Source organism: Bolinopsis microptera, chromosome 3 (assembly GCF_026151205.1).
Source record: "Bolinopsis microptera isolate Bmic1 chromosome 3, MBARI_Bmic_1.0, whole genome shotgun sequence".
NCBI lineage: Eukaryota > Metazoa > Ctenophora > Tentaculata > Lobata > Bolinopsidae > Bolinopsis > Bolinopsis microptera.
The window spans coordinates 13874520-13946390 of record NC_087074.1 but is presented as its reverse complement, the minus strand read 5'-3'; the positions used below and the strand labels follow the sequence as shown (position 1 = coordinate 13946390).

Genomic DNA, 71871 nt, shown 5'->3' with positions numbered 1-71871 from the left:
TGACCCATTAGTAGGGAGAGTAGGAGAGTTTGAAAAAGTTTATTATTATACCAACTCTCCACCAGTATCTAGATCCATAGATATCTTTTGACATGGAATAAGCCAATTCCCCTTATAGTTGTTATAAACTTTTAAAACTTAAGCCAGTGGGATCAAATGGTTTTTTACCCCACGGTTCCCAATCAATGTTTACAGTTAATAAGCAATCAAGTAAGGGGTAGATAGAGGTAATAACAAGCCTGACAGTCTAGATCTTACTTGACATCAGAATCATGTTTATGAGCTGTTTAGTTCAGTAAAACCCTGATTTACCGTAGAGTTTGGGGAAAAGAAACACAGTGGTAAATCGGGGTTTGCGGTAAATCAGGCGCAGTAAGTCCGACGCAGTAAATCTGGGTTTTACTGTGCAATGAATCAAGTGATATCTAACTGAAATGTAGACACTAGAAATTTTTAAAACAATGTTGGGGAAAGGGAAGGGATACAGTAAATCAGGGATTATGGTAAATCTGGGTACGATAAATCTGGGTTCTACTGCATGCTTAGTTATATTTAATTTTTTACTTATTTCTTATTTCCAAAATGATTTCTAAACTAATTGATCTGTTTTTAGGTTTTGCGAATGGTGGTGACTCTTGAGCCTTCCAAAGAATTTTGGAATGAATTTGGCTTGGGTGCTTTCCAAAAACAGCTTGATCAATATGCTGGGGATATGACTGTTCGCCAAGATGAGGCAGAGCTCGGTCGCAAAAAGCTTATTGAAATGAGTAAAGAATTCAAAAAATCTGCGACTGATGAAGTCAGAAAGACTGTGTCTCCTCTTGTAAAAGCATTTCAGTCAGAGATAGACAGCCTAACACGAAGAAGCAAAGCAGCAGAGTCCTGTTTTTTGACAGTTTATAAAAAACTCTCTGATGCACCTGACCCAGCACCTCTACTCAACCAGGCTGTTGCCAGTAAGCAAAAGCTATCTACACTGACTGATCTCGAGTTGGAAAAGAATCAGCTTAGAGAGACACTGGAGCAGTATAATTTGCAATTTGCCTCTTACAAATCTCAAGAAATTGAATTGGAAAGTTTGAAGAAAAAGCTTGAGGATTGCCAATCCAACATCAGCAAAGAAGTTGAAGCCCAGGTTGTTGAATTGAAAGACAATTTGACTAAAGATTATACAATGAAAGAAAATATCTTTCTGGAAACCAATCAAGAACTCTCATCAAAACTTTCAGAGCAGAATGCTACAATTTTGAATCTGCAGAAGTCTCTTGAAAATGCTGAATCTGAAATTTTTGAGTTCAAATCTAAATATGATGAAGAGATTAAGAATAAAAACTCTGAAATCGAACTTTATCTGTCAGATCTCGAGGTAGCCAACCACAGGTTAAATCAGAGTGGGCAGCTCATTGAGCAATATGAGAAAACAACTTCGCAAATTAGTGTGGAAAGTGAGATAAGTGACATCAAAGTTAAGCAACGGTTACTTGAGGCAGACTTAAAGAATAAGGACTCTGAAATATTGCGGTTGGTTGAAGAAACACACAACCTGCAAACTGAAATAGCTTTGAAAGATACCGAGTTTCGAAGTAAATCCCTCCAACAAGACCAAGAGTTGGAAACTGCCAATTCCAAGTTTGAGGATGCATTAAAAGAGCTTGAAGCATGTTCCGACTATCATGATATAAAAAAGGAGCTGACCATTCTCAAAAGTGTAGAGTTCAGTCAAACCTTTGACAACAATCCAGAAAAGTCTCTTGAGTTTCTTTTGCTCGAGAAAAATAGAGCAATGCAAGCAGATAACTCAAACCTGAGGCTTGAAGTCCACAATTATCGCAATCAAGTTGCTGCCTTGGAGAGTGAGGTACAGTACAGTAAAAACGAACAGGAGGAACAGATTGTTCTGATCAAACAATTGGAGCAGGATCTGAATCAGCTCCAAGCTCACAGAGTCAGGGAGGATGCTGATGGGGAGCCTTCTCAGGTTGTAGAAAGCGTAACCAATACCCTAACTGAGGAGTCAGTGGATATGCTTGCTATTGTAACCAGTCAGAGGGAGAGGTTCAAGGCTAAGAATCAGATGCTTGAAACTGACTTCCAGCAATTGAAAAGTAGTTATGCCGTCTTGCAACAAGATAACTCTACACTTAGAACCGACAACATGAAACTTTATGAAAGGATCAAATTTTTGCAAACAATGTCAACATCCAACCTTAATCTAGATGATGATATTACATCGAAATACTCTTCACAGTATGAGGCACACATTGATCCATTTTCTGACTTCAACAGAAAAGAAAGACAGCGCAAATACGTTAATCTCAACTCAGCTGAGCGTGTAGTCCTGAATTTGGGAAAGATGATTCTATCTGACAAGATTGCTCGCCAAGTAGTATTCTTCTACTCAATTGTTCTGCACTTGCTTGTCTTCTTAGTTTTGTATAAGTTTGCCGTATCTGAGGACTGTATCCAACTGTCAGATTGTAATGATGCTTATCAGGCTCACATGATTGAACATCATCCTTAAAACTTTAAAGTGGGTTGACTCAATTTCGATATTTTGACAGTAAAATAATCAGCTTTTGATGTAGCAAGAATTTGATAGCATTATCAGTTGTGTAAGTAGTTTTGGCATCTTAATGTAATTTTGATGTCATGGGTTTATCTTTAATGCATCCAATTTGAAAAATCGATCCTGTTATGTGCAAAACTAAGCATGTATTATAGCATCTGTTTTGATTGTTAAACATTTAAGAATTTGATTGCACAGAATATAATTGTTTTTTTTTGCAGAATTTTGATGGGGATAAAACACTTTTTGTTTTGTCTTAAATTAATTTCAATTCTACTTAAGTTATTAAATTGAGAGAATGCTTTGTAATCAATCTGCGTTTTTAATTTGTGTGCTTTAATTCAAGTCATTCGACATGAAATACCAATCAAGAGCTGAGTTACTATATTGTGAATCAAATTCACAATGATCTCCAATTCTGACTCAATAATATTAGTATAACTATGCTGTATTGTGAAACATCGAATTCTTGAGCCACTTTAAATTTCTCGCCAAACTTTAACCTTAAAGTTGTCTTATTAAACGGTGGTGCAATGATTTTGGTTATACCTGTCAAATTATGCTAAAAGTAAGGGAATTGCTACATATTCAATACTCTGCTGACAGCTACGTCGAAATAAAGTGTCGTCACGAATTTAATTTCATAAGATACTGATGAATACCAGAATTGTATGTTTTACAGCAGCAAACATTATGATTTAAATGATGAATCTCCCTACTAATTATGATTAACTTATTATTAACTCTCCTTTCTTACCTCCTAGGTTTATGTTGATTTCAGTTCCAGTTCATGAGTTAAGCCTGAGACAGTGATAACGCGCCCCAAGGTGATCAGTGTATTTATTTGCTGTTAAGTTTCAACACACTGTATTGTGACATATTGCTCAATCTCTCAGGTTATTGTCATGTAATTTAGATTTATCATTTGTCAAGCTGTATTCAACAGAAAATTGCGATCTTGTGTGTCCCAAGCTAGATATTATTAGGATCTGCACCAGGTGTTGATAATGAGATTCTAGACTAATCCGTAATCATCAGGGCTTATTTCCACTGACACAGCCTTGTGGATTATCTATGCTCACATTAGATTATTCTATACTTTATCACTCTTCATCAGAGTTGTTACACCCGGAACTGCTTTCTCAATTTATGTGTAGCCTTATTGCTTATAGAACATTACCTGAACTTTACCACATCCTGTTAACTACATCCGCGCTTTTAATTTAAATGCATTCGATATACTGCTGGCACCTGCAAGCAAATTGACCTGAAAGTAAATTCACATACAAACTATCAGTTCAGTTGTTGGATCTTAGCTCATTATCTATTAAACTACAGGTATATAGAGCTCTAATAATCTGTCTCTTTATGACATCTATTGGTCATGTGCTTCTCATTTCCCAATTAATACCAGGCACTTGGTGTCACGACCGGTGACCCAAAGGGGGATAAGTGACCGGCGTTTTAAATATTGAAATACTCATAAAAGTTAATATGAGGGCTAACGTACAGTATGCTCATATATTATTATTAGGAGAACTTTTGATTGTCTGGCTGCTGATATTGGAATGGCAAATACCAAAGCAATCCGATTGGTTGTTAAGATTTTCTGTAGCAAAATACTTGGCGATTATTTGCGAGTGACCCGACATGTTAGATTGATCAATCTGCTTAATTTTGTAATAATCTTTGATCTTCTTGCTATGAGCCTGCTCAGTGCTCATGCTATTATTAAGATTGCTGTTTATTTGAGTGCCTGATTTTACTCTTAGATCTGCCATAATACGAGTCTTTCTCTAATCTGTAATACTTTCGCGGTTCATCGATAAAGTACATGACGTCGTCATTTGTTGCCAGTTAAAATGACCATAAATATGATAAAATACCATGTGCATTCTAGTCGAGTTATACTTCTGTTCTCTTCCTACCGCGACCGTATGTGTATTTCCACGTCTTTCTGACTCGATCAATTTAACTATACAAGCATGTAAAGAATTCAGTACGTGGTTAGAAAGTAACGAGGTTTAGTGCAACAGACACTTAGCAGCAACAGATGCAGCTGCTATAGTAGTCTTGCTGGGCTTCCTCATCCGCATTGTATGTATATTAATTGTCGGTTACCATGGTAACCAGGATTACCATTTAAGCCATGGCTTGGTGGCTCCTGATACTGGAGCCGCTGGGCAGCACAACATAGTGAGGATATGTGAGAGCAGGTAGTTTGCTAAACTGCAATCTTGTGCACTAAGTTAGAAGAAGAAAGGAGCCAATTTGTCGGCGTAGTTGAAAGAAGATTATCTCTCTCTCCGTGCAAGTTTGCTATTGTACCACAGTAAACGGTAATTACACCTTACTGATTACTGGAAGACTCTCTGAATTGCACATTATCCCGTCTTCTAATTCTAATTGCGCTTCTTATTTCAATCTTTCACTTTAAAACGGCCGCTATTCTTATCACACAGCCTCTGTTGAATGGATTTGGGATCAGTTTGGGAAAGAAAGCATACAGTCCGGAGTGTACAGCCGAGAAATAATTTAAACTTAGAATTTTCTTGAATCGAAGGCTCCAGAGAGATTATGCAAATACAATAGCAGACCGTCCGGGCTATCTTGGTCTAAACACTCTCATCTGTTCTCCCTATTGTCCTGCCAGTCAAGATAATTCCATTATATTATTGGCTCACAATGTTAGAATCTGCTTGCTAATTTTGTTTTGTGTGTGTCATTCAATCCCTTCAGTTCATTGCTTTTAACATAGTGTGTAGTGGAGAGAGAGAGTTTGAAGGCCTTCCTTCCCCTGACTAATTATGTCATTTTAAACATCATGTTATTATGCTATATATACATGTACATAATCTCATAATGACAGTTTATGTAACTTATTCGTTGCTCTAGTTCGCCACTTTCTGAACTTATTGTCAAAGTTTGTTGGACGAGCAGAATGTGCTAATTGAGCACTGAGCAGGTAGCTGGTCGTGCAGTTATGTTCCACATTCGTGAGCTCCGAGGTTTCTTACTTGTTACTGATTACTCCCTTTTTCTGTTACCCTTTTTGTTACCCCATGTGCCTAAAAACTGTATAGATGGATTATACTAAATTACAACGGCTTCTTTGGTCTGAGTCGAGTCTTTTTGATACTTCTTTTTAAAAAAAAAAACAAGTAGCGCTCATTTTGCTACTCTTACTAAATAGAAAGTAAGTGTACTTTGTAATTGTACTTTCACAACTAACACAGCAACTGCTCTCTGTTATTGGAATTCCCTGAAATTGCAATTTCATTTTTAACGTTCGAAAAAAGCAATCAATCGGCCAGCATTGTCAGTTAGTTCGTAAAGAATGAAAGTTTAAATGTGTGTTATGTGATCAGAGGGTAATGCAATTCCGCACCGGCCTAACACTTTTATGTGCGGCAAATTTAGAGACAAAAACACCACAATTAAGCTGAAAAATTCGCCAAATTTCAGCCTTAAGGTTCTCTCAGGTTGGATTATTCAGCAGCGTAGTAACAGTATTATATAACCTTGATGGCCGTTACATGATTGTTAATTTTAATATAACAAATAACTTACAAGGTTAATTAGGGCCTGTCGTGATATCATGGATCGCTTAGGTTCCACCAGGATCTGGTAGTCCTTATCATTCTGCGGCCTCTATGTTTTGTCATCTCGCACAACTCTTTAAGAAATTGATTGTATTGATAAAACATGGATTTTAAGACATAAGGAAGCATTGTTGATTTCTGAAACCAAGTTTAATCGATTTCTCGTGCGATTTTAGGTCAGGAATGGTCATCAAAATAAATTTAAAACAATGACGATATTTTGGTAAATTTCTAGCTTTCTGCCAGAAAATAAATTTTCGGTTTCTATAGGGGTTTAATTAGGTATAAACTACAGTACAGCTATACTTACACCCACATTCACATGCATGCAAGCTCACCTGGTCCAATGAGCGGGAAACGGAGAGGAAGGTCTGGTGACGTCATAGTCACGTGACCTCAGGCTCATAATCACGTGACCTAAGACCCAATCAATTGGGTTCTGGCCTGGTCAGCCCCCTGTCACCCGATCTTGAGGTGACGTACGACACCTCGTTAACCCAATCAATATCTGGAAGGCTGCAAATTTTCACATGCCAAATCCACAAGATTCTTAAAGAGTTGTGCGAGATGACGAAACATAGAGGCCGCAGAATTATGAGGACTACCAGATCCTGGTGGAACCTAAGCGATCCATGAGATCATGACAGGCCCTAAAGGTTAATGTCTTACACGGAGTTTCCTGACAATTTAAGATGTAAAAATATTGAATTACCCTTATAAAAGGTTTTGTTGAGCTGGATGTAAATATAATTGAGGCAGAACATTTTATAGAGTAGCATTTTATAGAGTAGCATTTTATAGAGTAGCATGTCGAGGGCATATGTCGATCTTATCTCATTGTACACAGCGATATCAAGAACAGAAATCTGATAGAACGAATAACGGCCGATGCGATGGTGCGAAAAAGTGCGGTGTTAAGTCAATAGTGCGATCCCGTACCCATAGCACTCATAATTCATATGTTGCTTCTATATGTGGCGTGCTGAATATAACATGTGACATTATGTCACGTCAAGACTTTTTAATAAGCCTTGCTGGTAGGCTTTACATTTTCATCAATTTGAGCAATCCGCCTAGAGCTGCCACCTCAACAGGGTCATCAAAGAGATTGGCATTTGCCACATGAAACCGCTTTTTAAGGTAACATCTCACGGTGATAATGTGATGACACAACTCTAAAAACAGGTAAATACACGTACTCAGGTAAATACACGTACTCTAAGTTAAACGGTACTTAGCCAGATTGGGCATTGGGGAATGGCCAAATATTGCTGAGCTAATTCCAATAATTCGTTTAGCGTCGTCAAGCACTTTATTGGTAAGGCCCGACCAATGTGAAGGTTCGTAAAGTTCAAGATTTACTTTGTGTAAATTGACTATCACCATGCAGGAGGGCCGGTCTGAGGAAATAACTCAGGACAGTATAATCACCTTAATAACACCAGAATGTGTGTGTGTGTGTGTGTCTGTCTGTCTGTCTGTCCGTGTGTAATTTCCGGTCGGTTATACAAAAAAAACGGTAAGAGTTACGGGACTGATTTTTTCGGTATAGTGTCGACAAAACTCTGATGAAGCCCATAGGAAATTTTTTTAAAAATCGGCCGATGGTAAGTGGTTTAATTGATGGTTTTGTACCACAAATGTTACATAAAATTGCGTGAGCAGAACGGCAAGAGTTACGGGGCTTGCTCTCTCTCATTACTGTGTAATATGTTATAGCTGCATTTAAGTAGCGTCATAATTGGATTAGCCTGGAAGATTCGCTGTAATGTTATACCTTAAGCTTATTAGGGGAGGGGGGACTGTTAGTGTTTGGGGTCTGTTTGGACTGCAGAGAGAGAGAGAGAGAGAGAGTTCATACGACAATGTTATGCGTGTTTTCAAATATAATATGCGGGTGTGGTGCGGAGTTAACAAGGGTTAATTTCTATAACGATTTAAATAAAAATAGAAAGCGGTTCAAGACGGGAGTGATGAGGTGTAATACTCGGTGTTCAGACCTTATGATCATGGAGTGTGGTGCCTCATGGCTAATAATGACTTAATTATCCACAAGAAATAACTGATTATGAGATTATTGTTTAAGAAACTATTGGGTCACCTAATGCGGGTTTTGACTCAGCGGGTAATTACTCCTACCCTTTTTAACTGCGGCAGTGAAATCCCGGCCGTAGGCCGGGTTACACTAGTTATAATATAAGTCCATCTATGTAGAATATAGATATTATTTTAATATTATGCATGCTTTCTCAATACCACAATCCACATTCGAATAACTCACATTCGATTTTGAAAACAGTGATGATTGTGTAGCGTTCCCTATAATGGAAAATGTAAAAAGTAATACATAAAAACAGGTAATTCTTCATAATTGCACAGTGCAGTAGGACTGAAGGAACTGCTCGCCCCGTATATAAGTTACAATAACATAAATTACACTCCTAATATGTGTATAAGTTACAATAACATAAATTACATTCCTAATATTTTGTGTGTCCCAGTAAGGGGTAGGTTGTTAGTATTAAGCAGCTGCACATATATTGTGACCACTACTCATGACCTCATACCAGCTCGATAAGATCCATAATTATGTAGTAATTTGACTTTATTCGTATTTTTATTTACATATACATAGATATTACATATTTATTTATTTATCGTATATATTTATTTATTTATCGTATTCAGAGATCTTTGTCATGGACTTTTTTACAAACCTTTTTTACGAGTTAGAGATTTCTTCGGTTGACATGTTACGTTTCTAAATGGTGATAGATAAATATCAGATTATTTATCGCATAAGGTATATAATATAATGACTTATCAGTCGCCAATTATAGAAAGCCTCTGAGAGGCTATATATAATCTATAGATATCTTAGAGAGGCTAAGCCTCTCTAAGATATAATATATACTAGGATCTAAGGTATGTGTTACATTTAAATTCCACACGAACGTAAAAAGGTTACATCCAACAAATTATTGTGCTCTGCTGCTCGCATTCCATGTAACTTCCATACCTTGTGTTTACCATGTAATTTTAATGATGCAGAACAAAACGAGCACCACGACTCAATTATGTAATACAATATTTCCTGCTCGGACTTTTAATTGTTCAATTAGCGGACCAGTGAAGTGTAATTAGTTCTCATTTTCTTTGCCCGCCACAGCAGGGAACCTGGCTCTGTCTCTACAATACTTTTATATTTTTGTTCTAACTTTTATCTCTTATTCTTATTTTGTAAGTTCACGTTTTCTTTTTTATTTGTATTTATTTATTGTGCTGTAAATGTAATTTGACGAGTATAGTATTTGTTGTTCAATTGTAACTTTGTTGACAGCATCTAGAATCTAGATATTATACATTCTTAGGACATTCTTAGGACATTAAGAATTGTTCAATCTTTACTACTTTTACATATCTTTAAAATATACTAAATCTTCATACGGAACGAAACGAAACAAATATTAATTGTTTAAGACCCACTATCGCAATGTTATATTTGCAACTTGAATTCAGTTAAAATTTGTTATACAGTGGATATGTTTAAAATTGGTTTAAAGACATACTTATTCAATTTGTCATGTAATATTATTTGGAGAATCTCTATCCTCAGGATATACAGGTTGATGCAAAAAGAATGTTGGGATTTTAAATGGCCATAATTTCTAAGACAAATGAATGAAAAACAAATAAAAAACGCCCCATTTTTGCATATTTAGCTTATAAGAATTTGTTTAGCTTAGAATAATACAAATCTCATGCTTTTTATTCGATAGTCGCCAAAATATACCGCTTATATCAGAGAATCGATATGAATGATTGACATACATGGTATTATATGAAGCAGAATATATGCGCGGCGGCCCCGTAAATTTAAGTCTACGAACTTTGCGTGATGTTTGCGTCACTAAATGTTTGCTACTTAACTTGTACGATTTTTGACGAAAATTGCACAATTAAATGTCATGTAATAATAATAACTAAATAAGTTACACAATACGGTGCCCATGTCTGAGCGGCTCTCTTCAAAAAGCTTTCTCTCCTCATCGGAGCAAAAAGTTTGAAACAAATGCAAATAAGGGTCTCATAAAATAAAAAATACCAAATAAGGTTAAAGTCATATATCATATCATCAGACTAACGGTACATATCATAATTTAACAAATTAGTTTAACCCTAGATAACGTCGAATAATATGTTTAATACGAATTATATTATATCGGCTCACAGGCTTTCATTTATGTATTTAATATGTATTTCAAAATTTCTACATTTTATTGTTTTCACCCGTGAAACTTTAATTTTTGACTCGACGATGTAAGGTAAAAGTTAAAACTAGTAAGATAACTTGTGAAATTTGAATATGATATATAAATATTAAGTATATCTATAAGATATGTCAAAGATTGAACAAGTCTTGTGTCTTAACAAATGAATAATCAATTCACATATTATATGAAAGACTAATTAATAATCATTACCATTACTTTTCAGCATAAATGCTAGTATAAACGTCCTAACTCGAGGAAGTCATTATATGGTTGTATTTCATCTAATCACCGGTGCGTGACTTTTTAGTGCCTGAAAATCACCATCTGATTACTGTGGTAGTTAAGTGTAATTAAAATTCTATTAATATGATGGGAAGTCTGGGAGAGCAGCAGGAATGAGATCCTGACCTTGCACCCTCTGTATAATTATTCCCTATAAGTTGACTTTCAGAGTGTTCCTTCCTTCCGCCTGTTTACAGTCAGTCACACAAAATCAGGTACCTTTCAGTCAAGACTAAACCAGGTATCCACCAGGCTGCTACCTAGCTGCTGTCATTGCAGCTAACAACAGTCCAACAATAGCAGGCCACAACGTCTTTCATGAGGCCATTCACATAGAAGAGGCATGATCAGCTGTTGTTGTTACACCAGTCGCACACTAACTAGTTTTGGGTCTTACACCTACACTTTATAGGTCTGGACTGTGTGCTTGTTTAATATTAAAACTCTTGTGTCGTGTTTCCATGGTGCTGTTGTTTCCCATAATTTAGATTTAACTTATATAAATGATTTGAATCATAATGGGCTGAGATTTGCTTATTTTCATTCCACTTATCACAGCCTATTTTTATTTTATTTCTGTTAGTATGTATATTTTGATATAGCCCTGGAATTTAAAATTTCCGGACATCTACCATTCTTGTTAATAATCACTTTTATATACTTCATGCAAACATTTACTGCGACCGAATGCAAACTTAAGTGGAACGACTCACAATGCTGCTGCTGTTTCGTTGTGGTTGCAACATAAATACATAATGGCGTTGCACCTTAACCCACAAAACCGTAGTAATAATGAATATTGTAGTCCTGGTATATGACATATGCGCATCAAAAACAGTTCATGCCATAGCACAGGTGTTCACATACGCCACCTTGAAAATATGAAAATTTAATTAAATTTCAGACGAGTCTAAAATTAAGCATCTTTATGAAAAATAAATTGTACGTGATTATCCAATCCACAGTAGTACAGTGACGTCAGAGGGTTCCGTTTGTGAAGGGGTTAACCGCAGTTTCTAGTATATTTTAAACATACACATTACACAGTTTAGTAATGTTACTTTTGACAATTTCTCCCTTTATAATACTCGGTTTCAGAAATCCAAAAAGTGTCAGGGAATCTGGTCACGTGTCTTGAAAATGGCGCTATTTTAAACAGACGTTTATCATTCCGGCTAGATGCTTAATCACTAGGCTACCATCTAGTTATGCAACGCCATATGAAATATTGAAATATATTTCAATCGGGTAATATCCTGTCCAAACCCAGGATACATTTAAACATGAAGACTTTTTTGTAACTTGTATGAAAAGCATTAATACGGTACGTGTTCGTTTCTTGGCTCATTTCTCGTGGTGAGGAAACCCAGAGGAATCTACGGAACGCTCGATTCTGAGTACTAGCGATTTAATGGCTAATTTTAATAATTACCTACGAATGCCAAATTTTGACCAATTTACCCAGTTTCAATACTTATGTAGTATACGGCAAGATCCAATTGGCTATGAAGTACATTTCTGAATCCGTCAAATTCTGCCCATACACTTGAACACACTTGAACTCTTGAAGATAATTTTCATTGGACGGGAGTCGGGAATGTTATTAATTAAAATTAGTGTTAATTTTATTTCAAGGTGTCGAGTTTCCATTTTATTATGAACTTATTAATTTTGCTTTTGATGGTCTCAGGGATTTCGGTCACTTTGTTCCTGTAGAACAGTAGAACTGCTTTTGCTTTGAAGTTAAGAATATTTGATTCAGTTCGTGTCCACTTCCGATCCATTTCTATTTTCTAAGCTAGATTAAAGAGTGGAAGTGTCAGGATAGTTGAACGGTGTAAGGTTACAGAGTACAGGCCACCATTATATATTATTATTACTACTGCTCAGCAGGTACCACTCAAAACTCAAATATTTGATCATGTCTCAACAACGCTCTGCTGGCTGCAGAGTGCAGCGTGCAGGATGTATTGTTCTAATGTTGTATAATAGTTATAATATTCACAAACAGCATTGTGGGAATTGTGACACATAATTGAATTGTTTGGAGAGTGCACCGCTCCCCCCTAGAAAGGGGGAGTCTCACGACACACCCTCAGTGTATCCAGTACATATTGCACAATCTCCAAATTGCTTTCACGACGACTTTACATTGGTCATAGTTAGTCATACCTATTATAATAGTGGTTTAATTTTGTGTCGGTAGTTTTGAAGTCTTGATAATTTTCTTTGGTTAGCCGTTTTGCGCGCTTTTAACTTTTAAGATCGTCAATTTATGGTTTAGTTCGCAGCATTTAGCCTGTTCTAAAAATCAATAATTGATATATCAATTATTGACATATATGTCTAGCCAATAGTGATTCGCATATCGTTCATTTGTTCATTTAGTTTCCGAATGTTGTACTCTTTCAGTGACATATTTCAATCTGAAGGTATGTAGTGTGTACTGTATATATTGTATAGTGTATATTATATATTTTGTATGATCCTCGCCTATATCGACAAGAACGCGTCGATATTTAATTCATTTTTGTACTAAATCTATATTAATGAAATACTATTCGCAATTTTTTGTATTTCCAAAATGGGTCAAATCATATATGATCATCGTCAGTAACGGGTGTTACTGACAAGTATTAACGATGACGAATTAACGATGACGAATATTGGGATATCAGTTTATGTATTAGTTACTAGAATACGTAATGAGAAGATGAATAAGTAAGCAGTAAAAAGTAAGTTATATAACTATAAGCTGTTAAAAGTTACTATGAAATAGGGTAAAGCACATAATTTTGTCATTTTTTGGCAATTTTCCGACTGCCTGATATAAACCATGGGTTTTAACCTCGTCTGAAATTCCGATTTAGATGAAACCTCCACCATGTTATAGTAGACAGTCTAGGCAAGTTCTAACACAAAAATGATCGAAATTGCTGGGGTTGAAGATGTTCAAAAAAATTATTTTGAAAAAATGACAAAATTAGGTGACTTTACTTAATTTTGTCACCCCGAACCTAATTTTGTCACTTGAAGATTGTGCAAAAAGTAACCGTTTCTCGGTATTTTAGACTACCTGGATGCATCATTCGAGCGCTTTTTTACCAACATTGACCTCAAAAATCCCAAAGATATGATGTTTTCATAGTTTTGTAGCTTGATGAAAAGATGACACTTTTTGGGTATCTAATCTTAGAAAATAGCCCCAAATGCCCCTGAAACCACTGGCATCTTGAAAAACGATTGGTTCTAGGCCTAGGTTGAAATTTTCATGTCTGTAGATAGATCACTTGCTTAGTAATTTCATCAAATATTTTTTTAGTCATTTTAGATTGAAAAAATCAGATTATCCACCTAATATTTCTCGGCGAAAATATGCTATTATAAGTGTTATGCTATTATTTAAGTGCCTTATACATATCCTATGGGCAAAAAATCTTCAGAATAGTTGTATAAGGCCATTTTCAACACAATCTGTGATTTACAAGAAATTTGAGAAAGGTCGATTTTTTTGACAAAATTAGGTACTTCTGACAAAATCGAACCTAATTTTGTCACCCTCTGTAACTTGAACAATAATTGCGCTAGAGACTTGAAAATTTGTACGTATACTTCTGCTGTAGAAGATATTTGAAATATGCAATGGCATGAAGCTAGCTCAATTACTTTTGAAATAGCAATAAATCAAAATTTTGAAAATTCCTTAAGAAAACCTTAAGGATCTTATTTATTTTTCGGGTTAACAGTTTCGCCTTCATTTTTGACACAGATGCAAAAGAGCTAGAAACTTAAACTTTGTACGAGCAGTTTCAGCAAAGTCTAAGCTTTCTTTTTATACACAATCCTTTTCTTTCAAGCTGAAATTCCGAGCCGAGGCAGTTTTTCAGAGCAAAATGACAAAATTAGGTACCCTGACAAAATTATGTGCCTTACCCTATGTACATGGTTGTCCTTACCAAAGGCCAAAGGGAGAGGAAGATGTTAGCTAGCTATGCTAATAACTATACCCGCTTCATAGCATGTTAAACTGCATTTCTTTGCATATCCATTGTATTGTGTAAGGTGAGTATACCGTCTTAATCGTTTCTCTAGAACTAAGCAGTATAACGTTTTGTTGGACAGAGAATACAATAATAAAGAACACTTTACTGAATAGAATATACAACGTAAAAATTGTAGCCCACTTTTTCTGTTGAAAGCAAATTTCATATATTACCTTTTGATTGAGTTGGTCAGCCTTTTTTCCATTGTCTAACAGTTTATGTGGCTTTTCTTCACGTGCTATCAACCAAGAAAATAAAACTCTGTTGAAGTAAACTTGTTTTGCAGTACACCCGTTCTTATAAGGGCTTAGTTGACTTTAATTTGTTGAGAGAACTTGAGGAATACGATAGCATTTATCATTATAATAATATATATAATATATATATATATATAATATAATATTATAATGTAAATAGCGTAGACTAATTTATCGAGTAATATTATAAGAGTTTTAAGAAAGTCGTGATGGATATATGGGCATAAAATTATATCAATATAATATTATGTTAAATAGAATGGTAAGACACTGGAGCAATACTCGTGTAAGTCTTGTAGTTGAGAGCTTACAACTTTCCTGTAGCGACTGCTGTATTCCTCTCGGTCTCATCTTAGCACACTAGCTATTAAGCTAAATACAAATTAAGATGATCACATTATCAATTAATATTGTAACATATGCCATACAGTTACAATTTACATTAACAAAACTAACACCAATCTCAATGGCATAATGTCATGTGTATATTATACTATAACATGCAATGTTGCAATATTTACATTGCTATATATTTCCTATATATTTGCTGTTAAATATCTAACACGTCTTTCCACTCCTACCTCCGAATTGCACTCCAGTTTTATATATTATATATATATATCATTAAAACAAATTCTCATCTAATCTCCTTCGCTCACAGTGACCACCCGACACACCCTACACACGTCTCACACATCTCCCCTGACTGGACAATGCGACATTACATATAATATCCCGCCTTTCCCCGGCTATAGTGGCATTGTTATGGTGTTTTGTAGCGAAGCAGCTAAAATTGTAACGTCCACCTGAGAGCCGGTCCTATTGGTGTGATTGGAATGGAAAATATTATCCTCCTCGAATAGTTCTTAAGTTCTCGTAATTGTGTGTGATAGCAATAGTGGCCAGTTACGTGGGGTGGTGTGTAATATTATGTGTTGTAGAGAATATGGAGTGATGTGTTATTTCGTGATTTGTGTTTTTGAGGCGAGCATGTACTATCAATTCTATCAGTGATAATATTGTGTTCATCTTCATTTCTGTATATATTTTATAGTAATGTAAAGTTTTAAATTAAGTCTTTAAGTGGTTAGTTACATGAAAAGTAAAACTATTGTTAAATATATCGCTAGACATTTGAACAATGTACTCGACGGTACCACTATTTACCACTATTTTCTGGTCTACTTAGAATCTGTTTCTCACCACATTATATATTTAATTTAACATCCAGACTAGCTCTTAACCCGTGATAATCAGCTCAACAAGATATAATTGACCTGCACCAGAGCGTGCTACATTGCCTCGTTTCTTCAGAAAGAGAGAGAAATAGAGAGCTAGATAGCTTACTTGGCCTGATCCCCAGCCTCTATTGTGTTTATGTGTAAGTTCTAAAATATTCTGAGAGCGCTGTCAACATAACCACTGCTCGCATTATTCACATTATACATGGTACAGTGTCTGTCTGTTTCTCTTTATTTCTCTCTTCAGCAGCTCTGGTATCTCTCTCTCTCTCTCTCTCTCTCTCTCTCTCTCTCTCTCTCTCTCTCTCTCTCTCTCTCTCTCTCTCTCTCTCTCTCTATCTCTCTCTCTCTCTCTCTCACCCTCTCACTCTCTCTAGGTAAGCCTCTAGAGCTCAGCTCCAATTTGAAATCTCTTTATGTGGGGCTTGGTATAAGGTATAATTGTGGGTCGCTTTGTGGAGATGGGTACACACACTGTGAACTGTGAAGTGTCATTGTGGCGGGCCCTTAACGTCCCCCTGCACAGCTTGGCCCCGGGCCGTGTGTGTGTGTGTGTGTGTCCTTACTTTAATTCTTATTACATATCTCTCGCAGATTATCGCCTGTTTGCTTTGTGTTTGTCGATATTATAACCGTTTAAGAGTGATCGGTCTCTCTTGGAGCCAGTTAAGCAGTAATTGAAGAAGATCTTTGAATCTAAATACTGCTCCTCATTTTAAGCGTTGCGAAGAGGTACTATTGTTGATCAGTAACCCACGTAAACAATTTATGCCGTTTAAAATCACTGTTATTGTTATGCTATTCATTGATATTATGTAGTTGTCGAGACACGTTAATGTTATTTTCATAACGTTTTATGAACATTTTCTGTTGTGTTGAGATAATAAGCTCTTGATCATTTTCATGTAGTGCGATTAATTTGATACCACGTACGTGATGTGAATATCATTATACTACAGGGTGGGCCAAAAGTCAGTGTGCAAACGTTGGCCTTAATAGCTCAGTCACTGAGTGCCCATTTGAAATACTTCCTTCTGGTATGACTTAGTACCACCACTGGTTCGAGGAATTTGTCAACTCGAAAAATATTCGCGTTCATTTTTTTCAAATGGAGGTTCATTTTCACATTTATACGATAGTTTGCATAGTCGGATCAAGCTAAATGTTATTGAATTGTGTTTGGCCATTCGAATTACGTTTGTCCTGAAAGAATTAGAACTGTAGCTTCTCAGATGACCGAGATATGAAGCATAACGAGTTTATTCATTACGTGTGATCAGGTTATTGGTTTACCTAATCACATGATAAGGTGACCCCGTTAACTACCCCGTTAAACATTATGGGAATTGTTAAGGGTGCCCAATTAAGGTGTCGTGTCACGGTGTCACATAATCACCCAGTCAATTTTGTTAACGAGATACACAAAATGCTTGATAACTTCGTCATTTCTAATCCGTTTTGCCTCATGTTTTCAGATCATATGCAACATTTGATAATCTATCGTCTCTGAAAAAATTAGGCGTTCAGCATGTTCAAAGAAAACAATATAGGTGTTTTAATATTGAATGGGCGTGGTCTAAAATATTCGAATTTTCAAATTTTGACGACGGAATCCTCGAACCAGTAAGTACAGTATGCCATCTGCAAAGCAACAGCTCTCACATATAAAACACGGCGGAGGTATAAGACCCAACGTTTGCACACTGACTTATGGCCCACCCTGTATAATGAGGATAACACGTGAAGTGATCTGAATATCATTATACCATAATGAGGATAACTGAAGGTCAAATTTTGGCGGTTTTTGGCAATCTGACCAGTTTCAGATACGATAAGGACGATTTTATATTTGTATGTATGATTGGAGTTAGAACGCCTTCCTCAGAAACACCAAAACTTTCCAATATTGAAGTAAATTTTTTCCAAGATTCCATCAAAGTAATTTTTATTGTGGCCACTGGCCAGGTTAAATTGTTATTATTGTTGGCTCGGATAGTGCCGGTGGTTCTAATGACCCATTCTGGGGCAATGCGCACAAAATTTAAGTGACAGAAAAATTGCTCATGACCTATAAAAATCAACCACATTAAACCAAGATCCTGAAATCTAATCAGTGTTATGTAGGTACTTGAGAATGATTTATTGTTCCTACAATGAGTTCATGAGTCGCTCGCTCAAATGCCATCCACTCAAATCTCAACAAAACAAAAACTGCACCACAAGCTGGATAAAGTTACCTTGATAGCTTGATGTACAGATGATTTTATCTGCTTCCCCAAACGTCTACCTTCTATTCTGGACTATTCAAGATATTGAAACGCCTCAGCTATTTTTTGACCGATAAATTTGTTTTGAGTATCAATTAGCTTGTCCTGTAGACTGATAACAACCGACTGATATGCATTAATTAATACGTACTCGCATATTGATAATATACATATTTTGTCTCTCAATCAACTGTAAGGAGCGCACGATTTGTTTAGCGAGCACATCCTTGTTGGCAATCTTCATCATATCTTGCATTGAACGTATTTTAATTTATAAGCTTTACACTGTTTATAAGCTTCAGACTGAGCATTTCACTGATAAAAGTCTGTCCGCCCACCTCCACCGCTGGAAAATTGCAGTCGGCATTACAAAGATTGAAATGTACTACGTATTTCATCCACAAACAAGATCGATTGAAGCACAACCGCGGTAATCATTATTTGTATATGAACGAGCAATAAACTTAACACAAACGAGAAAATGTTTTTGCATTTTATTAGGCAGGTCTTCTGTTTTTTGTTTGTTGTTTATTATTATTTTTGTATACGATCAGTCAGTTATTAAGCATAGTTGAACCCCTTAGTGAATACAGCTATTCGAGACTCGAGTGTAGATTTTGCAGGTAAACAGTTCCTCGTGGACACTTATAACTTAGGGTAACACTAGCTATTCCGTTAAAACACCCATAAGTTTTAACAATCGTGCTCTCGGATTGAACAAATGATATGCCGACTTACATTTATGTCATTGTATAATAATTGTGCCACCACAGATCTCTTTTTGTGTAGACCTAGTGTGTCAGGTAACTTTGGATAGTTAGTTTTAAAATAATTACAACACAAATCTATTATATTTATTGCCCTCAGTATGTAATCAGGGCGACAAGCTTGTAACTGACTAGTATAATATAGATTGTGTTCGTAGTCCACCGGACCACCAGCATAGCAAACATGTGTTTTATTTGTAAATGTTTTAAGAAATCCTATATGTGGCATCGTGCCACGTTTTATTTACGAGAGACACGAGTAAGTCTCGAGGGTAATAAAGATTGTTTTGACACGTGATAGTGCTCCCAGGACTGGATTGGTCGATCCTGAAAGTTGATATGTTGATTGTTGGCACGTGCAAACTGTCACCCTCTCCTCGTTATGAGACGTGTCTAGAATTCGCTGAAGTCTTATGGTTTTAATGGTACTTAATAAAGCACATTTATATTTTCTTCTGCATCTGACAGCCCGCTTCTCAATCAATCATGTGATATTCTCATGACCACGAATTAGGTCAACATTGATATTCCTCCAATAATATTGATCTTTTACGTCACGCGCGATGCAACGTTTCTAACAAAAGTCAATTTATCTTCGCGCTCACGTGAATATACGTTGAAAGTTGGCTGGATTACAGAGTTTCCAATGTGATGCGTGGACTGTGATCCTAGTTATCTAATAATAGCTTGTAATTGCCGTATTATTATCCTTATATTAGTGAATGTAGCTATATTTTCACCCGATTCCCCTGCTTCGAATAAAAGCTGCCGGCTCTGCTTGGCGCTTCTACTGATGGTCATTCAATTTGTATTGATCTCACCACCTGTTGGGCTGGTCGATTATCTTGTGACGAAAACTATCCGTTACAATGAACAATTTATGCTGATGCTTTAAATTTGAACAAAAAGACAGTGCGTGCGTATTTGGCCCAGCTTGCATCCAGCCACATGGGAGAGAGAGATAGGGGGACTTATTAAATGAGGAATGGTTGGTCACATGCTAAGGGGTCTATTTGATGGACGTGCCAATTCCCACCAGGAATATTTTGTTAATAGTTTGTAGATGCGTTGAACGACCTCAGTCAAACCTTTTCTCATTGACAAAGCGCGACTTCAGTAATCGAAATATGCATCTTAATAATTTCAGTTTATTCAAAAAAATGTTGCTTTTGATAGAGTAGCCTGTCGAAAAATGGAAGTATTATGATTTTTACTTGAACAAAGTAGATAGTTGCGTTGTGTTTTACTCTGTCTCTTAACTTTCGTATGCACATTTCGGGCTCCCGATCCTTTAAGTTAATTCGATAACTCCAACTTAATTAAATTCTGCCACAAAATGTTTTGTGACTGCAGATTTTGAGATGACAGAAAGGCAAATGATAATAACGTTTAACTCGTGACACAGCAAACAGTTTATAATTAACTCTCTTAATCATACGCATAATTAGTCTGGTTCCACAGAAAATGCTCGTCAAGAGGCCGGTGACAGGAGCTTTTAAGGATTGAAGCTATTACATGTAACAAAAGCTGGGGGGGGGGGGGGGGGGGGGGGGGGGGGGGGGGGGGGCCAACCATATTAAAGTATATTAAAGTATATCCCCGGGTCAAAATCGGAAAAAATCCTACATTTTAATATACTTTAATATAAAACAGTGCAATATCATTTGTCGCAAATCAGAATAATCAGAAACTATTTGGAAAAACCCAAAAACTGTCTACTTTAATATACCTACAATTAGAAGATTTATATTCTTCGTTAAGATTTACATGATGAACTATATTTTTCACTCAGATTCGCAAGATAAGCCTGTTTTAGGACTATTACATGAATTTCCATCCAGATTGGTCAAAAATTGGCTGAGCTATGAGCTTAAAAAAATATGCCCATATTTGGGCATACGCTTTTGCCCAAATTCGCTTTTGCCCAAATTCGATAAAATTTCAATATTTTTTAATGAGACTAACTCTATGTGGAAGATATAACTCAGTGTTTGTTGAATATAGTGGATACTAAGTAAAAAGACCTCCATGAACAAAATTGGGAAAATTGCACATAATATCTCGGTTCGGAATACTAGCCAAAATGACTTCATTAAAATTGAAATAACTCCATCAGTTTTCAATATTTTTTCAAGAACTTTTTGGAATCGATTAAGAATTGCATTTCAAGCTTATTTTGGGCAACAATTTTTGATGTAGGCCTCCAAGGAGATAGGGATATATTAAAGTATATTGTAGGTATATTAAAGTATATTAAAGTATATCCCCGGGTCAAAATCGGGAAAAATCCTACATTTTAATATACTTTAATATGGTTGGCCCCCCCCCCCCCCCCCCCCCAAAAGCTTGTACCCCATTGTCCCTCAGATGAGTGTGGCGTCTGCTGTTAAAAGGCAGCTCACTCGACTAACGACGGTGCAGCCTGTGAATAATGCATAACCCGCCCTCTTGACTTAGCAACCCAAGCTAATCTTTAGGTAATCACTTCACCACGGCGTCCACCCAAATAGGGTGATTATTTAGCTATCCTCGGTCAAGGAGCGAGTTTCTATATCGTATCCTAATTAGGGCTTCGTTTTCCTCAATGTGGATTGTGGGTGCATGATTTAAGGCGCTCATTACTACCTCATACCTTCTTCTCCATTCTCTGTAAGAGTTCTGATTTGTGTTGTAATGCATTCTGTGCTCCTTATACCTTTTTTGTGCATATGGGCGCACTTTTAAAATCGCAAGCTCGAGAGTCAATAATATAGCTTGATAGCTTCCCATTTTGAAACCTTTGTTTTCAAATGCAGAAAAATCGTATCTATTGGATCTTGCATTTGTTCTTTTTGGCGACCTATAGCACCACAGATTACGTGGGTCCTCTGGCTATTCGCAACTTTGTTTGATGCCTTTCTCAATATAACAGAGGCCCATCGTATAAGGTATTAGATGACTAGTTTTTAAAATCAGTGGATAGGAAGGTATTAATTAATAAGCAAAGTAGTATCCGCTCCTCGAAGATTTGCTAATTTGTCTTAGCAGTAATATTGTAGTTTCAGATTTTTGCATGCAGGAAAATGCATTACTTGGGACTTAATTTCATTTTAATATCGGCTGCGTTTAATGACGGTCCCTCCAATTTGGTTTCAATCAATGTGGACACAAATGATATGTGTTTGAATGACAGACTATTTATTTGTAAATCTGATAAAATTCTAACGTTTTCGTGCTGCCCTTATATGGGCCATGACACGTGATATTGTCGAACGTTTTAAATCAGTAGTTTTATACTCAATTTTTATGCTCCATCCATATTTATATAAAGAGATAACAGTTTTACTTTTATTTTCGATTCTACATACAGCTTGGTACAACCTGTACCACTTCCCGCACTCGTAGTACTGTAGCAATGTTCACTTTATTTAGGACAAATTCTGATCCAAGTTCACAGTGTTCCATGTTGTACACCACTTGTCTGTTTACTCTAGACTGGCCTAGACTATTTTGTGTTTCTTATTGTTTCCAGTATTATCAGAAAATTACGCATCTCTTGTAATTTCATTCTTTGCACTCCGTATCGTATTATTGTAATGTCTGTATCGTTGTAAAATCAACCTTGAATTAGACATACTCTGTTAAACAGCCAGTAATTACTGTTCAAGTAGTGGCTCTCTCTCCCTCTCTCTCTCTATTTATGCTCCACTCGTCACTCGTGCTCACATTATCGCTGTAGTTTCCTCTTCATGACATTTAACAATGTTTCCCCAAGGAAAATGTCCAGTAATAAATATACATACCAACAATACTAAGGTATACATTAGCGTTAAGCGTTATAGACGTTGCCGCCTTTCTCAAAGCCGCCTCTTAATTCCACAGCTGCATATGACAACTCTGTAGCTCCGGCCATTAAGATCCAGTCTCCAGACCCAACCTCTTATATCCTGTTATTCATCACCTGCCACTCAAACACTAACTGATTATTTGCATTCACCTGCCACTCAAACACTAACTGATTATTTGCATTACTAATTACGAAACTCCCAGCTTCCCTGGTATATACCATCTGGTGCTCTGTAATACGAGCTGGGTATTTTCTTACACTCAGCTACAATGTTTTGTCAGAATGCACTAAATATTGAGGCTGTTATGTTGACAGAACCTGCAATAATATCGCGTATGTTTTCCTCGTGGACTTGTTCGCCTGGTTACCAGAGAATACTTTGCATATTTTTCAAGATACTGCAGGTGTTACGATATTTTATACAAGTGCTTGTTAATCATAGCTTAGTAGGACTTATTTCCATCGTTGTTTTAACTCGTTTCATTATGTGTAGGACATGTCAGAATCACGGAGCAGTAAGACTTGTTGTCATGACGACGACAAGCGACGTTCGTCACCACCACGACGGAGTGCGCCCGTACTTCCAGGATTCTACTTCGACCCAGTTAGTAACCGATACTACAAGGCCGACAAGAACACTCCTCCCCCTCCAACCAAAGTCCGTAGAAATTCCTCTCAGTCCTCGGGAGGACGGAGCAGCGGTAAAAGAAAGTGTCAGTGTGTAGTAGAGCCTAACAAGCCAGCAATCGCCAAGTGTCCAGGCTCTCTTCCCTCCCTTTTGTTCCAGCGACAGATGGGGCAGATAAAGAGTCACGTGTTCCAGAGAAGAGCGTTCCAAGTGTCCGCGTATGGTCTCAAGAAGCAGGTGGTAGGCAGCACGTGCCACCGTGGTACTGTGTCTCACCTCCTGGTGAACGAGAAACAGGACATCCTCTTAGCGTCCGCCAAATCAGGTCATGGAGCTGCTTTGTGGAAGTACACTGTCAGTAAGTGTGACAAATTCTACGTCCACATAAAACGAGATGAAAACGTTCTCTTCTCCCCGGTCTCAGAGATAACAGACATCAGTTTCCTGCCTCAAGTAGTGAGACCTGGCTCCGCTGCTCTGATCAGCTTGTTGGGAGGAGCAGGTCAGCACGGCCGGGTCTCACTCCTAGACCTGGAGCAAGGCTCCTTTATCTCCACCTACTATGTCTCCCAGAGTAACGTATGGTCCTGCTGTTGGAACGCTCAGGACCACCACTCGCTCTGTATCGGGGCCAGTAAAGAGGGGTATGTTCAGGACATTGTAACCAACACCAGGCTGGTTCTCTTCACCAACAAGTCAGACGTGTTGAGTATCCGCTGTGCGGCCACCTCCCCACTTGTATACACCGGGTCACGTAACCGAATGTTGATCTGTCACGACCTCCGCGCTAAGAAGGCTGCCTTCCAGATCGAGCACCAGTCGTCCGTGGGCGACATCAAGCTGCTGAGATCTGAACAAACTCTGATCAGCAGTGCGTTTAACGGTCAAGTGGTACAATGGGATCTCCGGACACAACGCCACGTGGTGGCTTACCCGGGTCACATTAACGACTACGCTCCGGTAAAGTTAAAAGTGGACGAAAGCGAGAGTCTGCTTCTCATCCCGGGTAAAGACCTCCAAACTCGGATCTGGGCTGTGGACACGGGAGCTCTGATAAACACACTGCCTCCCCCTGCTGAGGACTCCCTCATCTCCCATCACAACATTCCTGCTTGTGAGGTTGGGCTAAACTGGGGCGGCTTCTACCCTGGGTTCGCTATCGCAGCTACAGGCTTGCTGCACTGGTACTCTCTCTAGAGAGTGTAAGTATATACAATATACATCCTTACACGCAGGCTCTATTACTTCCACTCCATTTACTATTTGCTCCAGTTAGAGAAAGTTCTACTTCCCTCTCTGAATTATATGATGCAGGTAAATTATACACTGTACAGTGTACAAGTTAACGAGGAGAGCGCGTATATAATAGTGTATCGTCGTTGAGATAATTGGCTAATTAACACACAATTTAACTAGTGGCATCGCTCTTTTAAACAATTTTTCCGTAATTATAATTGGTAGCAGTACTTATGAAGGGGCTTAGTATGTACCTGGTGCATGGCCTACCTAACTGTTAGTTCTACTTTCTAACATCACAAGTAAGTAAAATGAGTTAAACACTGAAAGTTAAACAGGTGCACTATCTTTAGTATATTGGGGTGCTTTACAGTTTACACCGTCTCGAGACATCCCGCGGTTATTAAAGGGTGTTAGTGTTAGTGTTAATTGGCTTGATGACGATGCAGAGTTTTGTTTTGGGCAGATTATGATAGGTTTTACACATACATATATTAATAATATTAGGTTTTATAATTTATATATTTAACGTCAGAAGTTGTTTTGTGTTTTAAAGGACATTGTTTTGATTTATATACACTGGAATTTGTGAAGCTTTTATCCCCGCAGCACGAGCGTGTTATTATTATATAAGACCGGTTAAAATATCTCTTCCACGTGAGAAGAGAATGCTCTGAAGAATCTGCCGGCTTTGTGTTTATCTCGCGTGGAATGTGCACTCGGCAGTTATTTGCTGGTGATTAGCATCATCTCTCGGAGTGAGATCTGAAAATCGCGAGCTTTCTCACCTGTCAACATTATTTTTTGTCTTCTTTTTTGTCTTCTTTTCCCTGTCAAATCTCGCTCTCTTTCTTATCCTCGTGACAGTCTTTTTCTTTTTTTAACAATCTGACATTCTCTCTTTCTCCTCCACAATCCCCACACTTTACACTAAGGATCGAGCAGTGTCACAGCACCGTGCTATGAAACTGTAGTGTGATCCAGTGGTGGTCGAGGTACACTAAATTGTTAGACCCTCAGTGGATCGATTAGCCAACTAGTCGAGACGTAATACCGGGCTCACGTAATACTGATATATTATCATACAGCATCAAGACTAATGGAACGCACGTATAGGCTAGATCAGACAGCTTATTTACGTACATTGCCACTACTATAATTTCCACCAGCAACTTCTCGCCCTGTTCTTGAGCACTTTTTTCAGGTTGCTCCATATTATATACAGCAAATACAGCAAATTTGTCTTGAACTGTAGTATATATTCAGTCACGATCTATTTCTATCAGCACGCTGTACAAGATACATCCCCTGCCCAGCAAGGTGTATGATGCACATTAGCGCAGTGACCAGTACTCAGCTGGACCTGTATATATTGTGTAGACAGCTGCGGTGGGTGCTCCAACCCCCCACTCACTCCTCACCAGGATATGTAACTGTGTGTTACACACATGCACCGTGTAGTTAAGGTGCTTATTAAGATCTCCACTGTGGCTTAAGAAACCGAGAACCTTTTCATAAACATGGTTGTTCTTAATGCCAGCGGAGATGGCTCGAGCTCTCTCTTGGCTCTGTTCCGTACAATTAGTCTTCTTTAAGGTTGTAATTAACTGACAGTTTACTGATGGTTACGCTTCTTTGCTTTCCGTAGAATTGAGACTGTGCTTTCCAATTTACATCGCACTAAACGATGGTTATCCATGTTTCAATCTATTCCTTTTAATTTTATAACCGAACGGAGTATTATTGAAGTTCAGAATCATGCATTTGAAATTGATATTACTGATGTTTTGATTTCTTGGATTATGTCATTGTTAGTTGCTCTGTTACTTTATAATTAGCTTCGATCAATTTTTAATGGCAAAGCAGAATTCGATGAACGTATGGCAGTTCATATCAAAGGATTCCCTTTAACTAATCTTGCTTTGATCGGTTTATTAATGCCTTTTCGGTTATAACTTACGACAGTTCTAGTTACTAAGTTATGTAATTTCCATTAGTTATATTCTTCTCCGGTTATGATTTTACCGATCAAATTTATTTGTCGAAAAAAAAGGTTCCTTGTTAAACCTCTTCACAAGAATATCCGATGGTGTAAGTGTAACCATTCATATTCTAAGTTTAAGCATATTAAAAACGCGTGGGTCAAAATACAAGTAGATCGTTTAAATGACAACGTCATTCCAACGGTCAATATCGCCAAGGTTATCTCATCTTTTAAACATTCATTTACAATTAGGAAGCGATCTCTTGTCTCATGATATGTAATGTATCTATGTATGTTTATTGTTATTTAATCTCGTGATTAAAAACACTTCAGTGATATTGGGACAAAATTCAGCTTCCGGGTCCCTCCTCCTATACAATATCGAGTTTCATGTTCGTTCATATTTGTGCGTAGCCTTTACTTTTACATGTATAGTACCCGCGACAATTTTACCAAGATATCCACAAAGGAACCTTTGTACTACGCATTTCTTCTAATTTGCATTTTATTGAGATTTTTTATTAATTTATTAATTAATTGTTATGGTCCCTGACACTCTCAATGTCCCATAGTAATACAACACCGCCCTGAAGTCATGTACGTTTGATCCAATATAGTCATGAGGGTTGTACACAAAATAATCCGCCTGTGTATTCCCAGACCTTTCTCTCTTCCCTCTCTCCTTCCCTCCTCTCTCTCTCTCTTCTCCATGACTGAGTAACTTTATACGCTCTCCTTGCTGTGCCTTCTGCTCGGGCACGGCTGGGTGGGGATCATGCGTCTTTGTGGACACGGGCCTTGTTTTCGTGGCCATTTCTTGTTTTGTTCTCTCGGGTACTTGGTCACATCTTGTGGAGACTTCGTGTGCAGATCTAGTCTTTAGTTTTTCGGAGATGTTTGTTTTTCTGAGGAATACAATTTGTTGGTGTTAAGATTGTATTGATTAGAAGTGGTTCAGAGAGGTGTACCAGGCACGCCTCCTTGAGTTGAGCACATGGTCCATATCCCACCTTGGAGTAGTTAGTACCGGTTATAAATGCTACTTTACAAATGTTTGTTTACAAAAATATAGTTAAAAACACAATTTAAAGTAAAAAGAAACCTCCTCCCTTCTCCAGTTACTCATGGAAATCAGAAAATCTAACTGTTAATTTTTATCGAGATGCGAGTGTGCTAACCATAACATTTCTCTGTAGGATGTAGGCATGGAGAAAAAGGACGAACGAATATTACACTGTATGTGAACAAGACCTTTTTATTCTTAGGTGAGTTAACCCCTTCGAAATGTTAACTATTCTTCTTGATGACAAAATTGTCAGAATCGGCAGGTTTGACGTAGAATTTGATTAATTCCTCTAGCATTATTAGAATAATATCAAAAGTAAGAATATATAACACTTGACTATAATGACTCCCCCTGCCTCAAGCATTAACTCATTTTATGATTGCTGTTACTTTTAATGAATCTTTATTTTGGTCGCCAAATTGAGTGATCGGGCTATTGTTTATTAACTGAATATGTTGCATTTAAATATTTTATATATGTTCACGAAAGTATGGTGGAATATTGCCAAAACATGTGCTTCCCGCAACACATGCGTGGTTACTGGTTAGTGACTAACGTGGGTACTGACCAAGATCGCAAGGGGTTAAATTTAGGTCATACCCGAAGATGTTATGCAATGGAGTAAACTAACTTCTCTTATATTAATAAAATTGAAATTACTTAATTTCCTCCACAGTCTAGTCTATTTGTCGAGATTTGTAAGTTTGAGATGTGAAGTATAACGTCACAATTCACATACTCAACTAGATCATAGACTCGAGAATGATGCGCGTTCCCACAGCCGCATTTTTACCGAATTTTCCGCGCATTTTTTGGCGAATTTAACAGCCCTAAAAATTATAACTTGAAGTTGTAAATTGGCGAAATATTCGCGTACTTTTTGAGAACTCTAAATACGCCATACTTTTTGACGAAAATTTAGCGAATTTAACAGCCCGGATTTATTTGTATTTAACCTTTTAGAGCATTTTTGTCAAATGACCCACCTAAGACACCATTGCATTAATCCCGAAAAAAAGATCTTTCTAGAATAACACCACGACAATTTGCCAGAGGAAGGAGTCAGAATCACACGAGTGCAGCAAGATGGCGGATTTAGAGGCGGTGTTGGCCGATGTGTCCTACCTCATGGCAATGGAGAAGAGCAGAAATGAACCCTACAAGAGATCGACCAAGAAAGTTCAGCTGCCCGACCCTAGGTACCTATTACGTAGCTGGTACCATGCTATATTTTTCAACATTCATATGCATGCTCAGTTACTAGAAGGTTGATATGATCAACATTATTATCACATCACGAGATACAAAGAAAATTACCAATTTTATTTTTCAGTTGCAGAGACGTGACCTATAAGTACCTGCAAGAGAAGATCCAGATAAGCTTTGAACACCTTTTCAATGAGAGGATTGGTTACAGTATTTTCAAGCAGTACATCATGAATGGTGGCTCTGGCGATCCGGGGTCTGAGAAAGCGCTCCTTTTTTTAGAAAAGGTAAGCTATTTTTAGAAAAGGCAAGCTATTTTTAGAAAATATAAGCTTCTCTCATGAAATGCTTTTGTATGAGCCAACATGGGCCAACTCTATTTTTCCCATCAATGGCGTTAAATAGCGATTGATGTAAAAGTATTTTTTATGTAAAAGTATTTTTAGTACACGTTACAGTCCAATGAAACAAACCAAAAATAGTACCGTTGAATGACCTATTTGGTGAGAAAACACGACTCAAAAGTACTACCAGGGCCCGATTTAACAGAAATTGATCTTCAGATTAAAGATTACCAAGACATGGACTCTAACGCTCTGAGAAAACCCGCAGCAAAAGCAATATTTGATGAGTTTATCATGCCAGACTTGCTTGCTCGCGACCATGTTAGTACTGATTTAGGGACGTTGTCCAATTTATAGAAGTTATCCAATTCGATTATAGATATTACAGAATATAGATTTTACACTAAATACTTATACTTGTTTTAATCACGAGAGCAGTCTCATCCTTTCCAAAGAAAATTTTCTTGATTGGGCTCGATGAAAGGTTAGTCTTCTATGAAATGAAATGAAATGAAATGAAATGAAATGAAATGAACTTTATACAAAATAAATTTTTTATGCCATAAATTTAGGCCCTTATGTTCGACGAGGAGGTACCCGAATGTGTAAGTTGAGCTTGTTATAAAATCCCAGCTCGTTAGTAGGATTATTCTGGTTTAATTTGTTGGAACAATTTAAATTGTTTCTTTTTTTGCCATATTCACTCATTCTGGCGTACGATAAATATGCTTTTCCAATTTCCATCAATTAAACTCATTAATTAATTAAACTCATTAATTAATTACACTCATTAATTAATTACGCTCATGATGTATTTTTCTATAATCACCCAGTTTAAGATCTCCGAGACTTTTTCGGGCGCTGTCAGTGGTTTGTTTACCCCCGCAAGTTCCAACCTAGAATTGTGCAGATTTACAGATTCCAATCACCATGATCTCCTATAATTCCTGAAACATGCACATGTTTCTAACTTGCTCCCAATTCCTCAGCCGTATGGTTGGTTGGTTGGTTGTGGGTTACCCAATATAACCCCAGCAAGAACACCGGCTCCGTCCACAGATTTCAGCATCCCCTGGGGACTCCTCCCCAGAGGACAAAGTCTTTTGGGCCTTGATGTAGAAGATGTCTCCCAGCCTGGGGTGACATCTTTCTGGAAGGTATGTTTTCATGTCCAGTCATCTACCCCCCTGGAACAGTTCCGACTGCATGTTTTCTAAATAAAAGTGCATCTACAATCTACATTTATGTGCCTTTTCTCCAAGTCCATTGTGGAAGCATACAATATCATCGGAATTCGGAATCAAATTACTTCTGGAGGCAGGAATGTTATGAGGAATTTACATAAGAGTTAACAATATTTGCTTGCGCATTGCAGCTATCAATTGTAGTTATCTCACAGTCCCGGAGGCATTGCCCCCTGGGACCTTGATTATGATAACGTTTTGTCTGTTACGGAATAAGAAATGACGCTTGATAACACGAGCTCTTGTTAAGACTGTATGGTCTGGATGGGGTCTATTCCCCTTAAAACTCATTCTGTGCAAATTTATAAAGATTAACGAAATGTCCCAAATGTGTAACTGTACGTGACAGTCTTACATTTAGCGTTGCATGGATAAAAGTCGTCTCTCCCCAGTGAGATTGTAATCATTACATGTACGATTTGCATGTAAGTTTCACATTTAACTTTTTCAAGAAAAATTTGTGTCGTATAGCATTCTAGGCTATAGATTTATAATAATACTTTCAATAGTCGACACGACAATAAAAAAACAATAAAAACGTTGCATATTATGTATTCCTTGTTTATTAGGAGTATAAGTCATCAATATCACATGAAAGCACCGAGCAGTTTGTTATTTATGCATTATGCAATTTACACATAAACATAAAATATATTATCATTTATCACTATAAGTAAAGGTTTTGCATAGATTTTCTACTATGTCTCACTACAAGTACAATAGATGTGGGTTCTGTTGGGGGTGAGCTATATTTTTCGACACGTAACAGCAATTAACCAATCAGCATCCACTATTGATCAATCAAATCCCAGAATCGCTATCACATGTCAAGAAATACGCCTCACTTACCCAACAGAATCTACATCTATTACTTGATCAATTAATTTCGAATCTGAGTTTAATAACTGTAACTGTATTTTTATCTTAAGTTTATCTCAAGTTACAACTCTATCAACACTGCTACTCAACAATTTTACACTAAACACAGTTTGAGCCACTTTTTTTCTACCATGTGTATGAATCCTTACTTAACTTGGGTATAAAGGTGTGAGTCTATGCTGGCGAGACTCTGAATTCGTGGACACCATGTTATATCATATTACATTTTTAAACTAAAATTAATACATTATATTCCGAGACGTTACCTCTTGTTAGATTACATCATTACTTACTTATATTTCAATTTTGGCGTTCATGTCTCGACTCTGGTTCCTACACTTTACATTTATGGGTTTGTCTGGGATAGTCTGAGTTATAGTTATACAATGGGGTAAAATGTAGATTCTCAAGTAAAAATGAGAATTTATTACCGTATTATTTCCATGGGATTTAGAGTTCATTGCCGATGACCTCTATTAGGATTCTGTATTAAACGGAGGATTAATTAGGTAAGATGGTTAAGTCGACAGAATTCCTGGTTCATCATCCTATGAGATCTGCCTTGTCAGGACTCCGGGGTTCATATCCAACGTGGCTGGAGGTTGCCTGGAGAAAGGGGCGAAGTAGTAATCATTGGGCTTGACATAATATCTGGAATTAAATTAATTCTATGGGGAGTTTGTACTTTTTGTACTTGTAGTACTCATCTTGCGGCTTCTATGTATCGTCATCTCGCACAATTCTTTAAAATCCCCAAGAGCCGCCCATATACAAATCTCGCTGTTTCAGAGTTGGTATCGACCACCACATCGTGATCCCGATCAGGTAACATGAGGGAGTTGTAATAATAATACCACAGTTGATTGGATACTTTCAGGAATCATACGACCGTTCCATCCACTAGAAGATCATTCACATATAACATAGGCAGGCTCAGTGGGAGAGGGTTTGGAAGTACTAAATTGTGTATTTCCGTATTATGTGAACCATCCGCTAGTTAATATCAAATATGCTTTTCACATTGTATAACGGTATTTTTCGGGTTCATTCAAAGACGATTTTTCTGTTTAAACCTCGTTCATTCTGATCTGACGAGATACGATAAAGTACCGAATACCGATAAAGTACACTAAATTACCGATAAAGTACCGCTCTGTAGACCTTGATTATCTGTTCTTGATACCATACTCCGACCCTACAAGTTTAACTATTTTCCAATCTTGAACCAAACGAATCTAACTAATTTGCCTCCTCTTTCTCAGCCGTATGATATTGAAGATGCAGAAGAAGTGAGAGCGAGTCTGGCTAACGATGAGACTTCGCATGCTCTCTTCGATGTAAGAACACGTGCAATTTTATCAACCTTATCACATTCTTACAAACGTTGTTTAACTCTTTTGGTATATCGTGTATTTTTACTGATTAATGAAGAGGACATTTTGATCTCGTTGCACACCAATCATTGAAAACATCTCAACCTTTTCACCGAATAACTAGATAACTAACCTCCCCAGAAATACGGCAACTCAATTAAAGAGATGATGCTGGAACACGAGTATCCAAGTTTTGTGGACAGTAACTATTACACTCGGTACCTGCAGTGGAAGTCACTGGAGATTAACACGCGGGTACGTTTCGTGTGCACGTGCACGTATATTGCAGTGCACGTGTTTATGTGCACCTGTTCTTGAGCATGTTTTGCGTGCTTCAGTTTCAATATCTTTCTATTATTATGGTAGAGATGACCAATGAGCTATGTAGGGATTACCATGTAACCAGTAACCACTTGAGTTTGAAAATGAAGCACACAATGCGACTATGTTTATAGTGACGTAAATGAGTACCTGGATCCTTGAAATTCTAAGAATTCTGTTTTCCTACAACTCAATGATCTCATTTTCTCGAATTACTGATCCAGTGTTAATTTATTTATATGTTTGTCAATGATAATATATACAGTAAAGAAATCACGTATCTTTAAACCCAATATAAACTGAAAGTAGCTGTCAACCATCAATGCACGATACATATCAGCGATTACATACTATTGAATTAGGCGAAAAATCATCAAGATAATCAAAAGCTGAAAAGTAAAACCAACTGTAAATTACAGGTAAAAATAGAAGATTTCAGTCTACACAGAATCATCGGTCGTGGAGGGTTTGGAGAGGTGTACGGATGTAGAAAGGTCGACACAGGTGCGTTCAACTGTTTGTCTGTTCGTTTGTTTGTTAACTATTAACATATCACGTGGTTACCAGATAGGGGAATCTCTTGCTAACAAACTGTTTTATATCCTGATACCTTGATTTGCCCGACCTGTATCTCTCTATACACCGGGCAGTGTCGCGCTGTTTTGATGAAACTTGTCTGTCTTCCACCTCCACCACGTGTTTCTCATCCTCTGTGAACTTCCCGCCGAACACTTTACGCACACGTGTCTCCTGCGCGCGCTGCTCGTACGCCAAACTGAACCTCTTGATGATGATAGTCATTGGAATCGCCATCAGCAGGCTTGACAAGAAGATAATTCCCGCCGCTGCAAACTTCCCAATGGCGTATACCGGGTAAACGTTACCGTAGCCCACAGTCCCTATGACGACCACGGCTTGCCAACATGACTCCATTATGGAGTAGAACCATTCGGTCTCAGCCCAGGTAACTGTGCCGTTAGAGTGTTCAGTCGAGATGTTGTGGTAAGCTGCTCTGGTGTCGTTGTAGAGGACCACCGGGAGCTGGTTCTCTGCGAAGTAGAGTAGTGTTCCCGAGACAATTACTCCTGTGATAGTTGGTGTATAACGTGGTGTAACGTGGTTACTGCATAATGTGGTCTCAGATTATAAAGCCTTATAAAGTATTTTAATTGGCTTTATGTATCGATTTTGAGCATTCTTAACCAGTGTTTTTGATATCTTACCTAAAAGCCAGACGAAGCCAAGTAGACCAAGTTCGGCTCCACAACTCACTAAAATGTTGATTATCATCAATAGGGTCTCAGAGCGTCTAATTATCTTCATACATCTTGATATTCTGGCCATCTTTAAGAGTTGGATCCAACCCCCACTTCCTGTCTCTGAAACATCGGATCAAGTAGATACAGTTTCCAGGTCGTTAAAAAATAAGGGTTAAAAGTGCCTATATCTAAAAACGTTCTATAAAATATACTATTACTGTTTTAATCATTTTATCTCCTTGGTTTTAAGTTTACCTGGAAGATGGAAAATGTCTGCATAGAAGGGAAAGAGAGACAAAATATCGAACCAAACTGTGTAGTCCAAAATAAACTTGAGTCTATCCAAACTGAAATTTTCGTAAACAGTGAGAAAATGCCGATTGAATTTTAAAACAGATTCTAATTTAGATGTTGGTACGAGAAAGTGGTGTAGCTTAAAATCGAGGCTTTCGCTGATAAATGTTGGTTTTGATATTCAAATTGTTTTTTGTTCAGTATGATTATGTTACCTTGCCATAGATCTTAAAATGATATCAGTCGTGAAAAACACTAGACACATCCATTTCAAGGTTAATATCAGGAGTTCAAGAGAGCTGGAAGATTCTCGAAGCTTGATTATTTCCGGGTCCGTCAACAGCATAAACTGAAATGCTGATGTAAATAAATATCAAATAATCTATCGGATTTGTTAGTAACATTTTGGAATAATAGTTCAGGTGGTTTCTAGAACTGTTGAAGTAAGCCTTAAACAGACTAAATTTCTCGAGGCGTCGACAATCATTGTAAATAAAGATGCCATGATAGTTTTATCTAGAATTATTCTGGGGTTCTAACAATTTTATCCTTAGAAATTATTGGGCATTGCTTTAGATGGCTTTGGTAAAATCGTGAGAATTCGAACCTTTCTTTGGCTTTAAAATTAAAGCGATTCCGTGAATGGCTACTTATGTTAATAATATATAGCATTATGCAGCCCTTTGGCTCTCCGCAAATGATCGATTGTAATCTCTTAATTTTCACAAAATAATTTTACCTCAACTATGGAGACCAAGATGAACACTAAATCGATGTACATGTAAACTTTAGCTGCCAAGCTTGACTCTGGGTAGTTGAAGAAAGCGAAAGATTTCTCTCTGTAAGATCTGAAGTTGAGGAAGTTGTCGACTGGTTCAGTTGAACAGGATCCGATTATGAACCTCCAGCCAATCCGGTAATATTCCAGCTCCATTTCCAGCAGTTCCGATGGGATGCAATCTGGAAACTGTGGGGTTGTAGGCATATATCAAACTAGTTTTTTAGATCGTTCTATCACATTTTCTCATAATATGCTTTTACAGTTTCATCCAGATTATATGAGAACTTAATAATTCCTAGCAGAGAACGTCTTTGTAATGGATGTCTACAATATGTGCAATGTGCATGTCGCATGATAGAGGTCACTTGTTCGATAATTGTAGGAATAAAATAATCTATAAATAGAATAAGACTACTGTATACCTGGTAGAGCTTCTTATCGGATGCCATGTACTGGAGTATGTGCTCGAAAGCAGTCCTGTTTCGATCTACAAAATAAACCCCAAGTTCCGAGTTATAAAGCTTACCCATGTCTGGACTGAAATGCAATAATTCTCTTAACTTTAATTTTGAAGAATAATTCTAAACGCTTCTGAGCGCCCCAAACATCCATATACATTTTCTAATTACTTCAAGATTTGACGTCACATTGACACCAAAAGCTGTCTAGTTGCCTTATTGGTCCGATACAAAAATAGAGCACTTTATCTGGACAGTCATTCGAGGTAATGTGCACACATTTGACCAAATAAAGATCAGCTATGTGGCTATGGTAGAGAACTTGACAACCTACAGCAGAATAAATTCCCGCATAACATACCTCAACCACTAACCAGTTACCAACCAATTACTAGTTACCAGTTACCTGCAGAACAGTGATCCTGGAAACTTGTCAATCCACCTTCTCGGAATGTCAAACACAGTGCCGGACACATTAACTCTCATGTGATGACGTGGTGGCGGACCAATATCCAGATATCTGGGCCGACTGAGTCGTGTCCATCTGTCAAAATAGATAATCTTGCTGGCCAGATCTTGCCACGTCTGCTTTATTACTTCCTGGGATATGGTTCATGGTCACGTGGTTATTATGAGATGAGAGCTATCATCTATACTATATTATAAACTTGACGAAAGCAACGGGGACAAAACACTGAACATTTACCAAAAACCGACCCTTCTTCCTGACCAATTTCAGCTCGCAAATAGAGTTGGAACTTTGTGATTTTTACCAGGGTTGTAGAACAAGGACAGGAATAGAAGCCAGCATTCTTAGAATTTTGATTTAGGCTTAAGATTTTGTACAATTAACGTCGGAAGTGAGGTAAAATTAACGTTAGAATAATGGCGCTGTTTCATCAAAGGTTTCCTGCGTCGTTGCTTAGCAACATCAAGAGATTGCACGTGCGCGAGGAACCAAATGTTAGCAACGCGCGTTGTCATGTTTTATGATAGTGATACGTCATGAATAGCTCACATTAACGCTCACGCTATAACTATTCATAACTTTGGTTGTGATTGATATTTTTGATGCGGTAAAAGGTATCGATAAGGGAATTCGAATACTTATAACGTTGTCGTCATTGTCAAATAAAATCCTAATTTTCTACAGTACAGAGCTTAAAGCTAAATGGTGATTGGTGAAGAGATTACAGAAATTCAAACATAAATGATTTTTCAAATTTCCTGGAACAAAGCTTTCGACTAGCGGGTTTCTAGTTCTAAATATTCCAATCTTGATTTAAACAACGATTAACGCCCACTTCAATGAAATTCTTTTATTATGAAATATTTGAAGTAGATAAATTATAAAATGTTGATGGGATAGTAGCCACATACCTCTTCTACCTCTTCTAATTCTACTGAACCTCCATCTGGCGGGGGTTCTGGCAACTCAGGTGCACTGCCTACCCTCTCTAATGCAGAAACTGTACTTCGTAAACTTTGTTCTGAACTTTTCCGTCCTGTCTCTGAAAGAAGCTTCCGGATTTTGTCAACCTGATCTTCTGCGTTTTGTTGTGAAACCGTTTTCCCTCTTTCCTCGTGATCCCCACTAGTGGATATTACCACAATATCCGGGTTCATATTAGACTCCTCCCCGTCACTCCCCGGGCTATTCATTGCCCTTTGTCCAGCGTGACACTCCTAACGTTACTCCAACGCGAAACGGTCGCGGTTTTGTGAGAGAGACAGAGAGAGAGACGCGGTATAAGAAACGTGGGGGACCCTGAAACAATTGGCTAAAAACGGTACTTAGCAACATGAGAGAGTAAACAAGACAACTTAATATACCCAAATTAAAGTTGTATCTGTACTGCAGTGTTGTGGCAGGGGAGTGTGTAGTTAGGCAGTGTGATAGTGTGTTTACACTTGTGTTGAACTGCAATGTTGATCGTGCTGCCAGAGCCGCCGTGCCGCGCTTTTGTCACATGTTTTCACACCCGGACCCCCCATTTTCCGGAGTTACAATAAGTTGTTGGGTAGTGAGGTGGGAATGATACTTTTGTAGCTTCGTGAAGCGCGGCCAATGCGGCGAAGTTACATTACAGTAGATGGCGAGAAATACAATATAAGTTGTTGAAATCATTGTCTGGCGTTAAATGTTCGTGCCACTGTAAAATGCTGGGTTAATTTTAGATTTACCATCATATGCACGGAGTATTGCCCCGACAATTATAAAATGAAGAATCGAGATATTTAGTAAGTTAAATGGCCAATACCTACAGATAACATCATTCTTTATAAATAAACGTGGTGCAGATCTTTACTCATATCTGACAGCCCAAACCTCTCAGGTCGCATGTACGCGATGAAGTGTTTGTACAAAAAGCGCATTAAAATGAAGCAAGGTGAGAGGATGGCTGTAAACGAGCGAGATATTTTGGCTAGAGTGGACACGCCCTTTATTGTGTGTCTCAACTACGCATTTCAGACTGGAGACAGACTTTGCTTTATTCTCGATCTTATGAACGGTTTGTGGAAATTATAATACAAAAATACTGCATTCTCCTTTTGTTTGATCAAAATATAATAAACTAAAGAATGATTTATCAGATATTGCTAGCATAACACAGTCAAGGTCATTGAAAATTCGCAACCGAAGGCACTGAAGCCGACCCTCATTAAAATATGTATAAGCTGACATTCTTATCTTTGTATCACATGACTGTATGGTAATCACGTGACTGCTCAGGGGGTGATCTGCACTACCACTTAACGCAGCGGAACAGTTTTACCGAGGCAGAGACCAGGTTCTACGCTGCCGAGGTGATACTCGGTCTGGAACACATGCACAACAGGAGTATTGTCTACAGGGATCTCAAGGTACGGCAATTTCTTGTGATCCAGCTGTTCTTAACACCTCAACTTATATTAGTTGGTTAAGGATTTATCAATGTCATTATAATCAGATTAGATAAAGTGTTCAGTAGTTAATATTTATATCACGTGTTTTAATAGTTATATCACGTGATTTATATTTCAGCCAGCTAACGTGTTATTGGACGAGGCTGGTCACGTGAGGATATCAGATCTTGGTCTAGCCACCGACTTTAGCGTCAAGAAACCAACTGCTACTGTGTAAGTTCAATTTTTCCACGAAATCAACTGCAGCTGTGTATAACATCGGAGGGGAGAGATTATTAATTTCTAATGTGATTTGATCAATATCATTCAACTGACTGTGTATCCTTTTGCTTGTTGTAATTAGCGATTGGAAAGGGACACGTTTTTCGATGTAAACTGGTTCAAAAACAGTTTATTAAAAACATTTCAGTGGTACGCACGGTTACATGGCCCCAGAGGTGATTGAGAAGGGTTCATACGACAGCAGCGCGGACTGGTTCAGTTTGGGGTGCATGTTGATGAAACTCCTTAACGGGTAAATACTAAGTAGTGATCACAAGTGTTGCCAAATGAACGATATTTTATTTTGCGAATTTACATGTTAAGTCATGGTGTTAATAAATTCTATTGCTCGGGTGCATCAGAACTGAAACCTTACTCGCATTATCGTACAAGCTAGTTTTTAGCTCTTAGTTTCAACCCCAATGTTTCCCAGACGCTGTCCGTTCCGACCCCCCAAGTGCAAAGAGAAGAGCACAATCGACAACCTGACCCTAACCATGAACGTAGAATTCCCAGACACATTCTCCCCTGAACTCAAGGACATGTTGGGCAAGTTGCTTGAGCGAAAACCAGACCGACGGCTAGGATGTAAGGGCCGGGGAGCGGAGGAAGTTAAATCGCACCCCTTCTTCTCCTGTTTGGACTGGAATGCTGCCTCCAGAGTTAAATTGTCTCCTCCTGTCATACCTCCTAAAGGAGAGGTCAACGCTGCTGATGCTTTCGATATCGGTAACTTTAATGAGGACGACACCAAAGGAATTAAACTGACAAAGGAAGATGATGATCAGTACAAGAATTTCGATATCTTCCTGCCCGATAGGTGGCAGAAAGAAATAGTCGGTGAGAATCCTCCTCTGTTACTTTATTATCTATTTCCATAAACAAAGATGCATAATATTTATTTTATAATTAGTTGTTGCTTGGTTTCCCAAAGAGAGTGCTCAACTGCAAACAAGCAGGAGCATTATATTTCGAACAGTTGAAACAATCAAATTGATTGTTTCAATTGTTCGAAATAATATTTATTTAAATATATTACGGGTTATCATCAGTGTAATTAATGATAACAAACTTTGATTTCAGAGACGATATTTGAAACTGTAAACCTGGAAGCGGACAGGCTTGAGAACAAGAAACCAAAGAGATCAGCAAGCGTGGATCTCTCCGGTGACTGTATCCTCCAGGGATACCTTCTCAAATTAGGCGGTCCTTTCCTCTCCCAATGGCAGAAAAAATACTTTCATTTGTTCCCTAACCGACTCGAGTGGAGAGCAGAACCTTCGGTAGGTCAAGCTGTTTGATGTTACTGTTCTTTGTCCGGTGTAATCCAATCAGAACTAATTATCTGATCTGATAATTAACCAATTATCAGGTAGATATGTATCACTAATTGTCTCGTTAGCATTCTGTATCTCTCTCATTAGATGGGCTCACCCTACAAACTCGACTAAATTTAGTGGTACGGAAATGAAGAGAGTTCTAGCGTCAGCAACAAGATTATAGACTGGCTGTCCGGTTCTAACGAGACAGAGGTATTATACCCACCACCACCCCTCGTGTGTACATATGCATGTCTTTCTATGGGTACTCTGTTCTTGAAGTAGAGTAGTGCTCTTTTTTGTTGTGAAGTTTTGTTTTTGTCGTGAGTAGTAAATAGATTGCAGAATAATCTTGATGTCCGCTCGATTGACTCCGCGATTGTTTTAATTTGAAATTTTGAAACTACCTTTTACCCAATATGAAACAGGCCGGTTGCACTAGTCGCGGTTTATGCTGTGCTTCTGTTAACGGGTATACGGTAAGGGCATGATCAAAGTAAAAATGTTACAAAATATAGAAACTGAGGAACACTTGATGCTCCCTCAAATGATGAAGTTCATCGTGCACGCGATCTTAAACGTTTACCAATGAATGGTATTCGTTTGCACGTGCATGACCGTTACTTTTGGCTGCCAATACTTCTTCGCAACCAAGGACTAACCACCTGGTGGGTGGTCAATAAAATATGATATTCGTGGTTTTGACTTGTTGTGATGGATGTTACGTGTTTACCGTGTCGTGATCCGTATTCCGTACAATAATTTAACGTGATGTCTCCAAAATCACCATATTTATAATCCTAATTTCCCCGTACCTCACACAGTGCTCCTTTATAATATCGTTTTCCCAGCAGTATGCGAGAAATATTATGGCATATATTGGACAAGTAAATAATAAATGTTTAGTCCGCTGGAGTGCAGCGTCCGTTGATCGAACCTCTGATCATGAACATCTAGGTTGATTTTACTCTGGGAGTCTTTTTAAATGTTTTTTGTGGGAATTGCGGGATTTGATGATTTCAGGGTGTTAGATGATTTACGACATATATTCAGCTGAAAATAGACTTTTACATCAATGATACGTCATACACTATATTATAATCATATCTGTATTTACTTAAATGTGGGTGTATTTAGATTGGGTAATTTAACAGATTTTAACATAATTTGGCAGACTGAAAATGGCAACGATTCTATACAATGGCTCCTACGATAGTGTTTCGTGATATCGTGACCATGTTAAATATTTGAAATTATGGGGAGTATTGACCGCCTATTTACTACCACGTGTTTTTGGAGGGAGGGTCGATTATTTTTAGGTGGTAGAGTTCGACCGTACATAGATATAAAATTATCATAATAGTAACGTGAATAATCTCCGATCAGCGTTTAAAGGCAATTATAAACATCGATGATCATTGATAACACTGATTTAAATTTGTTAACATGAACTGAAATGATAAGAAATGTTGTTTATGAAAAGTTGATTTCCAAATTCGTGTTCAACAAATATTTTTTTAAATGGTCGACCCTCCACCATCGGTGCAGTGCATGCGTTAAAGCTAACGATCATTAAATTAGATATGGTCAATCTCGCTGGAAATCTAGTTTAACCTATTTACTTATCCACGTGACAGGTTTCAGAAATCTCCATGATTCCCTGACACACGCGCCCTAAACTTTTGTGCACGTGCTGTTTAATCAAGATCATAATGTATATGTGAATGTGCGCTGTAAAATGTAGATTTTTCACTAAACTGACATTCTTGCAGACCCTGGCGAATAACCTGATAACGATGGATGATTTGGTGTCAGTGCGGGAATGCTCCTATAAAACGTACGATAAGTGCATCTGTCTGGAATTGTGCAGGAACAAGAAATCTTCAGATATTTACCTCAGAACTGAGGTACACTTTCAATTACCTCTCGCAAATATTTGTCTGTTATTTTAAAACTTCATTTCCAGAGGTGGCTATGCACACTTTTGTATTTCTAACTAAATTTTATTTCTTGGCCCACATTTATAACCAGACAAACTTTTGTTTATTGGTATTGGGTATATTATTTTTTATTTTCAATGTTGCGCTTCTCATTAAATTGATCGTAGCCGAATATCACAGTATGAAGTCCGAACCTATAGCTATATTCATCTTCTCTTGTTGATTGATAGCTGGTCGGTGCCTAGGTAGCCAATCAGACTCGACCCTTTCTTTAACAGTTATTTACCCTGTCACAGAACGAGATAGAGTTCGATCAGTGGTTCAAGCACCTGTCGGCCACCCTAGAACAGGCGGTCCAGATGTTGAAACGCGGAGGGAAGATGCTGAGGTCTGTCAACTCCTCCGAAGGTATGTACAAGTTACACTCCCCGTTCGTAGAACAGTGAATCCCTTACTTATTATCAGCAGATATTTTTAGCACTTTCAGTTCGTAAGTTTCTATGTAAAGTTGGTGTAGTCAGCATTTTTTCTCCACTTTCGAGGCTTTTCGGAGTGTCGAGCATTTGGCAAGGTGTATCTAGAAATATCCTCTACATTTTAATTATTTCTCATTTCCAAGCCAATTAATGTGTATTGTGTAAGCACCAATTGAGCACTAGATAAAATGCTTACCCGGACATGATCGAGGAAGCAACGTAATAATAATGACCTGAACCCATCTCAAAATACTCCCGATTCCTAAAGCCCACTTGCACTTTTTCACATCCTTAAACAATAGACATTTTTTACAAATTCTCAGCAGTTCAATACGCGCTAAACGGACAATTTAAGAAGGTTCTAGAATATTTTAGAAGGATTTGAAAAGTTCTAGAAGGATTTCGAAAGTTCTCTCATCCTCACCACCACTTCAAGGGTCTCGGTCACAAGAGTCTCGGTCACTTTTCCAGCTGGTTCTGGGTTACTTGCCCTTCACTGTACCGTCAAATTGGAGTTGAGCTTACTCTTTGTAATGATGAACTCACATAGATGTGAGTATGTGGCACATCGATCTCAAAATTATGGAGCATTATTTAATCGATTTTTGGGCTTTGCTTTCTGGCCCAATTAATCCAAATTATATAATGCATTTTTGAAATTCCTGCGGTCCGTGACCCAATCGAAATTTAACGAAGGTCGACGGTAGCAGCCTGGTGGAGTCTTTTAACTTGCACTCATTCAACTATCGTGGTAATAGTCGGATGTTTAAATGATCTTTAGCGATAACTCATTACTTCAGTGTCGCCCGTATAACGCGTCACTTATAAAAGAAGATATAGATTATAAGATTATCGCTTTACGACTAGGTCAAATTGCTTCGAGATTGCTGCAAGAGAGTTAGCTCAGTTACAAATCACAGTTCCTTGAAATGACAAAATACTTAGACTAATTTATCAACTCTAAAAAGCAGGGCTGTGACAGCTCAACACTTTGGTCGGGCATAGTTAAAGAGTTAACCAATATAATATGAAGAACCACTAATTCAAGCTCAATATGAAGAACCACTAATTCAAGCTCATAATGTAATTGAGAAACCAACGCGGAGGCCCTCTGGCCACCGTTACCAAAATTTAGCATTGCAACGCAAAGGCAAGCAGATAATCAAATGATACTTGACAGAGAGCGTGGCTACACATAATAAACAATGCGACGTTCAACATAGTTCTGCTTAGTGTTAGGTCTTTAAATCGGAATTACAGAATTAGTGGTTATTTTTATGGATGGACTAGACAGAAAACCATTCCTCTCTCTCCAACGGGAACACCATTTCTCAGTATTGCAATATTTCTTTAAATAGATTAAGTGATAGTGAAGCCCTTGCTATCAATGTTAAAATCGTGCCCAAATTACAACCTGGTTCGGCCCGACCGACATCAAACCATTTTCTCTACGGTCACCTGCTATTTGAGAAAATACCCGATGGTCGGTCTCGGTAGATCAGCTCCAATTTGTTGCAGAGACCAGAGCGTCACTGCGTCACGGGCTGGGCATGATGGCGGGTCTCTCGCCGCTAAGTGAAGGAAGTGAGTCACCGCTGTTCAGTGTTTGCTGTATTTGGTTTGTACCACCCAGCTGGCCATGATATAGTTTAGATTGCTTTCATCATCGATAGAAAACCACCATTGTGAACGTGTAGCTAAAACTTATAGGTTTAGGTTTTTTGCGCGTCTGGAGTGGCTTTAAAATTATCGGAGCCAGCTAACTAAAATTTCCAGCTCTGCTATAAAGTAAGCTAAAAAGTAAACTGTCGCTATTTTATAACATTACCCTTTTGAGGGATTATTACCTTGCCTGGTCAGTAGTAGCACACGGCAACGGGAAAACTTTTGAACACCCAGCTTTTATTTTTCAGTCCCCTATTCAGTTCAACATTGAGTAAAGTAAGTTGTATAGATGGATATATGTAGAGTAAATGTGATTTGCGAGGCTGTATGTCGCAGTTATTATCGGATAATTGATATTATCGTGTCACGTGCTGTCTTGATAACATGTCATGATAAAATGTATGTTTGTTTGTATTTGTTTCCACGTGCTTATACTTATCCGTGTTTCTTCTTGTTTGTAATATATGTTATTTGTGTTTCATATTGGCTTTAGAAAGTAAGAGCAGCAGTTATAGATCTTTTTAGTTATTTGGAACTCAAGATGAGTGCAAACAAAGAGCCATTCATGATCCAAGAGACATTTTATGAAAAGTGGAAAAGTATACAGTGTGGTAATATCTTTTGGATTATGTCAAATGTTCGTTCAGATGTCTGTTTCCATTGCCCAACTATTGCACAAAAATCCCATAGTTTAATTAAAAAAACGCTCATTAAACCTTGATATAACCTAAACTTATCATTTTCATGATTCATCCCTTCTTAAGAAATTTATCATTTTCGCAGAAGTCAGAATTGAGAATAGTCATAAAAATTAATATTTTGACAGCTAGAAATCCGTCTTTTGAACTGAAATCCATCAACTTTAGACTACAAGACGTTATCTTGTCGGTGCTCATGACATCTCACTGCTATTCCAATGATAACACTTGTTATATCACGTGATAACACGTGATTTCCACGTGACGTGAAGTATCCATCATAAAATGAAGCTCCCATCAGTTACTCTCCGTGTCGAGGCTAGAAAATCACGACGGAGTACACGTAAATCGAAGCGATGAAATGAGTAAGATCTCTGAAATAACCGTGTAACCATGGTAACCGCTTTTACTGCACGTTCGTTTTTTTTAAATAGAAATGTGCCAGTGACCAATGAACATCGATTTATCTCCAACGAAGAATAAAGGCTCTTGTTATTTGTTAGCTTTTAAGGATGCTTTTTTACCGGTGTTGCGAGTTCGTGCTTGGTTACTTTTGAGTTTTTTACAAGTTATATTACACCAGGAAAAAAAACAGTGCTATTCTCCTCTTTCGTATTTAATAAAATGTATTCGAGCTGTGTTTCTGTTCGGTTTCGTGTTTTTAAAAATTTGAAAATAAGCCCTCACTCAAATACACACACTCACACACAACGCGCGCATGCTCTTCCTCCGCATGTTCCAACTATTCCAATAACAACCAAGCTGTGATCATTGTTTATTACGTTATTTCAGAAGTAGAACTCATTGAATAATGATTTCGTCTAAATGTTTGCGTAAGTTGTGAAGGGTGTTCTTTATTCTTTACTCCACCACCTGTTTGATAATCTGATTCATATATTCATGATTATTTGTTCAAATTTTCCCGAAAATAAGTTAAAAATCAATTCTTGAATTTTAAATAATTCGGTGTGTTTTTTTTCACCTTTGATAATTATAATACGAAAGCTGCTCGAAGTCCTAAAAATCTAAACGATATTCTTTTTTAATTTCCTGGTTCTAACTCTGACTGAATGATACTTACATCAGATTTAGGACCATTTTTAGCTTCGGATCCTCACAGAGTTAACCGTATTCCGGTTAAGGCTTGCTTTTGAGCCAATATATCCTGCTGTTCAGATATTATATTTCTCATTATCAACTATAGATAAAATTGGGTGCAGTTTTATTTGTATTAACACAAATTTCACATTAAAATTCCAATATCTACCGCATTTTTCTCTACCTGTTGACAAATACCATTGTCTTTCTAAACGAGAGACACACAGAAAACCCACATATTAGAACTTGTTTAACATATTGAAAAAGTTGCTCAAACTAATTTTCCTTTTCAGATGGAAGAGCTACGTTTCGGAAAAACTCATAGAGACCCGATCAGGAGTACAGAAGCAACCATTTCCCCCGATCATCTTTTTAGCTCAAACAAACAATTTTAAGGGTATATTTTTGCTGTCATTTTCATCCGCACAATTCATCATTTAGCGAGTTTAGTTTTACCCCACCTCAATCTGTAGAGTTAGATTTTCAATTATATCTTACTGATGAAGAGGTGCTCCGGTCTCCCTCAGTTTGAATTAAGTCTTCGATTTTCTTATGAATTTTACTGAAATTAGGTGATTGTTAAGCCTGATATTGGAGCACTGATCCTTCAACCTTATCCTTGAATGGGATAAGGTTGTGGGATCGCAGTCGATGGTGGAGGTACCACCAACTGAACGTCATTTACATTTTCCAATTTTGGGGAATGTTCTGAGAGTTGTGACTCGTAATGTTTTTATATCGTTTCAGTTCGACTACCCAATTATTTTAATATGAAACCGTATTCGAAGCTTGGGCCCGTGTCGTTTAATAATTCTTTTTGAGTTTTTTACGGTGGCCGTGACAAGACACGCAAAGAACGTGACGTATTATTATGAGTTATTAACGTTGAGAGTGTAAGATTATGGATTCACATTTTTATTCGCCTTTATTTTGCTACTGCTATTCCCTACCTCTCTTATCACCGAGTTTTGTTTTGCTGAACCAATAAAGCTATCAAGTTTCGGTACTTCTCTAGAAATCCTGTTATTTTCCTACCCATGCACTTCGCCCTTTCCCTCCCTGATTTCAACGTCTTGGTTGGCCCATTTTTAGGTTTGTAAATTTACAAACCTAAATTTTACACACCGCGTGGTGTGCACTGCACAACAGGTTTTATTTTCTCTCATGACATTTTTTCTTTTACGGTCTCACCGATATAATGTACAAAATTTGTATGATGTATGTAAAATTAATCATGATCATTCATCACTAACGAAAGTGACCACATCAGTTGACAGGCTGTAAATGTGAAAGTAAGTTTAAGTCCCTTCAATCAAAGTACTGCAATGTTAAGAGGATCAGAGCCCTAGCTGGAACAACAGCTCTCAGATTTGGACCAACTAAATTTCAATATTTGAACATCTGGTTATAAACCTATACTTTCGCCTCTGCCAGCCTTAATCTATTGGTGTGATCATCCTCATGTTATATTCTTAAAGAAATTGTGACGGTTTTTCTGATGACGCATATATTTGAATGTCCTCGTGTTGCAAAGAGTAAAGAAAAAGTAATTGACGAATTAGATTTATAATTATTGAGTATCATTGGATTTCGGAAAGTTTTCACTTTTGTTATCATGAAAATGAATTGAGAATTATCTCATTGTTGAAGTATATGTATCTAATTCCAGTTTAACTTTAATTGCTGAACAGAAAATATGTGTTTTACTTTAGACTTGTTAGATCACATAATATGTAATGATATAATATCTGAAGATGGTGTAATTGTAAAATTATTGCAAGAATTTTACCTGAAACGTGCAGCAAGATCAAAGATATTGTGCAATTGCTCCACAAATGATGAAATATTTGCACCTTGTACGACTTGAAGTTGTGAGTGGGAAGGTTGCAGAATGGTTGCAGAAGGTTGCAGAATGTGCGAATGCAGAATACAGATGCAATACGCACTACAAGATGGGATGAAGTCGCCGTGCATAATACATGTGGCTGTCCATATATAGCTATGTCAATGACAATAGCACATTGTCATAATATCATGTGCGTGGCGGCTTTTACTTATTCGCTCGACCTAAATTTTCACGTGACTCTGGTTTTTAATTTTATGGTTTTGCAACCGAACAAAACGGTTTTACATGAACTTGACATACGTTGCATGCCACTTTTCGCGCGCGAAGGGATACGTAACATGTATCAAACATGAACCCTTATCCCAACCCTAACTATAGCGGCCCCGAGGCTTAATTGAGACTCTTACTAATTCGCTCGCCAAAAAATTATCATATGAGTTTGGTTTTTATGGTTTTGCAGCCGAACAAAACGGTCTTTTGAGACCGTTTTTTACTCATAGGTTTTTCTATTTTATGCCATTGCCCCCCATCCTAACCATAACCCGAAGCTCTCCGTAACAGGATTGCATTATTGGATGCGCGGCCCAGTAGTTTAGTGCTAGCCTGCACTGTCATTCCGCCAAATCTCTATGATCATGATTCAGATTATGAACATAAATATAATAGCCTGTTAATTGTTAATTGACGATGTCAATTCATCGCAGCTCAGCGAGTTGCTCTGACCAGAGCCCTCTCGCTTGCAGTAGCGCGCGACCGCCGAAGTGCGAAGGCGGCAAAGGATATTCTACTTGTGAAACAAGCGCGTCAAGCAGCACGTTGTAGCGCGATGCACTACTGTGTACTGGGTCGCGTGCGCATCCAATAATGCTTCTCGCAACCACAGATCGGCGATTCGGCGAGATGTGAAGGATTGACATCGTGAATCAAGCAGTACGCGTATACACATGGCTATGTGAACTCGGCGAGGCACAGTTAAGTAGCGCATTTCGTTAATTGACGATGTCAATTCATCTCAGCTCGGCGCGGCACAGTAGCCAGTAGCGCATTTCGCCGATCTAGAGAGAAGCTGTGAGAAGCCTCATTGAGTGCGCGGCGCGGCACCGTAACGCATCGCGCTACAAAATGGCGCACGTTATATCTCCGCCAAAAGCACATTTAATTTGATACGTATGAAATATGTCTATAATTTCCTTGATTATGCACTTAGTTGGCGTTCCCAACCAAAATTAAAATTGAACGGGGAATCGTTTAAAATCATTTTCGAGGCACCTCGACGAAAGCTTATTATATATCACGCTATTGTGCTTTTTATGGAGAAATACGTCAATAAAGTTTTTAAGCTTGTTTTTCTCTTTCAAAAGTATCCCAAGTGATTTGTTTTAGTGAATATATTAACTCTGAATACATTGCAATATAATTTATCTCGATTCAGGAAGTTTGAAAGAAGTTACAGCAATGCGCGCAATTTGGGGAGTGTGCTTTTGGCGGAGATATTAACTGCGTCCAACAAAATAGCCTGGGATCCCCATCTAACGACTTACATGTTTATACAACTTAGTGCAGAATCAAGCAAGTTATAAACATATATTTCATACGTATCAAATTGGATATGCTTTCGTTGGAAATGTAACTTCAAACCTGCACCATTTATAAATCAAATAAACTTAAAGAGAATGCGAGCAGCTCGAAAAAAGCGCCGCGCATGTTGGGATTGGCGTGCTAGGCAATAATTTCCCGTATAAAACATAATTACTTATCCTGTTTGTTCATTGTTACACAATTACTAATAAAGTTTGTGTAATAGGCGTTAAGACTAAATAAAGGCGTTAAGACTAAGTAAAGAGTTGACACAAAAATCATATACGCCGACGTGAGTCGAGAAAATTATAGCCGCCTTTGAAAAAACTTAACTGTCGTTTTTGAAAAAAATTATCGCATTTAAAAACAATGATCTGTATAGTATTACTAGGCCGCGCTCAGCATGTCATTCAGCCTGATCTTTGATTCACGATGTCAATCCTTCGCAGCTCTGTGAGGCACAGTGGTGCATCTCGCCGATCTACCGATCTACCCAATAGTGCATCGCGCTACATAACAAGCCTGATCTCTATTGATCGGTTTGTTTATGAACATGATAGCCTGAGTAGAGGTCCCCAGGTAATAATCTGTATAGTTGATAGTAATTATTTTGCTCTAACCAGAGCCCTTTCGCTTGCAGTAAGGCCAGGGCGTCACGCAGTACTGAGTACGCGTATACACATGCAACATGGCTATGCGAAGTAATTATTCTTTGATTTGGAAAATGAAAATCGCGTGCCGCGCTTGTAACTCAAATACTATACAAAGTAGCTAGCACCGGACCTCTGTTATATTCGCGTTGGATAAATGGCATATCTTGCTCGAAGTGTTAACCGCGCCTGATATGTTTGTCTGCATGTAGGCATGCATCGCATGCAGTATCAGTTAGAGTATGGCCGATCGTAACCAATAAGGCGGGGACCGCTACAATAAAATAACTGTCAAATAACTACCGAGTCAATTTAGTCTATGCCAACTCATATTAGAGATAATTTGCTAATCCGGTAGTAGGCAAGGCACGGCTTCAATCGATTTTCGGCCACTGTACAACAACCATGCCGTATGCATCAATTTAGATAGACTCAATTATCAAATTATGGATAAAGAATGGGGTTAGCCTATTGTGCTATACAGTTTACTTCGTAAACGGTTAGCCCGTGAACGTGTCTTGAACTTTGTAGATACATTATAGAATTTGTCCAAATTTGTTGTGAAGTAAAAAAACTCATTTTAATCATGGTAATTTGATTCTGAATAAACGGTACCTTAATAAACAACAATACGTATTAACAATTAGGTTTAGCAAGTTAGAAAAATCTTTTAGAAAAACAGCTGTCATCATCTAAAAAAGTTTTTCATAACCAACTGTAGGGTAAAATATCTACAGCATAAGTTCCTCCAAATCATCGTCTTGATCATAAGTCTTAACTGGGATCACGTTCTTCGATTTGCTGGCCCTCCTGTTGAGGATCGGCTTGTGATCGAGCGAAGCTTCAAATAGTCCATTTCGTTCGCTCGTAGATGCCCGACCGGTTGGTGTCCAGCCCTTATTATTCGAACTTTCCCTCGAAATTCTCTGATTGTTAGAAAATGATGGGGTATATTCACTACCATTGTTTATTTCAACCCCAAAAGGATCAGCCTTCCCAATAACTGGTTTGGAGGTAGCGAAAGAGGGTTGGTACCCTCCTGTCAGGTCGTCGTCAGAGCTCTTTTTCCTTCTGTTAGTGTTAACATTGTTTAGAGCAGCGGTTTTCCTGAGCTCACCTCCGGATCCTGATTTCCGTGCAGTGCGCTCTATTGGTGCCGGAGCAGGAGGTGACGCGGCATTTGACTTCACAGATTGAGCCGGGGAGACAACTGGGGTAGCCTTCTTGGCTTTTAGTTGGGACATGAAGTCACCACCTGCATTTGCTCTGACGGCTGCAAGTTTTTCTTTCAGAGCATCATCTTTCGCCTTACGTTCCAATAAGAGCCTCTGTTCTTCTGCTTTGCTGGCAGCTTCTTCATCTTCAATTTTCTTCGCGGCTGCTCTAGCTTTCTCGGCCTTCGCCTCTTCCGCTCTTTTCTTCTCTTCCTCAGCTTTTCGTGATGCTTCTCTTGCTTTACGAGCTTCTTCTTCAGCCTTTCTAGCAGCTTCTTCAGCTCTTCTTGTTGCTTCCTCAGCCAGTCTTGCTGCTTCAGCCTGATTTCTCTTTTCTTCTTCTTGAGCGAGTCTCGCTTCCTCTTGGATCCTATTCTGTAGCTCGGATTCCGGAGAAGGGTCGGGTGGAGTGAATTCTGTATCAGCTGGGCTAGGGGCTTTTGGTGTTGCCACTTTGCTCGGTTTTGGAGGAGGCGTTGGCGATCTTATTTCCTCGTCCAAGTCCTGAGATATAGACAGATCATGTATAATTTAATCCATCAGTAAAGAAGTCTCAACCCCAAAAAATATATATGATCAATGCGTTTCTAATTGTAAATAGTTACAAAGCGGAGACTAAATTGTATCTGAAATGACATGCTATACTCACGTCTTCAGAATCTGAAGCCAGGGTGGAGGGGGACCTTGGACGCGACTCGACGGGAGAAGGTGACTTGGCAGGAAGTTCTGGTGATTTCTCCTCCTCTAAAACTTTTTCCAGATCAACCAAAGATTCCGTTCGCTGGTTCAATAGCTCCAACTCTGATTCTAGTCTTTCTAAGGAACTGAAAATAATCGAGTTTCAAATCCAAGTTAGAATGTTCCAGATTCAACAAAACATTTGATGTCTTGATAAAATTTCATAATGATTCGGCTGGGCAATTATACCATAGTAAATAGCAAATACCTTAGAGCAGAAGTTGATTTGACAGACTTTTCCTCTTTCTTCTCAAAAGGCAAAGCAACCGGCGTTGCAGTAGAAACGTAACTATTAACGGACAAGTTCATGTTAGGGTTGGACTGTGTTGATTGACCCGGTCTGTAGTTGGAACGTTTGGAGCTGATCCTGCCTCTTTGAGCGTATATATTCTGGTTACCCAACTCTTTCTCTTTTGCCTGGGATACATCATGTCATAATCTTATAATTATGTTTTAATAATGATAACACGCTAATAACCTCTAGACTCCCCCCTCAGTAAATACGAGAAGATTCCTGATGTTTAAATGATCGTCTAGACTCTATCTTTAAAAGCCTAGATACACTTAATGCAGTCAAATGAATCTCACGACTTATATATTAAACATATCACTTCACGCAGTGTATAAATTGTAGCTTGATAATGTGAAGCTGTTGATAAGATGAACTTCTCTCCAAGCAACAAATACAACATGTTTAAGAGCTAGCAACCTACACCCCATCATGCAATGGTGGCATTGCCTGCACGTTGTTTTTATTCAGAGCTCAGACAACTTCCAGCCCAAGTTAAAGACTCATGATTTTGATCGAAATATTTTATTGGAGATTATGGAGATATTTTAAGTGTGAGACAAAAGATAATTTAAATTCAATTCAACTTCTGAAATAAAGCAACAAAAAGTTGCCGTTAATCGGGTAATCTAATAGAATATTCAGATATTTAAAAATGGCGAAACAAATAGTTCTAATACATGTAACAAGCAAAGCTGATCAAGCAAATTATCGATCGCAAAATCACGAGCTTACATCATATGAATCATATCAGAGGATAGTCGTAACCATATGAAAATCACGAACGTATCGAAGATATTATCAGGATTTCAAGATTAATAAGACAACCTAGAAAAAAAAGTAAACCTTGTATTTCAAGAAGAGTTCGTTGTAAGCGTCCTGAAGATCTCTTAGGTTGTTTTGAGCCTTCTTTAACTGTAACTGGTTACCTTTAACTTCCCTGTCAGCCGCTTTCTTGTAAATTTCTACTGCTTTCGTCAGATCCTGCAAATAACAAATCATTGTTTCCAGAACTTTTACACTTCTAGCGGTACAGTGTGATATTTTAACTTATATTTAACTGATTTAAGTCTAGTGGTTGGTGTGGGAACCAGCTGTGTTTTCTATGGTTGTCATGGCGACCTCGGAATAACTTCACGAAACTTCACGAAACTCCTGACAGAAATGAAATATCTTTCACCGTTTTGCAACTATTTTAAGAATAAATCGTGGATCACTCCCTACGAAATTAAATTATATGTTATCTTGTCTAATTGGCCAGCCAGGTACTTGAGGTGAATATCACAAAAAACTGGTGTAACTTTTGACGACCATTCGACCAACTAACCATAAAACTGTCCAGTAGATCTCAAATCCAGCAAGTAAATACAAGCCAGAGTCAAAACTTTCAAAGTAACTTGATCGAACAAAATGAAGACGTACGGCAACAAGCCGTGAGGTAAGCATGCAGATTGCAGCTTCATGCTACATTTCATCTAATTAGCTAATTAATTGAATACTATCACACGAAGAAATACCTGTATTTTATTTTCCTGGTGAGCGATCGTGACTCTGGCGGTTGTCAACTCTAACTCTAGTTTTTCTCGCTCGCCAAGTTTTCTGTTGTTTGCTAAAGTCGTCATTTTCTTGTTCTGTTCTTTTAGCCTGGAGGGGTGTTATTTATTGAGAGAAATGTCAAAAAGAAGACGAAAATCAACAATGCACAGCCAGAAACATAATGGAATAACTCAATCACGATATTCCGAAAAATAAAGTAACATTTGAAAAGAAAGGCACTCACGATATGATTTCTTGATGTTGCCGTCTCAGTTTGTCATCCTGTTCCCGTTTTTCGAATAGTAACTGTTTGTTTTTTGCCTTTAACCCAGCGATCTCATAGTTATTTGCGTCCAGTAACCGAGGTAAGTCCTCGTCAGGGTTATTATATTTGTCCAACTCCCTCTCTTGTCGTTTCTGAAGGAGCCAATTGTTAACTGTTGGACTTATTTTAAGACGCTAAGTTTACAAAACACTATTCATATTGTTCAGAAGAAAATAGAATTCGTAGTCGGTCGAGCTAATACAAAAGCCCACACATCATTACTGTTAGTGTTGCTAATTCAAGATGATGAATGTGCTATTAAACAACAAACGTGCAATAATACCTGTATTTGCTTGAGGAGCTTGTTTTCTTTGAGTATCTCATCGTAGTTGACGGAGAGTTCCGAGTACTGGTTCCGGAGACTCATATGCTGACGACGCTTTGAGGACTGTACCCTTCCCTCGACCCGTCTCGGCATTCTCTTATCTGCAATGTATCACGTTTTAAATATGTAACGTGTCACAAATCACTCAAAACGTGTCCTTTGTTTCACCTAAGCGCGCTATTTAGCTATTATGCAATCAGATTCAGGATTGTGCCACCTCGATAATTTGAGTACGTGATTCTGCATGTTCGTAGCCACGTGGTAATCGTTTGCTCAATAAAGTAAGAAGCACTTAGACATTAGGCAACTGTGTACAACTGTATAATTCGAGGCGTCAAAGTAACATACAATTAAAGAGCTATAACTATATCATTCATACTATGAGTACAACAAAAAAACGTTACCTAATTTGCAAACTAAGTTGAGAACTACAAATATCAGTTAAAATTTTACAGATTTACTGACTATTAAGGTGGCTCCTTAGTCCGAGAAAAGAGCAAGCACGATAAAAAACACAAGGAGCTAAGTAGAAGAGAACGTGGAATTGTTTTTCTTATTCTATGCTTAACAACTGTCCAGAAGATGACCAGTGACCACGAGGACTAATAGCTGATTCGGCGGTTAAAATTGTAAAATTCTAGCTTTTAAAAAACGATTTTAATGCCGTTTCTTACCGTGGATAATGTGACGGTACGGTTAATAAAATACCAAACAAGCGCAGTAAAATTTACCCTGTTCACTATCCTCATTGTCCTCTGGTTCCTTGTCCTTGTTCATGAACTTTCTGAGCGCCTTGTTAACAACCAACACGTTCCTGCTAAACAAGCTAGCTTTGAACTTCAACATGGGCGGTTTAGCAGGGTTATGTTTCCCCGGCTCATGTTCCGGGTACATGTAGTTCCGCTCTGCGTTCCCTATCTTGTTCTGGATTATAGCTTCCATCTCGTCCTCTTCCCCATCTAAATCGTCCTCGTCCGAGTATTCTAACTCGTCCACAGGAATGGGTGCTGGGTAGCTCTCGTCCTCCGTTTCTGGGGTTTTCTCCCTCCATTTGATGTGATTTTTCTCTGCTTTTACTGGGACTTTCTTTTGAGGCCGTCCGACTTCGTCTAAACTATTGCCACGACTGTCAAGGAGGGGCCAATTGGATATATCCTGTGTCTTGGGAGGGGCCTGATTCTCCATAACGTTAACATTGTTCAGCGTTAACATGGAAACTGTTTCAAACAAATTGCAACAAACTTAATTCACACCGGCTAACATTAACACCAGCCTAGATTTAGAATGGGAGACCAACAAACATCGTCATGGCAACCGTTGTATGCACCACGCTAAATCGGATTAGGGGACCAGTATTGATTCATTGCCTCATACCATAGGACCGATCTTATTAATGACAAAAAGACATTAGCAAGCTGAATTATTTCAGCTAAATTATCAATAGCCAAAACTAGTGGCATTACTTGACGAATTTGTCGTAATGACCATGAACTTGTGCATGCTAACAACAATAAATATTCAATTTATGTAACTTGAACTTTAAAGTGAGGCCTACATCGGCTAGAACTCGGGAAAATATCTTATACTGATCGAATATATCCGGCCTAATTCGATGACTTATCGAATAAAGAAATTGCTGTGACCAGATTAGCTAAAAATAACGTGTTTTCCCCAATCAGGGAAATTGAAGGCACCTGTCTCACTAAATTATTGATACGGAGCCAACATTACATGTGGGATGGCATGTATGCAGTCCAAGAAGTATCTAGGGAATAGGAATCAGGAAAAGTCGTTAAATTGAGATACCTAACTAACAGTTGTAATGAGCAAAAATATACAGTAGCTGTGTAAAGCTATAAATACCATACATTTCAAATAGCTGTGTTCTTAAATCCTCATACATTATAGTTTTCTTAGTAAGAGTCTAGTGTATTTATATTTTGAATCGATTTTACTTAAAGTACGAAAGTGGAACACAGTCCATAATGAAATAGTAGAATACTGAGTAGGACCAGCTTAGCCCATGGAAACAAGGGGAGCTCCAATTTGTTCTGGAAATATATTTCAGATTTAATCAGGTTTTACCCTTTGATAAACTCGTGACTCTTCTCAGACCCGGATTCCACGGATTCCACGATGTTTTGGGTGATTTAATGAAAAACAATATATGAGTTAAGTCTGAAGTGGTTACCAGAATGATTAAATTCAGTTACAAACGTTATTGAACAGATTAAGTTCACACGCTGGCTAGCAATCGTAATTTTGTTGTCTGCAGAATTTTGATTACGAATTTTACAGGAATTTCAAAGGAATTTTACAGGCCGACGGCATTTTTAGGCGTTTTTTAAGACTAACACAGTTCCCGAAACTCTATGGAATAACAAAATATATGGCAGGAGATTATATCGGTATCATTGGGGTTTGGGAATGTGACATTACTTTGACCATTTCAACACTGAAGCGAACATAAAACGAATATTTCGAGCCTTAGTTACAAGGGAGCGGCCGTGTCATGTTTTCCGGATATATCAGACCCTCTTACAGGACAATTGAAGATTTTTTATTAAATACTTTTCAAATTTTACAGAGTACAGCAATAGATGAATATAAAATAGAATCGTTCAAAATATCGCCCCCATCTGTAAAATATGATGGGCACCCAAACACGGTAAACACATAGTGAACTATGTCCGCAGTAACTTGGACCCATTACATCGAATTAATCTAAATCCAAAAATTTATGAAAAACTATTTAATAACAAACAAATCCATGGTGAATAACTGTGGATATAGAGTCAAAATTTGTATTTCAATACGTCAAATTCCAGATACATTAGATACAGGTCTGAAATGGTCATTAATGTGTGAGAAGGTGTGCGGGTGAAGTGTGATATGATGTTGAAAGTATAGGAAGGTAGATTTTTAAAAAATTAATAAAACAAAAATAATAATAATATGGGGAGCAAAGAGACTAGGCTAGACTGTTGTTTCACTATCCAATAAACATTTCCATAGATGCTTAGTGACCTCAGCTTTGAAAAGACTAGTAGACACAATCTGTCTTACCTGTAAAGGGAGTCCATTCCACAGTATATGGGTTCTGTAGAAAAATGATTTTGCCAGTGGGCTATTTGAGGTACATGTGGTGTGTGAATTCTGACTTAACTTAGGTAAAATTGATGACACAATAGACAGACTGTCGAGGTGGCAACGTCTTAGTCGAGAAGTGCCCTGATATAAAGAGAGATAGTGAGGCAGCGATACAGGAATTAAATTGTTAAGAACTTTGTGGAAAAAAATAAGATCATTCAAGTCAAACTTTTGAGACAAAGGGAGAATGTCGACAAGCTTGCACTTTTTGACATATTGCTCAGGTGGATAACTGCGGCCCTCTTCAGACAGAATCCATTTAATAGCTCTCTTTTGGAGACTTTCTAATTTATCACTAAGTGATTTATTACAAGGGCGCCAGATTATGGAACAATTTTCGAATTGGCTACGAACCAGGGAGAGGTAAAGCGCCCGGCGACGTTTCTGATCAATGACAATATGGCCATCTCTTCTGACCATACCAAGTTGTTGGCAGGCCTTAGTATAAATTCTGTCGCACTGACTATTCCAACTTAGCTTAGGAGTAACATCGACTCCAAGATCTTTTTCTAACTCTACATACACAAGAGGAGAGCCATCAAGATTATATGCGAATGGAGGAGATAAAGATGGTTTTCCTGAAACAATAAGCACTTTACATTTTGCTGGATGGAATCGCATTTTGTTTCTTAGTGCCCAGTCAGAGAGATAGTCTATATCCATTTGTAAATTAGTATTATCAGAAGATGAATGTATTTTACGCCAGATTTTTGTATCATCGGCATACAAAACAATATCAGTATTATCCGAAAGGCCAAGAGGAATATCATTGATAAACAATACAAAAAGTAAGGGACCAAGAATAGAGCCCTGGGGGACACCAGAATTAACTGAGAGGGTAGATGACATCTCATTACCAATAACCACTCTTTGGTAACGGCCTTGAAGGTAATTGGTAAGAAATTTGAGAAGTGTACCATCAATGTTATATAAGGTCTTTAGCTTATGAAGAAGGATATCATGATTTACAGAATCAAATGCCTTAGCAAAATCAAAATACACAACATGATTGATAATGTTTTCGTTAAGAGACAATGCCAGGCTATCACAAAAGTCAACCATATTGGTTGTGCATGACTTGTGCTCTAGAAAACCATGCTGCCTGGGATCAAGAAGGGTACTTGTCAAAGAAAGCAGTTTACGTTTAACAATGCGCTCAAAAACTTTCATGACTAAACAAGTAAGGGATATTGGTCTATAGTTTTCAACCTCACTTTTCTTACCTTTCTTAAATATTGGGACAACATTTGCAAGTTTCCATTCTTGTGGAATGTAACCGCTGTTGTAAGATCCACGAAAAATGCATGTTAGAGGGTAAGCTAAACCTACGGAACAATTTTTGAGAATTTTACCGTGTATGCCATCTGGTCCCTGGGCTTTATTTGAATTAATATTTGAAAGAAGCTTACGAACATCCCGATGATCGAAGTCAATATCAAAATCAACATCATTGACATAGGAGATGTCAGTGTCATAAAGTGAAGGATCCGAAAACTGGTTATAAAAGAAAGAATTGAAAAGTTCAGCTTGAGCTTTGGGTTTGAACCGAAGCTGTCCAGAATAACTAACACAATTAGGAATACGGCAGGAGTTAGATTTATACTTAACATGTGACCAAAACTTCTTAGTTATAAGCGCTGGATCATCACTATTGAAAAGATTGTCTCTTATTTTGGCTGATGAAAGCCTCTTAAAATCTTTACGGCTAGTAACAAACTTTAACTCATCAGAAATAGAACCAGAAATTTTAAATTTAGCTCTGAGTCTATCTTTTTTACGGCATGAAGAAAAAAGTTCACTATCGAACCACGGGGGTTGAAACTCTGATTTAATAGTTACTTTAGGAATATGTATATCAACTAAATTCATAATGCAGTCTTTAACTAACTTCCAAGACGAATCAGGATCTAGGCATTCTAGGACTTGCCAATTAATCGAGCATAATTCACGATTAATCATGTCCCAGTTTGCTTTCTTATAATTATAGATTTTACGTTTAGGAGTTTTCTTGCGGGAAAAGGAGCTTTTAATTGAAAAAGTGACAGGAAAATGATCAGATTTGCACACGGAATGAGGATCACAGACATTCAAGTTATCGATTGTGTTATCATAATTACTGAGAAGAATGTCTAATGTATTACCACTTTTATGGGTGGGTGATGTGATCAACTGGGAGAGAGAAAGATCACTGAAAGAATCTATGAAGGATTGCTCAATAGGTACGGTACTGGATGAAGATAGCCAGTCTGTATGGGGGAGATTAAAATCACCAATAACATAGATTTTAACATAACATTTTAACATAACATAGATTTTGATAAAGAGAAGGGTTGTAGTTTACGACGAGAAGATAAGTAGAAAGTGGGGTTAAAGACTGAATTTATCAATTATGGGCTCTACCGCCTTAGTTAATTATCACATAAGAGAAATAAAATACTGTTTATATAAATATAGAACTTTATAGGAAAACAGTATATTTTAATACTGTAACCACCGAATGTGAACAAAATCACGCAACACTCATAATCATACAACATACTCAACAGATAATCTTTATTTGAAAATAAGAAATTGAACGTTAGAGAATATAATATTATTGAACTTTAATCTGGATAAGATATCAACAACAAAAACCAAATTAGCAATGTTACATGGAATGTCACTGTATAGTAATAGTTAATAGTTATACCTTATCATAATTTAATTGTATCAATCACGACGCTATTTCAGTTCTTCACTGCTATATCACAACAATCTATAAAGATTACAAGATCTCAATAATGTTTTTAGCACTAGACGATCTAGCTTCTTAATTTGATAAAATATTTTGCATTATTTGTGGTAATATTTGTTCGATCAATATTATATTTAAAACACCCGGAGTTTCAAGGGGGTTCTACTTCTATTATCCTACATACGTCACGTCCCTCTTTCAGTTCATCTAACAGTTCATCTGGATCTTCACAAGAATCAGGTGTATAATTATACAGGATCACTGTTGAGTATACTCTAGCTCTGGATATTGCCAAGTAAAGGAATGGAATAGTGTTACTGAGCGTCAAATCTTTCTCACTCTTATCTGGTAGTATAGATTTTCTGTTAATTAACTCGTATCTACAGATATAGATAACAGCTGGCCACTCTGCTGACATACAATCCGAGGGAGCCTGCACTGTAATCATATCATCTGCCTTATTCCATTTCCACAATTCCACACTGTTAACAGTATGTACCACATACTTAGAGTGTTTAGTATTGGCATTAATTACCACTGCGATATCATTGTTGTTTAGACAACTCTCAGATCCTTTTAGTATCTCCAACTCTCTGGTCAAAATGTCTGTCCACGAATACGGTGTATCATCTTTTAGTAGATAGATGGTGGGTTTGGTTGCGAGAAGGAAATGTCCCCTCTCTTGTTGAGGCAAACGAGCTATTGGCCGGATCCTATTCCAATTAATACACTTTATATTCTTGAAGTGCTCTCTGATGATTGATAACACCGTCGATATTTCGTATGTGTTCCTGAGACAGACTGATAATGTTGAGTTTACAAGATAGCTTCCGAATTCTTCCACAAGATCTCTAACCGGAAGTGGATAATTTGTTAGATATATAGCATATTCAAGCATTGATTGTGCTTCATCGCACAATATCCAGATACTAGTGCTATTTGCATCTCTGTTTTTCACCACCGGAAGTAATCCTTCAGATATGAAATGTTTCTCTAAATTAGTCGATAGATCACAATCTAAGTTGATACGATCAGCGAGTGACTGATAATCGTCAACAAATACGTGATGAAACCTCGAAATATAACCTTGCACTCTTTTTACTAAAGCTTTAGTTATAATCAGTATTACGATTTTACTGGTACTATAGGACAGTTTTTGTGATAATAATATGGATGCTTCATCCACATTATCACTGATATTACCGTCTTCTTCACTGTAATCGTATGTTATCATCTCACATGTAATGTCTTCGATGCTATCGAGAAGTTTCAGGTGACGTTGTGGTGCTGGATTGTGGTTATGTCCTGCACAAATCAAAAGTATCCTCTTCTCTGGTGGGGTTTTGAGAGCTAGGTGGATTATCTTACCTAACATCACGATGGTCTTGCCTGATCCTGCTGGACCCTCCACCCAAAGAAATCTCTCATCACAATTGAATACATCCAGCTGGTATTGCGTCAGGCAATTTATGTTGAGATGATCTTGAAGAGATCCGGTGCTTCGATCATCCTAGGGTTCTGAGGATATTTCTTCCTCATCTTTCCTTTTTTCTTCGGTTCTGCGTCGTCAACCGATTTCCTTGTCACAAGTGCTCTCCTGAGTTTATCATCTATATCTTTTACACATTTGGAGAGGGTACATTCTGTTAACTTATTATAATTGTTGTCCTGGTTAATCCACCACAGGCCTAGTAAACAGCGTCTAACTATGTTGCTGGATATCTCGGGTTTCCTTGAAACATTCTCCGTCTCAAACCAGTCAAGCATCCAATTCATATCATCTAGATGCTCACTGAACAATATTGTTTCGTCATACAGGTAAAGTGTATCTTGTCCCACCTCTTCCTTACTAATGTTAGGGAATATTGTAAACTCATACATCATCACCTAAGGATCTATGGATTTCACAAGGTTCCTCAGCCTCTTCCTTTGTATTACTGCACTCTCACAACAACCCTTGAACTTCTCAGTGTCCAATTCTGTGTTTTGAAGAGAAAGACCCTTGACCTCAAACACTACTACAAAATTATCTCCAATGACGATAAAATCACATTCTCCTTCAAGTTCTTTTGGAAGTTTGTGACACAAATGAGGCACTGGTCCTTTCTTGCAGTTATTTTTGTCGCATTGATGTTGTGGAAGAAACGCACAATATTGTTCATGAGTATAATCTAATTGGTGAATTACTAGATTGTTTCCCTGCGCCTCCTCCAACCTTCTAAACAGTTTTACCTCCGCTTCATATGCATCCTGATGTTCCTTTTCATTTAGATTCGCCCCGTCTAAACATACATCTTCTGGGAGCTTATCTATAAACTTTGAGGCTGGTATTGGAGGAAATATTATTGCTCCTGAATTTTCCATCTCTTTTGACAATATTCTTCCAAAATCTTCTTACCAACAGTTTCCTCTATTCTCTTGCGTAGGCCCAGACTGTGATGACATTATCTAATTGAGATTAGTGAGGTTCTGTTTATGTTTGCAGGGCCTGCCGACAGTTGCGCCCATTTCCAACACCTTAACAGGCCTTTAATATAACAGGTTCCCGATCAGTGACGTGATCTGATTCGTCTTGTCTGATGCATACATGCGACCAATCTTCCACAAACAGGTATTTATGGCCCTGTCCGAGCATGTAGCTGGCACTCACCCTGAGTTTGTAAGAATTGTGAATTACTTTGAGCAGAATTATCTTCGCCTGGAAAATCGTTGTTCCTAGAGCTGGCACTAAGTACAATATTAAGCATAGGAATCACTATTTTATGGCAAGCTGTGGAAAGGATGTGACCCAAGTACTCATGTGGAAACATGAGTACTTGTTGGAGCTCGTTGGAGCTCGTTAATATGTGGTGGTACTCGTATATATAAGGCCCAATGAAGGAGAAGCTATATCAATCATGGCTATTCCCTCTGTTGAATACACTACTGGTAAACGAGGAAAGGACAACGCTCTCGTGGATGGTCAACGCTACACCTTAAACAGAAAGAGGAACGGAACTGATGGAGTCACGAAGACCTACTGGACCTGTGTTGTTCCTGGCTGTCTGGCTCGACTGGTGCTTCATGAACAGACAGTAAAAAACTCCGAACCACAACCACGATGAACAAAGAGCAGAGATATTGGTCCATCGCTCTAAGAAGACGATGAAGGAACGTGCAGCGACATCGGACACATCAACTAAACGGATCGTTGCTGAAGTTCTTTCAGGACTGGACTTCGAATGCAGAGCTAACTTTGGATGTCAGACCAGCAGCCTCTCGAAGATGGTGCGAAAAGCACGAGCTGCTGCGAACAGACAACCAACCAACCCCACCTCCCTCGAGTTCCTGTCAATTCCCCCTTCATACCTTAACACTGCGACTGGCGATCCCCTTCTTCTCTGGGATTCCGGATACTCCTCCTCACTGCAGAGATCCTACCTGTTAGTCTGAACACCCTCCAACGTTGACGTCCTTGGCTCATGTGCCAATCTCGTCATTGATGGAACTTTTAAGGTGGCACCCAACCTATTCACCCAACTCCTTACAGTACATGGAATCACCCCAGACAACTACAGACTTCCTAGATGGCGTTTGGTCTTCTCCCTGGAAAGCGACAAGAACACTACACAAACCTACTGGAAGAACTGGATCGCTTTGGACCTTTCCAGCCAGACACCGTCCTTTGTGATTACGAAGCTGGACTACGGAACAGTGTCAAGTAGAATTAAAGAAAAGTAAGGAAAAGTCTATATAAGATAAACTTGTCACTATATGGTGCTGTCACTATAAAATGCGTTTTGCACGCTATATGGTGACAAAGATCAGCTGTCTTTATAAAGTGCTTGTCACTATGTAGTCCTGTCACTATAAAGTGCGATTACCAAGTCTACAAGTATAATTTTGCTCTAAGGCTACATGAACTTAAGCTCACAAACAAGACTTCAAGATTGATTGGGGGATTTCAATATTGATTGGGCGCAACTGTCGTATCTGATCAAGCAGTTTTTTAATTGGTTTTGATTTGTCATCTTCCCATGGTAGCTAGATCTAGATTGGGCGCAACTGTCCGGCAGCCGTTTACAGAATAGGCACAACATTTGAAGAATATATAACATACATAACGCCGGCACGCACAAACCATAGGGATTATATTTAAATATAATAATAAAAAAGTTGATAATAATTCCGAGTGCGTTCAAGCACATAACAAGGGCAAAGGGATTGTAATGAATATAACGCCGACGTGCTTTAGCACGAGGGGTTATTTTAATATAATAATCTTAATATAACCTTAATATAACCTTAATATAACCTTAATATAACCTTAATATATAAACCTTAATATATAACCTTAATATATAACCTTAATATATAACCTTAATATATAACCTTAATATATATTATATATTAAGTGCCACTTACAACTTAGCAACATCCCGGAGGAGTTTATAACACAAAGAAAAAAAAAAAAAAATTATATAACCTTATATTAAGCATGCCGTGTGTTTGTGTTATAAACTCCTCCGGGATGTTGCTAAGTTGTAAGTGCTAGGGCTAATTCGTTTTAATATTTACCTTTCATTCTAGTTATATTAGATCAGTATGGAAAATATGAAATGGAATTGGGACGTATAGTATGCGTTCTATTTATGATGTATACATAGTAAACATAGTTCCTCAATCCGAACGTTGAAACTTGAATGAATATCAATAAAGAGCGTCGAGTTAAGCCTGGCAAGTGAAAAAAGGTGGAGTCGGTATCGTGTCATAAAGTTCATCAAAGTAGACGACTATAATACATACATGGCTCATATCAAACAGTGCAATTGCTACGACAAATGTAACCGTCAAGACAAGTTCTGGTCCAAGTAATGTAAGAGTCCAAGTAATGTAAGTAGTGTGCTGGAGCTATGTCAGCGCCTGTAATTCAACTGATACGTAGATGATCGAGTATATTTATAGTTCTTACGTTAACTCATGGGTCACGTGACATTTTTGACCAATGTGCGTCGTAGTAGTAAGTCACGTGATAAACGTCACCAAAACACCCGACAGTGCGCGGATGAAATTCGGATGAAACGAACCAAAATAGTTGGACCAATTACCAGAGCGGGAGGGGATTATAGAAACTGTGCCGGGGTTATTTATTAAGCGGGAAAAAACGGCTGCACGACTTCCAGGCCCCCCTATTATTATACTCTTGAACAGAGGGCTTTGGGCGATGCACTCGGGATTTTAAGCTCTGGCAAACAGTTTATCTGAAAAGTAAATCTTCTTAAAATGAGTACCTTACTCGGGATTATTATGACCGGGATAAAGTGGTGGGTTTAGGGTAATTTCGCCATATTTTTCCCGAACCACATTTTCACCGGTCGTTAATAAACCCGCCTACTCAGCTTTTAGGGTTCCCAAGGGGTATGGGTGCTCATATTTTAATCGTTGTCTTATATTCACTAAAGAAGACTATTGGGACACTTGTTGTAGGTTTTTCGACTTCATTTGGCTAAAATTGCAAAAAATTCACCTTTTTGCCCAATTCTTGTCATATCATCCTTATATTGTCCTTATATTGTCAAATTTGATTTAAATAGGCCAATTTTTAATTTCTTAGGTATTGACTATCTCTACATAATGAAATAGGGCTCAAAGTAAAAGTAACAGTTAAATTAAAACTTGAATTAATTAAAACTGATGAAATGGATGATCCTTGACATACGTTGCATGCCACTTTTCGCGCGCGAAGGCGGAAAAATATTATCTCTGATATTGGGATACGAAACATGTATCAAGATGATCCAGATGAAGATAACGAAGATGATTACAACTTATTGGAAGACTAAACAGCTCTCCCTTTATCTTAATATCGATCTGGTTGTTACGGCTACGCTTCAAATGTTAAAAATTATTTTCCATCTAGTTTGATTAACCACGAGTCATTATTTCTGTCTACTTTCAACAATTATTGATAATTCGACTTGTTTCACAAGTTTTAGCAAAGCGAAAATTTCTAAACTTGCTTATCTCTAATAAGGAAATTTACATCTGAGACAAAATTTTTGAATCTAAAATTGAAAGGTTGGACACCGGTAAAATGGCGACCGGGAAAATGTGGTGGGTTTTGAGCAATTTCGCCATATTTTTCCCGAACCATATTTTAACCGGTCGTTAATAAACCCGTCGTAATAATCCCGAGTAAGGTAAACTATTAGTTATGTATTCAGTATTCAATAAATTTGATTAATTATCCTACGAAAAAATATGTATTGTACGTCACCTCAAGATCAGGTAGTTAGTCGAGTAAAGTTAGCTGCTTGATATAATGATGTCACATGTCACATCAATTATGTGTGATATGTGAGACACGAGGGCGGATGACACAAGGGCGGAAGTTTCCTAAAAGAGTGGAAACGATCACATAACTCACTTTAACACGCGAAGGTGTTATTAGGATTAATAGCTCGACTTTGGGGTAATATAAGGTTACCTGTAACCTTTATTGGCTTATGCTGTGTGTCGTAAGTCGTTCTCGTACAATGTATAAAGTACATAGACATTTTTCGCAGCTAAGTTTCTTTTCATACACCTTTAACGACTCTACCACCGCAACAAGGTTTATCATGTTTCATGTTAGAGCGATTTTCTTATGTCGAATTATCTAAGATTATAAGGTCGAATTTCGTCGCAATCGTCATGATATAATTTAAATGGTGTGGCTCACGAAATTTAAGTCATCAATTTAGGATTTTATTTGATTATAAGGATTAAAACCTATTCATAAATAAGTCACAAAACTACACAAAACGGTAGCTAACTGTTATGACGAGATACACACATATCATGCATTCCTTGCAATCCATGAATCATGACGCCAGACGCAATGATTCACTATCAAATTTGTGCGGAGTTTGATTGAATTCTGTTAAAACTCTATGTATCGGCATCCTTTGCTAAGCATAATTAGTAAACTAGTAAAGACCCACACTCTTAAAAGAGTACGGTGCACCGATATATAAATATGTAGATTGTAGATTTTAGTCGATTTTTTACTTTCATAATCCACTTTTATTCTTAAAAAAAACATTGTTTAGATCGAGGTCTGTCTACTTTAATCACGATCAACCTTTTCATAACTATAAGATATTGTGAGAAAAACATTTATCATTCACGTAACCAGGGATGTGAAAAAACAATCGTACACAATATTAAATATAAAGATTTATTTTTTAAAATCTCACCTGATCTGTGGGTGTTGACACTGGTCTGGTTTGTAAAAGCTTTAGTTCGTTTTGGCGGTAGTTTTGGAACGACGATCGATTTTGAGGTCTCTAGCAACTTGCTGCTCCCCCTTCCGTCCTCGTCGTCATCTGTGAAATCGTCTTCGTAAAAATCGTCGTCATAATCGTCTTGTAAATCTGTCATCTTGAGTGTTCCCTCTGCCCCATACTATCTAGCGATGGGCAGGGTTTAAGGACACAGGCATGCAAAAGATCATACCAGTTACTAGTTTAGAGGTACATAGTACATACTTCATATTTCTATGATCAAATTGTGTTTTGAAGATAATCAAGGGATGGATTTAAGGAAAGAAAATGTAGTTGAGATACATTCAAAAGACGATCTTGTGAGATTTTACTGAAAAAGACTATAAAAATACGGTCACACTTAATTAGAAAGCATGCTCCTAAACAACCTCTGGCAAAAATTCAGGATATGTCTCATGAAACTTACAAATAAACTTCAAAACATCGTGGGAGGAGTTTCCCATCTGGCAGAAGAACGAATGGAAAGATCACAGAACTCAATAAAAGTAAAACATGCACTCCGGTCTCAATACTCCGTGCACACAAATTTAATCTAGATTGTGCTGTGAATAATTGCCAAGATGCCACCTAATCTAAATCCCGAACATTCTTGTCATGTATTCAATATCGCTTCAACACAATCTATAACACTGTTCTAATCTTTCAGTGTGCAAACGTTGTCAAAATGCTCGAATAGTGATAGTTTGATTGCCGTAATGCCACATTTGAGGGCTACTGTCATTACAAGATGAAGTTTGTACTGACGTGTCCCTATCTTTTCTCTAGGTATTTCTAGAGTAGAGGGGGTCAGAGTGCTTATCATAATACTTCAGTGAAATAGTCTGAGAATGTGCCGGCAAATCAAAGACAATATTGGGATGGAACACTGCCATAGTCATGGTGACACGCAATGCGATGAAGGCCTGACAAGGCTAATGGTTTGTCAAGGAATAAAATGCCATTATTAATAGAATTCATTTTTATACTTTAAAAAAAGGAAAATTGGACACTTATCCTAATCATAGGCCTTTAAAACTAGCACGAACTCGAGAGCTCAAATGACTCTAGAGGTATTGAAGGCAAAACATTTTGGGCCCAAGGTGTTGTAGTCAATGTTGCTACACTGTATCTAAGTGAGGTGGTCTGCAAACAGGGCAAACATTTGAAAAAAGTGGCTACATTGATCGGCATTTCGTAGGAAACTCATGAACACCTTGTAGACGAGAAGGATAAATCTACCCAGCGAAATGAAAAGTAATCTTTGTGACAAGTTGCTGGTAAAAACTCATTATATACCAATATATTTTTCCGATTGCAGGTTATAAATGTAACATTGTCTTACCGTAAAGAGAAGAGTGTGTAGCAGTGAGGTAGAGTGAGTGACGTGAACTGTGCGAGTGTGATCTGTGAGAGTGAGGTCTGTGCGACTGTGGTCTGTGTGATCTTTGCGAGCTTAACAGGAGAGGCAGACTGATAAGACTCATGTCAGAGTCTTTTATTATTCTCACTTTTCATTGTCATTATTATCATTGCTCATGTCATGCTTTGTGGTTCTGAGTGGAGTAATGAAATTGTGAAAATGATGACCGCAACGTGATTATTATATGAGTTTCCATCGGATGCCTATGAATTTCTTAAAAAGTATTAACTTTTAATCAATATTTCAATGAAGAATTCAATGACATCTTTGATTAAGCGGTGAGATTTGCTTTTGAAGAGTCATGCATGATGTTAATGATATTATAATGCATGTTAATAGAATATAGATTGAAGAAGATTAAAACATAAATTTGTGGAGGTACCATAATACATGCAGTTATCTCTGTACTGGGAAAAATACAAGGTCGGCACAACCCAAAATAAGCGAAAATTTAGCTTGTACAGTTTGAAACTTGTAATATATCGCATTATCTGGGCACAACTTCAGTATGAGCGCTTACTTAGCCCTGTCAGTAAAACAGATACGTTTAAGGATAGTGTTGTTATTATGGTCAACAATTTCCCCTTGCAGAAATATACTAAACTCGTTGTTTGCCGATGTGACGGCAAACATCTAATCTCGACTGGACTGACTACGATACCTCATACCTGTATCTTTTCAGAAAATCACGAACATTTAATCATTTAACACACATGAAATAGGCTAACAATTGCATTAAAATCTAGCAGTTGAGCAATCAAAACAGCTCGGTCAAATACCACAAAACAATTATAGATAACAGCTATGGCAATCATTTGTATAGAAACTGGAAGTCATTACTCAATTACCTACAAGTTAAATTGCAGGGTGTACAATTTAAACAGTACATAAAATGTATCATCATTGCATTGTATTGTATTACATAACCTATTCACTTACCAGTTCTTTGGAATTCCGATGTAGGCTGGCAATGATTTTCTGTTTTGCTGTCAAGCAACTAAACAAAAGGTAACTATGAACGAAAGCAGGGACTTGGACCCTTTTGAGACTTACTCTAGTGATTATCATATCATGTTACGCAGCTGCGGGAACAGCTAATGCGACGCACAAATATTGTTTGGATGTTATGGGTTGCTAAGGAAACCAATTTGGGACTGATAATGAAGCATAGCCGTCATGTATTATTATATATGGGGGAGGGTCACAATTTTGGCGTAAATAAATAATGAAGTTTAACTTAAATCCTTATATACGACAATGTAAGTATTAATAATTGCTATATTTGTGACCAATAAATTGAATCACATTTATTTATTAAATTAATAAGATATCGGGGAAAATGCATTCACTGTTCACATAAACAAAGTACACAGAGACATAAGCTAAGGAGGCACGGAAAACAAACTTCAAACCTGATATCCATTCTGACAATGCTGTAATATCATAGCGATTATTCTATATAAGGGTCGGGCTTTGGTTATGGTACAAATGAATCAGTCTTACGATTGCGATTATAGAGTTTATACATTGCAGCAAAGCGAGCTTTAGCCATGTTTAGCCTGGTCAGAAAAGTGCAAAGCAACGTGTTATCAACGGAAAGATTTTGACGATCAGATTTTCAGCACTAATCTAAGCACACATTTGAAGATTATGCCTCTGCCCTCTACAGTAAATGGGGTCGAAATGGAATATAATCAAGCATGACCTAATCAGTCCTTGTAAATTTCGAGCATCGATTACATAAGCAAGATGTTAATAGTGCTCATGTCACATGTGGTCGAGCGACGATACAACAGCGACGGTAGACGTCAGACCGTCAACCGTAACGAACAGATCAAACGTATGCAAGTAAATAAAGGCAAGACATATTATTTGTGCGCGTTGCTATGGCAACGTGCTACTCTGTAGAGAGTATATTGTCAGTTAATATTTTACTTGTTGAGCGCGCGCGCTGCAACATTTGTGAACATTTTGTATACTGTATTCGTCGTTTTGTGTGTTTCCGAGCATTGAATGGTAGGCGATTCTTGATATTTCTTATTTATGTTATTCGGTATTGAATGTAGTGGATGAAACTACACCTGTGTGCCCAGAAAGCTTTTTCATAATATGTTTTAGAACAATCAGGGCCGCTGATATCAACTCACAATATTGTCTTCTACAGTAAATCATTGTTATTTTCAGTTTCCATCCTCCCCAAAGTTTGGATTGACTATTAGTT

The 71871-nt window shown here is 37.8% G+C and overlaps 6 protein-coding genes across 29 annotated transcripts in view; 4 read left to right on the top strand and 2 right to left on the bottom strand.

The window, feature by feature from the left end:
• Positions 1-613: 613 nt before the first annotated feature.
• Positions 614-4344, top strand: LOC134812448 (protein CASP-like). Its single transcript, XM_063819872.1, has one exon. The coding sequence runs from the start codon at positions 623-625 to the stop codon at positions 2519-2521; it is 1899 nt and encodes a 632-aa protein (XP_063675942.1). The 5' UTR covers positions 614-622; the 3' UTR covers positions 2522-4344.
• Positions 4345-23621: 19277 nt separating this feature from the next.
• LOC134812311 (DDB1- and CUL4-associated factor 4-like) lies at positions 23622-25593 on the top strand. Its single transcript, XM_063819691.1, has one exon. It carries the CDS (start codon positions 23622-23624, stop codon positions 24948-24950), a length of 1329 nt encoding a protein of 442 aa, XP_063675761.1. The 3' UTR covers positions 24951-25593.
• A 2559-nt stretch (positions 25594-28152) lies between these two features.
• LOC134812090 (G protein-coupled receptor kinase 3-like) lies at positions 28153-48257 on the top strand. 17 transcript variants are annotated; one of them, XM_063819256.1, is made up of 19 exons: positions 28153-28238; positions 29093-29238; positions 29373-29532; positions 29809-29910; positions 30579-30746; positions 32975-33049; positions 33227-33340; positions 33826-33910; positions 38535-38711; positions 38933-39063; positions 39224-39318; positions 39515-39619; positions 39800-40206; positions 40450-40649; positions 40824-40898; positions 42458-42592; positions 42922-43033; positions 46257-46297; positions 46856-48257. In XM_063819256.1, the coding sequence occupies exons 2-18, from the start codon at positions 29126-29128 to the stop codon at positions 46274-46276; spliced, it is 2274 nt and encodes a 757-aa protein (XP_063675326.1). In that variant the 5' UTR covers positions 28153-28238; positions 29093-29125; the 3' UTR covers positions 46277-46297; positions 46856-48257. The 17 variants fall into 17 exon arrangements, with proteins under 17 accessions (XP_063675326.1, XP_063675324.1, XP_063675320.1 ...); XM_063819254.1 differs by lacking the exon at positions 46257-46297 and adding an exon at positions 45015-45042; XM_063819250.1 differs by lacking the exon at positions 46257-46297 and adding an exon at positions 44620-44685.
• LOC134812093 (potassium voltage-gated channel subfamily A member 1-like) lies at positions 33685-38055 on the bottom strand. Its single transcript, XM_063819268.1, has 8 exons — positions 37579-38055; positions 36605-36798; positions 36163-36277; positions 35699-35926; positions 35175-35308; positions 34921-35012; positions 34630-34785; positions 33685-34491 (listed from the first exon to the last, which is right to left on the bottom strand). Exons 1-8 carry the CDS (start codon positions 37858-37860, stop codon positions 33959-33961), a joined length of 1734 nt encoding a protein of 577 aa, XP_063675338.1. The 5' UTR covers positions 37861-38055; the 3' UTR covers positions 33685-33958.
• Positions 48258-51214: 2957 nt separating the features above from the next.
• LOC134812466 (caldesmon-like) lies at positions 51215-71245 on the bottom strand. 8 transcript variants are annotated; one of them, XM_063819910.1, is made up of 10 exons: positions 71063-71130; positions 70590-70647; positions 68165-68293; positions 55022-55164; positions 54658-54830; positions 54395-54521; positions 53724-53861; positions 52797-53005; positions 52500-52674; positions 51215-52354 (listed from the first exon to the last, which is right to left on the bottom strand). In XM_063819910.1, the coding sequence occupies exons 1-10, from the start codon at positions 71093-71095 to the stop codon at positions 51368-51370; spliced, it is 2172 nt and encodes a 723-aa protein (XP_063675980.1). In that variant the 5' UTR covers positions 71096-71130; the 3' UTR covers positions 51215-51367. The 8 variants fall into 8 exon arrangements, with proteins under 8 accessions (XP_063675980.1, XP_063675985.1, XP_063675984.1 ...); XM_063819915.1 differs by lacking the exons at positions 70590-70647; positions 71063-71130 and adding an exon at positions 71154-71245; XM_063819914.1 differs by lacking the exon at positions 71063-71130 and having other exon boundaries at positions 68165-68376; positions 70590-70610.
• Positions 71246-71596: 351 nt separating this feature from the next.
• Positions 71597-71871, top strand: part of LOC134812807 (sterile alpha motif domain-containing protein 15-like) — a 2029-nt gene continuing 1754 nt past the window's right edge. Inside the window, exon 1 of the mRNA XM_063820377.1 lies at positions 71597-71666. Within this exon, the coding sequence (XP_063676447.1) occupies positions 71664-71666 (3 nt within the window). The 5' untranslated portion in view covers positions 71597-71663. The remainder of the gene's footprint in view (positions 71667-71871) is intronic.

Coding starts and splice junctions, on each gene's coding strand:
- LOC134812448 (XM_063819872.1), top strand. CDS start 623: ATGGTGGTGACTCTTGAGCCTTCCAAAGAATTTTGGAATGAATTTGGC.
- LOC134812466 (XM_063819908.1), bottom strand. CDS start 56,275: ATGTTAACGCTGAACAATGTTAACGTTATGGAGAATCAGGCCCCTCCC. Junction 52,675..52,796: donor AAATCAACTTCTGCTCTAAG/GTATTTGCTATT, acceptor GATTATTTTCAG/TTCCTTAGAAAGACTAGAAT. Junction 52,355..52,499: donor TGGCTTCAGATTCTGAAGAC/GTGAGTATAGCA, acceptor TCTATATCTCAG/GACTTGGACGAGGAAATAAG.
- LOC134812090 (XM_063819250.1), top strand. CDS start 29,126: ATGGCGGATTTAGAGGCGGTGTTGGCCGATGTGTCCTACCTCATGGCA. Junction 40,899..42,457: donor CCGGTTCTAACGAGACAGAG/GTATTATACCCA, acceptor ACATTCTTGCAG/ACCCTGGCGAATAACCTGAT. Junction 43,034..44,619: donor GTCTGTCAACTCCTCCGAAG/GTATGTACAAGT, acceptor AATTTGTTGCAG/AGACCAGAGCGTCACTGCGT.
- LOC134812311 (XM_063819691.1), top strand. CDS start 23,622: ATGTCAGAATCACGGAGCAGTAAGACTTGTTGTCATGACGACGACAAG.
- LOC134812093 (XM_063819268.1), bottom strand. CDS start 37,860: ATGAATAGCCCGGGGAGTGACGGGGAGGAGTCTAATATGAACCCGGAT. Junction 35,013..35,174: donor ATTTTAAGATCTATGGCAAG/GTAACATAATCA, acceptor CGAAAATTTCAG/TTTGGATAGACTCAAGTTTA. Junction 34,492..34,629: donor TGGCTTCGTCTGGCTTTTAG/GTAAGATATCAA, acceptor CAACTATCACAG/GAGTAATTGTCTCGGGAACA.